The sequence below is a fragment of the Apostichopus japonicus genome, chromosome 7, assembly GCF_037975245.1.
Source record: "Apostichopus japonicus isolate 1M-3 chromosome 7, ASM3797524v1, whole genome shotgun sequence".
NCBI lineage: Eukaryota > Metazoa > Echinodermata > Holothuroidea > Aspidochirotida > Stichopodidae > Apostichopus > Apostichopus japonicus.
In genome coordinates this window covers 17,352,644-17,408,691 of record NC_092567.1, presented here as the reverse complement: position 1 = coordinate 17,408,691, position 56,048 = coordinate 17,352,644, and the positions used below count along the sequence as shown (strand labels likewise).

At 37.7% G+C, this 56,048-nt stretch overlaps 2 protein-coding genes and 2 long non-coding RNA genes across 5 annotated transcripts; 2 read left to right on the top strand and 2 right to left on the bottom strand.

The window, feature by feature from the left end:
* Nucleotides 1-847: 847 nt before the first annotated feature.
* Nucleotides 848-29,907, top strand: LOC139969524 (branched-chain-amino-acid aminotransferase, cytosolic-like). Its single transcript, XM_071974579.1, has 11 exons — nt 848-1,023; nt 7,231-7,326; nt 12,153-12,353; nt 18,240-18,350; nt 21,138-21,257; nt 21,611-21,774; nt 24,124-24,266; nt 25,590-25,675; nt 25,915-25,983; nt 26,162-26,308; nt 27,844-29,907. Exons 1-11 carry the CDS (start codon nt 973-975, stop codon nt 27,925-27,927), a joined length of 1,272 nt encoding a protein of 423 aa, XP_071830680.1. The 5' UTR covers nt 848-972; the 3' UTR covers nt 27,928-29,907.
* Nucleotides 29,908-32,307: 2,400 nt separating this feature from the next.
* On the bottom strand, nt 32,308-33,526 carry LOC139969523 (uncharacterized). The gene is made up of 2 exons (XR_011793744.1): nt 33,010-33,526; nt 32,308-32,923 (listed from the first exon to the last, which is right to left on the bottom strand). It is a non-coding gene; the product is annotated as an uncharacterized lncRNA (long non-coding RNA).
* A 7,061-nt stretch (nt 33,527-40,587) lies between these two features.
* Nucleotides 40,588-42,748, bottom strand: LOC139969522 (uncharacterized). Its single transcript, XR_011793743.1, has 2 exons — nt 41,530-42,748; nt 40,588-41,464 (listed from the first exon to the last, which is right to left on the bottom strand). It is a non-coding gene; the product is annotated as an uncharacterized lncRNA (long non-coding RNA).
* A 726-nt stretch (nt 42,749-43,474) lies between these two features.
* Nucleotides 43,475-54,744, top strand: LOC139969520 (E3 ubiquitin-protein ligase TRIM56-like). 2 transcript variants are annotated; one of them, XM_071974574.1, is made up of 2 exons: nt 43,475-43,829; nt 46,199-48,943. In XM_071974574.1, exon 2 carries the CDS (start codon nt 46,730-46,732, stop codon nt 48,068-48,070), a length of 1,341 nt encoding a protein of 446 aa, XP_071830675.1. In that variant the 5' UTR covers nt 43,475-43,829; nt 46,199-46,729; the 3' UTR covers nt 48,071-48,943. The 2 variants fall into 2 exon arrangements, with proteins under 2 accessions (XP_071830675.1, XP_071830676.1); XM_071974575.1 differs by lacking the exon at nt 46,199-48,943 and adding an exon at nt 49,534-54,744 and having other exon boundaries at nt 43,516-43,829.
* Nucleotides 54,745-56,048: the final 1,304 nt, after the last annotated feature.

Below are 56,048 nucleotides of genomic sequence, written 5' to 3'. Positions count from 1 at the left end.
TCCAAAATCAGTTTCATGCTCAAAATTTTACATATGGACTTAAAACCAACCCCCTCTTAGCCACATCTTTACTCTACCCGTAGCCTACCTCATCCCATGCCACCTCTTCCCAACAATCCATGCCACTCATAATTCTGACCAAAAATCACTCTGTTTTTTATTAAATGTTCAACTTTTCTGTCGCTCAGAAGCAAACAAAAAAACATGCCAAATTCACCTACTTTGGCAAACTTCTTACCTTACCTTACCTTCCTTAACCCTATACCCAATCATGCTCCCTACTCATCCCCATCAAAGTCTTGTTTTTTAGGCCACTCTGTGGTTCAGAGATTTTATCACTTCTGTCTCTCAAAAGGACAAAAAAAAAATGAACCCCCTTTGGCAAATTGCTGACCCTTCCTTTACCCCACTACGCGCCCCATCCATCAGGATCAAAAGTATAACATTTTCCCACTCAGTATTTGAGAAATTTATATCCCCATCTGTTTTTCAAAACTAATCACAAATGTTATCCCCTCTGTCTCTCAATTTTCTCCGAAGCAAAAATGTACAAAAATGAACCCCCGTTTGGCACCTCACTTACCTTGCCTATTGCCCCTCCACGACCAAGAATATACATTTTCTTTCACCTCTCTCATGCCAGCGAACATTTTCTCACTTCTTAAAAGCCAGAAAAAAAAAGAAAAAAAAAGTGCAGTAATGTTAGCAGTTAAGCAAATCATGGAGCTTTTTCGTTAATAATAGCTCCATGAGCAAATGCGAGCACTGAGTAGGAGGAAAAAACCTTTGATATTTCCTAACTGAGTGCAATGTGACTGCCCCAATCACATGGGTTGACCGCAGTGACGAGCTATTTCTCGTCTGTTAAAGTCGTATGCATGCGTGTCGTCTGTGCTCTAGAGTCTGTAATCTGTTTATGATCATTATACATTTGCACGACAGCAAAAGAACGACATCGGCAGTATAACTTCGATGGCACTAGTACGATTTATTTCTCAATCCTGCGGCAAGTCTGCCAATAAGGTAAGCCATGATCTTGGGGTTTGTTGATTAATGTTACTGGGAATATGTAGTTTATTATAGAAGTTTATTTATTCCGTTTGTGAAGTGGAAGTGCCAAGTAAGGGAGATATCGTTTAGCATCCAAGGCTACGGAAAAACTGAGATAGGCTAGACCTAATTCTAGTTTCTCGTTCACATTAAGCCATCGTTTACGTCACATTTCTGCTCAGATGCGATTAAAGGATTACACTGACATGTTGTTCATGAGTTTCGTTAGTAGTGAATGTGGCTTTGGTGCAACAATTTGAATGAAACCGTTTTCTTTTCCTTATTTGAATGGCAACTTAGTACGTTACTGTATTTGATACTATAATGCCGACGTTTGCACATGTGTCTTCACGTTCATCATACTGACTTGAGCCATAGATAATCCAAGTCAAATTGAGGGAGTTACTAGAACTACTAGGTAGTCGGATGATTATAGGAGGACCAATCTTCCTTTTCATGAAAACATTTGATTACGTAGACATCTTGATTTGGACAACTCAGTCATTACATTGGATTCGATTCTCATTGAACAGGCCAGGACACGCGCAGATAGAACATACATTCGACAAGAACGTGGACATGCCGGACACACATAATAGCCTAGACACGTTCTTAGCCAGAGTTACTACAGTGTTCCATTGATGTCATTGCGGTTTGGCACAGTTATTGATTAATACTACGTCATAGACAAGCCCTTAAATGGCACTTCTTGATTGGTTCATTTTGGGGGCGTGATTATACGATCTGATAAGGCGCCACTCAAGTGGTTTCTTTTATGAATGAATCCTGTTTTGTACACCTTTCATGTAAACAATAAAACCCGAACAAAGGCAATTTTCTGGTAATCTTGTCAGAATTACTGGTGAACTATTATAGCAGTATCCAAATGAACTAAGAACTAAATAAAATGTGTTGATTAGATTATGGTTGGGTAGGTTAGCTCATACACATAGGCCTATAGAACCAAAATAGCCTTTATCTAAACAATTCATATCATTAAAGGTCTTTCAGTTTTGACAGTCTTTTTGAAAAGTTTCAGCTCTTTCAATTGAAATTCTTTTCAGCATTTTTCTGAACACATCTTTTCATTCGCAAGTTTCCAATTCTTTCTTTTTTCCATAAAGGCAGGAAATAATCCAGTGTATCGGTTTTGAAGTTTCTGTAATTTGTCATTTATAACATACTATGGCTCCTGTGTACAAAAACCTATATCTTGGGACTTGTATATTGCAATTTTGCTGAGCCTTTTGCAATGCGATAATGGATAAACTATAGATTCCCATGAAAACATCTCTTCATGTTCTTGAGAGTATTACCAAGAAAAAAAAAAAGAAAGAAAAAAATGCCATGAGGTATTTAACTTTATGTTTATAGAGTTAAAGGGTGTGAAGACTCGCCCCCCAAAAAACTTCTAATGCCGGTAATTTGACCTAGTTTCGAATGAGGTGTAACAGAAGTGTTAAACACCACCATCGATCCCAGAAAATACACACACAGCTTGCTACCGTCGGTAATTAGACACTAGTGTACAGTCAGTACATACAGCTGCGGTCAATACCCACAGCACAGTATACAAACGATACAGCGATGGACATCTCAGGTCCAGCTAAAGATAACAAGGTATCACGTTTCATTACTGTCTGCATTTTGTAGCGACAAGAACAAAACGTCACTTGCAAGCAACAGAAATTTAACTTTTTCAGATGGCCGCATGCGGTTTGGGGCGAGTCTTCAATGCCTTTAAATTATGCAGTAGGATGAAACAGCTAAGCTTTTTGGCCTTGAAACTCATGACATTCTCTACATAATACAATACATCACCAAGGCATGGATGTTGTCACATGTGTCCGTGGATGCAGTCTCTTCAAATCCTACCCAGGTTGTTCATGAAGAAAGGAGACAGTAGTCACATGATTGTCTGGTGAACTTATGACATCTGTGTTCTGCACATGTATGTAGTAGATATTACTGTAATGTACAATTATGTACAGAATATACTCCACATTAGCTATATATACAGTATTACAGTTGTACATGTATGTATGATAACATCTACCTCTCTGCGGTTGTACACCTGCACAGATAGGTCTTGCCCTCTGAGGCGTACGCAGAGGGATTTCGCTCAAATATCACGCTGCTCGACATGACTACATGAGAACTATGAGGAGTATGATTTAACCGATTTTATGATATGCAGTATAACAGAAAAAAATGAAAAATATCAGATTAAGATTAAAATGAAAAGAAATTTTTTCATATTTTTTGCATTCATCATGCAGTCACTCAATTAATGCTTGAATTGTTGTTCATGTATTTGTTGTGATTTACATACCCTCCAGTGACCTGTAAAGAAGACTCCCCAACCCCCCCCAAACAAATTTTGGAACAAGATCTTATGATAGCACGGTATACATGTGCCCTACACCTTGATGGCAGTTGAAATCTCAACCCAGCATATTATAAGCAGCACACCCACTGTATCTATCTTGAGTAGTGTGATTTTTAACACATATGTATATCTGGAATTTGAACAAAAGACAAGGCCTGCTTTCATTTTAATGTTTGCAGATAGAATACCACCTCAAACCTCCCTGGGTATCAATTTCTTGCAGGTACTTTGGTTCTTCATTATGCTGACTCGCTATGAAGTTCCAACACCTATGGTTGTACAATATCTCAGGCACTTGCTAGATATAAACTGTCAATTTTTGGGGCACTTCTTCTGTACAGCATTTTGTGTTCAATAGTGTGGGATACTCAGTGCTTTAACACATATTGTACTGTACAATGTACATACCAATCAGCTATACCTTAATGATTTCACACTAGGGTAGGTAGTTGAGTGCTTCAAGTCACCAAAGAGAAACTTGGCATAGATTTGATTATTTGAAAATATGGGATACTGTAAAATTGTCAGAGCAAAGATTTGAGGACTTTTTTGGTCGTCGCTTGGACAACCGTGGCTTACCTATATATACAGTATATGGTACAAGACTGAACTGCAAATTTTTGTTGTTTGAAAGAAAATGTACCAAAATAACAAGCAAAGAAACAATCTTATTTACCATGTACACTGTAGGCGGGATGTGTCAATAGGGTGTGGTGAATAGAACAACGATCTTTGGGCCAGTACAACTGCCATTTCCTGGATATAGGCTTATGGTCACTGTTGTTGCTTGTTTTATTTCAGTACCTCCAAAGTAATGGAAGGTGATATCAACTTTGACCTATTTGGGATACAGCCCAATTAAAGTAGTTACTGTACATTGGAATCGGAATTTGATGTAAGCAACTTCATTACAGTCATCTGCCACACAATCTCCAAATCTGAATTTCGGTCATTCGAACAGAAATTCTGTTGTCTTCGATGACTGGTTGACCATTAACAAATTTGCAAGGGCAGTGTGTGGGCAATTCCTATATAAGTCACATACATGTACACACCAGTGCCCAATAATGTAAAACAATCTATTAACTAGACCCGACCCATAATTCACAGGGGGAGAATGTTGATCATACTTACATTGGAAGAGGAATTCGTGGATTTGATTAATTTTTTTCGCCCACAGCTTATTTTGATTTGCTTTAGAAGTTACTGTTTATATAATACACAAAACCATTGTTACGTATATATTTGACTGTTACCAGTGCCTGTATTAAGTGTACGACGTACACTTATTTGGTAAAATGTGTACGGCACGGATGAAATGATCAATTTTCAATTTCCGAGAGGGAACCACTGACAGTACGTACTTGCTTAAAAATAGCGAACCAAAAACATTCACGTTGTTAACAATGCTACGATACTGTAGACTTTATGCTTGTCTCTAAAAGTTTGAACGAGTATCGGGGCATTTACTTAGTGCTCCCATTTTTGTGTAACAGTTTTGAATCCCTGGAGCATTTTTTTTCAACAATAAATGAAATTCTTTGGGCCCTGTGTACAAATCTGACATGTCCATCTTTTGCCCTTTTAAATTTAAGCTATTTGAAACTTGAGAAACATTTTGGGATTCGATACTCAACTGGATAAAATTATTGTCTGAATTTTATAGTCCTGTGGCATTTATGTATATATACTGTATTTTCAATCTTGAATTGGAAATATATTAAACTGTTACGGTATAGCCGTACTACCATTGTTACATGATATTGTTGCCATCAGTATTTACATGCTAACAATGAAACATGAAACAACACTTTCTTAGGATAACGTATGTGCGTACCTGCAAGTTTATAGTTTGGAAATGTTGGCATTGTACTTTTAAGGCAGTGACAGGGCAGATTTTAAGGGTTTTTGGTTTTGATGATAATCATAACCTTTGCAATCATGATGGCGTATGACGTATGTGTGTGTGTGTGGGTGGGTGTGTGAAGCCTAGCTTGTAAACACGATATCTCAAGAAGGGAAGGTCAGACCAATTTTATATTAAGTGTGTAGAAGTACCACATTGAGCACAATAAGCCCATTGTTTTTGGTGGAGGTCAAAGGTCATTTAGGGTCACCAGGGGTCAAATTGTGAAAACCTTGTAAACATGTACACCGTCACTATACATTAGGTCAGATTCATGAAGAAAACTGTTCATCTTACATCATGTTCGAAACCTCTGAACTACTCTATCACGTGGATCATATATCGAAGGCTTAAATATATTTTTGTTGTTGTTTTGATTAATCTCCAAAGCGATGGAGGAGGGTGATACCAATTTATTATTATGTTAAGTATTTGGGGGTGGGGGGGGGGTTGGAAGGGGTTATTTATTTATTAAAGTTCATTCTGAATTTGGCGCGAACTGCCAAACCAGGCTGATTTTGGTTGTCCGAACAGACAATGTCTTGGACGACACAGCAACCATTAAAAATTTGCCCTGCAGTATGTTCGAAATGCAATATCTGTTTGATACAGTATTGTACGGTACTCCTTACAGTGTTACAGGTGGTATGTCCAGTACAGCCTTTCAGTAACATCATTTCAGGATCGTTATATTGTAAGCTTGCAATATTGAACATTCTCTTACTTATTAATATACTGTGCTGACTATAAGTGTTGAAATGTCTGCCACTGGAGTGAAATCCCTTGAAATACTCACTTTTCTTGGGAGTGTTAATTATCCAGTTTCATACTGTATATATATTTCAAGGCACAATCAGTACTGTGCTATAACATTTCAGTAGATATTTCAGTTCTATACACTGAGCACTGTCTGTAGACGACAGCGTGTTTTTGTTTTGTGTTTTATTCAGCAAAACACCAGACAGGATAATATAAGAATGCCTGTTTCAGTTTCAGAATGTTTTCAGTTGTATTCTGAATGTATTAAGTTTCAGAATGTTTCAGAATGTGTAGTTTCAGTTTCGTGCAATATTTTCAACGGTCAAATAATTCCCTGCAACCATTATTGTAACATTTTCTTATAATCAAAGGATAAAGCTTGCTGTATGTAGAACAATTCAAAGAGCTGTAAGGTTTCAAGTTGATAAGAATATATTCTTATCACCACAACCCACACCTCTGTGTACAGTTGTAATTATCCAGATTTGCAGACACAGTTCAAGCTCATCGACTGAGCTAATTAACTCATCAATAGATCAGTGATTAACATATATCCTGGTGGGGAGATCATTGCAGTCGTGGATGTTTACACATGCATCTATTATCATACAGTATTTAAGAATGATCTTAGTTGCAATTTAATTAGTTAACTTTGTAAACAACATGTTGGTTGACTTTTCAAGAAAAGCAATCACTGCACTATCTGTCTGAAGATAAAATTACTATCGCACAGGTACAGTACCGCATGTTAAGTTTTGGGAAAGGAGCCTTGACACAGAGAAGTTCTGTAGAGAGTGTAACATTGGGAGTTCATTAAGTATATGGAGGTGAAAGTGTCCAAGGAGAGAGAAAGGGAAAATCATGGGAGGGTGTGGAGTAAGGGAAAAAAAGTGATAATGGGGATAATGGAGCAGGAGTGAGTCATTCCCTTTGTGGATGACCATGAGGTGGAATGGTGCTACAGTAATTAGATGTTGTGTCATGGAGTTGGGGGGGGGGGGTTGTGTCTGTATCTAGCTTACCTTAAAATTCAGTGGATCTTTAGCCTCTCAACGTAGAATCTTGTCATGCTTTAAATATTAATTCATAAATTTCTCTTTTTTACTCTCTGTTTATATCTCGACAGATTCCTACTGTATTAAAAAGTTTTAAAGTTCGTCAACTTGCTCTGCCTCTAGTCAGATGTTTCAACAGCCACGACGGCCATGACGGCTCCTTCAAGGTACTGTATCCTCGAAAAAGAGTTCTTGTCGATTCGAAGAGAGTTGCTTACTGGCGTACACTCGGTTGGTACGATGGGACAGCGTGTATACATAAAAAGTACTATTAATGTACACTAATTAAACTTCATGGGACAGCGTGTGTTTATGTTTAATACTAATATACACTAATTAAACTTCATGTGTAGCTGGTAACTAAGCAGTTACTGTACCATGGTTATATGGTATATGTTTTAAATTAACCATCTATCTAGGAAGCACATTATTGTAGGAGAGTTTGTAAAACCAGCAATGTATGTATGTGTGTATGTATGTATATGTGATCTTCCCGCAAGCAGGAACTCGCGAAAGAAGCCATGGAGGCTTGTAGACTCGCAAGCTGACCGAAGCCAATCTCTCGGCACACATGTCAAACCCACCCAAGCAATGTCAAACCCACCCAAGCCTATTAATTTTTTTTTTATTATCATTCCATCAAGAGTCCAAACAATGTACAATTCATAATAACATATACTTTATGACCATTAGTCAATATTATCAACAACAACCAATAAATCATTTAACTTCAAATAAAGATATCCAGTTATGCCATCTGATATCGAAAGCATTTTGCTTACAATTAGTTTGATACATAGACTTTTCTTTTAGATAAAAATTCTTTAAATCAATTTTACCATAGCTAAAGGAAGGTTTCTCATTTTTAAAAACTTACTTTTGTAAACACAAAATTTCAGAACTAGAAGGATGTTATAAAACACATAGTCTTTGTACAAATAATTTCCAAACAGAACAAGCCTATGATATTACTTGTAATTATACCAACACTTTTGATGGAGACCTGCAGGGCAGAAAGTAGCAAAATTGTTGTTTCGAACGTTTTGGATACAATTTTGTGCGGTCCGTCCGTCAGAGGGAATGCAACGTTAGATGTGGAGAATTGAGTTGTACACAGAGCTGTGACATTGCCATCGGTGTACATGGTAACACTGTGCAATTAGTTTATATAGGCATGTGCTGAGCAATCTACAATATGCAGACAGTTTGATAATTCTCAGCTGATACCAAGTGGAAGTTGTAATCCATTTTAGCCCTTGCGGGCTTCTCCCACATTCGTGGTCGCTTCAGCGTCGTGAAAATGATGTTTGATTATTATTATTATTAAAACGAGTACTGTTTTGGGCCTCTGATAACAGACACAGTCCTGCAGACAATATTCACCCTGCTGATTGCCATACAGTACATAGAAGATGAGCATTAAATGTGCGGTGTAGAGTGTGTTATTCATATTGGACATGTACATTGATAGCCTGTACACAGCAGGATATACTGTCATGTGTTGGCAATGCTGTTATAGCAGCGGTATGCGAACAAGAAATAAGGAAATGCACAAATAGTTGAATTAAACAGGGTGGGGTATATAAGAGCATAATCTGGCTAGCTATCTACTACTGAATACAATGAGTTTGTCTGGGAGAGGGGGGGTGTGGTGGGGGAGGGGGAGCAAGCTTGAATGAGCTGTGCAAAGCATGGCTCCTGCAGGTTGAATGACACTCAATACAATTGGTAAAAGTTACATAGAGGCTTTGACAATGGAATTTACTTCACTCCTCTCTTACCTGTCTCCTACAACACTAACGCCCATTTCCTAGTCTACCAAGACGCCACTAGTATAATTTTAGCACTGCGCCCCCGGTGACCTCTCCCACAGGTCACCGCCCACTCTCTCTTCCTTCCGAATTTACCATTCCGAAGGAAAATGCATGTTTTTAGGACTCCGTTTTCACTTACGCCAAACTGATGTTTTCTTGTTCGAATTCTGCTGCTTGCGACCGACGAAGGTTCTTAACAGAGTTTGCAACAGGATTCATCAAGTTTCTGCTAAGTATCCTTTTGTTTTCGGCAGTTTTCTGCATCTCTTTTTGACATTAGGATCTGGATTACAGAGGATGGGACAGGATGTTACTCTTTCCACATATTTACCTTTCTCCTTAAACTGAGGTTAAAAGCTACTGTACTAAGAAATGAGCACACTATGACATCATTGGGAATGACATCATACTGAAGGTTTACTTTATTAGTGCTGGAGAGATCTGATATTAGGTACTCAGGCAGGTGTAGAGTTACTGTTGACATAGAGAGTTATCAGTGGAGGTCAAAGGTTAAGTGATCTAATGGGACTTAAAAAGTTGTAAATTTATTATTATGTTGACAGAGCTTGTAAACAGAAACTGTTAGTAATCTTTCTGGGAAGTGTGATGTCAGAGGACTTCCTGTCTGTGCTACTAGGGGCCCTTGTGGGGGTTAAGGGGTCCTTGTGGGGTTAAGGGGGCTCTTGTGGGGGTTAAGGGGCCCTTATTGGGTTAAGGGGGATCTTGTGGGGGTTAAGGGGGCAACACACCCTTAAAAGCATTGCATTTTTGAGGTATCGTAGGGTAAAATACAAGCTGTTTAGTTGAGATTTGATTGGTAAACTAAGAGAAAGTCGGAAAGAAAAAACCCAAAACAATATTGACATCCTTGTCTCATTTCTGTAACTCTGTATTTTAATTATATATTGTATTAAATTTTGTATGACTTTGAATGCAAACTCAGCTTCAGATAGTTGAATTCCCTCTCCTATTGGAATAAATACAACCCAATTGGGTTGTATTTTATTAATATATATACATTCTATAAAAAGTAAATAATCATTGTGGTTGATAACAAATAAAAATTTCCCATTTAAATGGGAAATTTTTATTTGTTATCAACCACAATGATTATTTCCTTTTTATAGAATGTATATTAATATATACAGTGCTTAACATAGATCATACTTTCACCATGCTAGTCTAGACTGTATTGCATGTTCAGATCCAGACTATATAGTAATGTATGCAACACTATAGCACAATGCTTGATAGACAGCTGGTGTACAGTACGTATTACAATGGCACGTGTACAATATTATCTTTTCTGTACAAGAGGGCAGTATTTATATTGCAAACAACAGCTGCTATATTGCTTGATTTCCTGTCTAGTCTACAGTATTTTGCCAAAATGAAAGTATTATTGTTTGTACGTCATGTGAGTCCACATATGAAACAATAAAATGAAAATGAAATATTTTAAATGCAATATTTATAACTTAGTGACCTAGGTATATATATATATATATAGATAACTATATGTAAATATAAGAATATGTAGTATCTATATAAAGTTCAGTAATTAACAGCAGTAAAGTGCTCAATTCAAGTTGTGTAGAGCTATAGAGATACAGTATCAACATGCTATTCCATCGCATTGTAACTCAGAGTATGTATAAATATGTATGTACGTATATATATATATATATATATATATATATATATATATAAATATATATATATGTATAAATATATATGTACAACTGCAGCAGTAACAGTTGGAATACTGTACAAGTTGGAATTTAAACATACGTATACTGTATGTATAATTTGTGTTGTATAAGTTGTGAACCACAAGCTGGTGGTAATACTGTGTGCAATGGGTAATAATGTGGGCGGATGATTAATCTAGTTCTGTAGGGTAACTAGAAAAGGATGGATGAAGGAGGGATGATGGCCGTAGGCAAACCATGTTAAAGGTCTAGTCCAAGTGGATTAAAACATACAATTATTATGGTAGAGCAAAACGTCTTAAAGGTCTAGTCCAAATGATATAACATATATACAAGTACCTATATTATGTTAGAGCAAAACATCTTAAGATTTAGTAGTTTCTGTAAGGTACATTGAGATGTATGCAATCACAGTAAACTTGTGTGAATAAATACATGTAAATTATATGTAAATTACATGTACTGTACAGTACAGTAAATTGCTTAATTCGGAGCGATACAAATGCCAACCCGATCAAACACAAAATCAACCAACTGCTACGACATACTGCTATCAGTTGTGGTATACAAAAAAAAAATACTCTTCTCTGATAAACACCAAAGAACCAACTATCATACAACAATGCACTACACAATAGCAAATGGCAGGTAAAAATTTTGCATGGTAGGCCAAATTTCAATGTGGATTGTAACCAAAATCAGCAGTGGAGGTTGCCCAGGCTGATGAAGAGTTGTACATCAAATTCAGGATGCATTGATTGTAATGTATTATCCTCAAGTAGATGAAATGATAAAACTGATGCCATCTCCAAAAGCAAGTGTGCTATTCACCAACCTATACATGTACACTGTATCTCTCCTACATTTCACATATTGGTATTTTTATTTTTTTTCTGACAACCAAAATCCGCTGTTCGGAGAACCAAATATGTAAGGCCTGGTTGTTTGGGGGGTGTGGGGGGTCGGGGGGGGGAAAACCAGAAGAAAACTCTTAATAATGTGCCCTGCAAGGTGTGAAAAGGAAAGCCAGATCCTAATTAATTCAAAATGCCAATGCCTTGATAAAACACTAGACAACTAAATCTGAAACTGAGCTTTTTTTCAAAGATCAATAATTTTGAAAATGGCAGCATCAAAATTGTGTTTGTACCTTTGATTTACATTTTGAAGTGATTCTTAGACCTGCTGAAGGATGCCAATGGTATGATCACACTGTAAAACTGGTACAGGAATTTGTAATGTTTACTCAGGCATGAGTTTTTTTCCATGAATTCGCGGAATATCCGTGATTTCTTTTCTACCTCGGGACAAAAACTATTATACTAACACACTGTAGCATACGCAAACTGCAGCCTATACCGCAATTTTTGCAAAGTTCTGTGATTTTCTTTTTTACCCCAGGCACATCCCTGTTTACTAATTGTACGTTCTTTTGTTCTTTCGTTTCCTTACATTTCTTGTTTATAGTTCTCCGATCTGAATATTCAACTGACGCAACACCACCGGCCAAAACCTGATTATGGGAAGCTCATGTTTGGCAAGAATTTCTCCGATCACATGTTCGAGGTGCAATGGAGCAAAGAGAGCGGTTGGGAAGAGCCCAGGATAGCGCCACTGCATAACCTGTCTCTTCACCCTGCGGCTACCTCTCTCCAGTATGCAATAGAGGTAAGTAATAGCCCAGTGCAGACACTAGTACTTTAAGCAGTTACCACTTTCATCCCTTCAGCTACATTTGTTGTAAACTTGTAGTAGAGGTAAGTACAGAACTCAAAGACAGCAACATTAATTACCTAACCTGTCCCCTCCCCCTGCGGCTACCTCTCTCCAGTATGCAATAGAGGTATATAAGTAATAGTCGAGTGCAGACACTAGTAGTTTAATCATCTTTTGTTGGCCAAGAAAATTAATTTTGACCTGGGCTGTACTTTTAACTACATAGTTATGTACAGAAGTTTACTACTCAACAGCAACTTAAGAAAGTGTATCCATCGATCAGGCTGCAGTTGTCTGGCTTCAGTATGAAAAATATATATATATATATATATATATATATATATATTGGGATAAACTATAGGTTATAAGATCTATTTATATCTTAATCATCTCTATTTTTAAATTATCTTATTTATCTATCTATTTATATCTTGTTTATATATTTACCCTTAACCCATCTACTCTGCACCCTTCAGGTATTAGTCTATCACCCCTAAAGATATTCCATGACACCCTAAAGTTAATTTGTGTAATTTCATCACCCCCTAAAGTTGTTCCATCACTCCGAAAGTTATTTGTGTGTTTCAGTCGGATTGCAAGGTTCTGTAAATTTGCTCTCAGCACTACTAACAGTATGGCTGAGTTATCATCGCATGATTGATTTTTACATGTACCTGCAACAATTTTGAAACAAAAGAAATACACTAATTATCAAAATTGTTTGGTAATGGTCGCCAGCTTCACAATGGCTATATGAGCTTAAACAGGATAAAAGATGTATTACAACCGTCTATGGAAAGAAAGAAGAGCTGTTTTAAAATAAATGCCATGAAAATGTGTTTGGTTAGCTGTCACATCAGTGTGTCGTACTGCAGTGGTGGAGCTAGGGGTATTGGTCAAGGGGGGCGAGAATGATCTGTAGGGGTGCTTTCGACATTATCTAAGCGGAGCGCCACCACAGGTTGGCGCGGAGCATACAGAAATTTTTTGAGTAAAGATACTTCCTAGATCGCCGGAGATGACCCTTTCCGGGCCTTGCTAATTTGTAGATAAACGAAGAATAAATAGGTGTCATTGCCAACAAAATGTGACAAATGTCAATAGGTAGATGAGAGAGCGCAATAAAAAAGTAAATAATCGCGAATTAGTAAAATGTGGTAAAAAGCTGAAAAGGGCGCCAGCAGTCCATTCGAGTCAGTCAAGGAGGGCATCCGCCCCCCCCCCCTGACTGGTTGGACGCTCCGCCACTGTCGTACCGTAGTGCATCCAGACAGAACATGAAAGAATGTCCTAGTATATTTAGGTGTGCTATCGTGGAGCTTTTTGCTACCTTTCATGTTCGCATCTGGTCCCAATACTTGCTTTCTCATTCTCTCCTTTGACCATTGACAAGTGGATAAACACAGTGGGATTAGAAGAATCAAACACTGTACATAGCATCAGGGCCGTAGTGGTTGTGGTTACGGTTGTGGGTGTGGTTTTAAACAATCTTGAAATGCTTGGTGAACACCAAAACAGGTCTGCCACATTAAAGGGTGTGAAGACTCGTGCACATTTTGTAGCGACAAGAAGAAAACTTCACATGCAAGCAACGGAAAGTGTGGCACGCACTTTGGGGAGAGTCTTCAATGCCTTTAATGTACCAAAAACATACAAATCTGAATGAAAAGGAATTGAATACTGAGAGAAAACACATCCAGACACTCTGGGGTGGTAGAATATGAGAAGGATGGGGAGGGGGGCCAAATTCAGTCTCTTAGATTCATATTTAACGTCTATGATTATGAATTGTCAATTGTCAACAACTCTGTAACTGGAGGACATACATTAATCTTGGAGTGACTCGAACTGGGGACCTCATGATTGAAAGGCACCGGGGTTAACCACTGGGTTAACACTCCACTGAGCTATCACACAGAACCTAATGAAAAGTATCCAGAACCAGTACAAGGGTGCACACTGAATGCATGCCAAAGGTTATTGGGGGAAGGACAGGAGCATAAATAGACCAGTTTTATAGTTAGTGATCTAGTGGTTTGTGGTTTAAATGCTGTATAAAGTTGATATATGTTTAGAGCTATTTGCATCATCTCTATGTGAGGGAGAATTTCAAGTTGTGGTCATACCTTTGACTGGTTGCCAAAACTGGTAAGTTAATAGCAAGTTAGTGGTTACAATGACCTCCGACCTCCGACACCAGTTTAAACTGTGTACTCTTCTTTAAAGCAAAATAGCAAATTGTGATCCCGCGTATAAAATGGAACGGACTAAATCGTTAACCAGGAAATATTTTAATGGAATATTCCTTAATCTTTAGCCCAGCTCTTTGCTAGATACTATACCACAAGAACCTGCTATATAGTACAGTAGTTAATGAAAGCACAGCACTTTCATCAATCACAGGTGTCGCTTCAAGATTACGGTGCTTATTTGGAATGAGCTGTGTTTAACCTACCGGTCTCGACTGTGCAATGAATTTAACTTAATTGGAAGTGGAACGCTTCCACGAATATATAATATGCATTTACTTCGCTCCTCTCTTACCTGTCTCCAGTCCATGCATTTTTCCTCATTTTAACTGTAACCTACTATCAGGTAACATGTTTGCGCACTGTGCCCTCAATCCTCCTTCCAAATTTACCATTTCATGGAGCAACCTTTTGGTGTATCTGGGTACATGGGAAAGATCCTACGGCCATTTTCTGCCAAAACGGTGCAGGACTGTTGGACAATTCTTGATTATTTTCACCCTGAGTCGAAGGAAAGGGAAATGAAACAAATTTGTACATGTGTGGTGGTGGTATTTATTAAGTAAACTGAATATTCATGAGCTAGAAATCCTTGGCGGTATACAGTCACCAACTAACATACCACTAGGAATCACAGGTTTTTTTTTATGTTAAAAATTTTTTTTTTTCATAGAAAATAAATAAATTCTCAAAATTTACGCCAGTAATTATTGCCAAGTGCTGTAAATGTTTCCAAATCTGAACTAAATGAACTAACATTGACAGAAGCAACATATCAACACACACTGTTGTACTACTTTATGTGGCAGTCACAACGTCCACATACAAGTATATAATATCCCGAAACACTGTGCTTTCTCAATAATGTTGATAGGTCTTTTGGTCTGCTGTGTACATCGTCACGCACACGCAGATATTAAAGATGCTTCAATTGACCATGTGTTATCGTGTGGTATGGGTGGAAACTGAATTTCACAGCATTCGAAAATGTCAATACAGAATTGCTGACCAGTGTTTTGTTTTGTGTTTTTGGCCCTCACATGTACATACTCTGTAGCATTATATCCATTGCAATAAGCTGCATGGCTTCCATCTATAGACACTTCTTAATATCTCAAACTAGTATGCAGTCATTGACATATATATATATATTAGAAATATACAGAGTCATGGTTTATGCATAATTAGCCTATTTGATGGAGCACTAATTATGTAAGTAAGTCACTGACAAGTTATCCAACATTCTCTTGTTTCCCTCGAATGACAGACTTTGTAGAAAGTAAATAAACAAGACAGTTCTGTTCAATGTCAGGGTACTGTACTGTATACTGTAAATGCCAAACTCCACCAAATTGATCTATTTCTTTTATACCCACTCGAGAAAGTTCATATTGACTTAACCGAATTGCGTACATATTGCTTAAAAGAAAAAAGCAAATTTGTTATGCAAATTAGATATTGTATTAAAAGTACAGATGCATGCATGTAGTGCATTAACCAGTCAACGCCCTTACCAAAGTTTGTTTAATACTGTAAGATGTGTATCTATGCGTGGGAATGTACAATTTCATAGCTCAAATATTGATTGATCTACTGATATTTCAGTCTGTACACGGTGACAGGGAATTTTAGTTAGGCCAAAGATAAATTAAAGGGCAAGTCTAGTTGACAGTGGGTGTATAGGCTTTGGTCATTCTCTTGTCGAATTATATGACCAATGTAGTCCCTTAAGTAAGTGACCAGACTCAAAAAGTTTTACAGAACTTTTACTTATTTCCGGTTCCTCCAGGTACTTCCATTTACCTGAATATTTGCAGTCGGTCAATTTTCCGTTCATCCGAGATGGTGTCTTCCTTTGCTACTCCCTATACACTGTATCCAAATAGCAAATTTAGAACATTTGATCAGTTTGGGTGACCTCAACTCTCTCGCTACTTTGGAGATATTTTACTTTGTGACTTTTGACGATATAAAGTAACTTTACTCAAGAACACTGAATATCAAAAGTGTTTAAGATATTCAGGATAGTTGACCTGGCATCATTTATAGCAACAGATAACTGTAAAGTGATAAAGTGGATATATCCGGTCTCCTGTAGTGAGTTATCTAAATTTAAGTCTGGTCAGTAGCGTGGGGACAGGTAAGGTCAAAGGTTATTAAGTACTACATTTACTGCTCAAGATCAAAACGCTGAAAGAGGATAACATGATGTAAAAATGGTAAATGTGAACTTTGTGTGGTTTTTGTTGTGGAGTTTCTTTGGAGACAGTCCTACTGTTCAAGAGGCTCTACTTTAAAGGTAAAGTACTGTTGAAGGTGTTCATGACCTGATTGACCTCTGACCTCTGAGTATTATAATGGACGACCTTTTTGAGTGTACACTTAATTGCATACAAATCATGACTCCTATAAGTACTGATTTGGAATTTAAAACATTTTGTTCAGGAAGTTATAAATTGAAGGACATAACATTCCTATAGGATTATATAGCATCATACTAGGAATTGTTGCCTGTGTCTATTCAGGATGTAGTGTTGTATCCTAATCAATCAAATCAAGTGGTCCTATAAGGGGGGATTTCCCCCCTGTTTAATACCTCATTGCGGTTGTTTGATCAAACTTGATCAAACTCAGTTGTCCCATGGTTCCTTTGCAATGAAGTTCCAAAGTTTTATATCGTGTGTGCAAGTAAGTTTGAATAGTTTAGACAACACAATAATGATCCATTTTACCTAGAACCATTATGATCATTAAGTACTAGTGATTTTTTCTTTCTTGCTTTTCTCTTTGTTATTTTCTCTTTTCCTCTACCTCTTTACTTATCCTTTGTATTCTTTCGTTTATTGTTTATTAAAGAGGGACTGCTCGTAAAAAGCTCTGCTTCTTCAGTCCTCCTCCACCTACTTGTATATTAACTATTCACCAAATGTTTTATTTATACTATGTGGAAATAAATCAAAATCAATCAAGTTGGTTGTCTTGTATACTGTACATGTGTAGTATTATCGAAAGCCCAACTGATATCTTTACATTATATGATAGAGATGCTTACGAACAAATGCTTTGTCAGGGAAGCTGAGATAAATATTGCTCTTTTTGGGAGTTTCCATGGATTAAAACTTTGAAATTTTGTCTGGGTGGCACCATTTCTGCCATTGTATAAATGTCACATACAGTAGCCACAATGATATATGAAACTTTCATGATTGAAATAAGAATGCACATTCCAATCTTTCAACAGACCAAAGATAGGGGGTGGGGAATTGGGGTGTGGGGGGCGATGAAGGGTTAAGTCTGACTTTCACTGGTAATATGTAGCATTAAACCTACCTGAGTGTTGGCTGCTAATTTTTCATACCAATCAATATTATGATATATATTAAATTTGGATACTGACAGGGAAACAAAATATATTCCATAACCTGTAGGAAAGTTTGAAGGGAAGAAAAATGTTGCTTTTTAATATTTGGCAGAGTTCATTTCACTTAATCAAGAAAATGAACTTCATAATTGAAGCTAACTTTTCATTGTATCTACTTCTTACAATATTAGGACATCATCACTTTTGTTTTAATTCTTTCACTCGCAGTTATTTGAAGGAATGAAAGCGTTCCGGGGTGTGGACGGTAAAATCTGTATGTTCAGGCCGCATCACAATATGAAGAGGATGAGGCGATCAGCGAAACGAGCCGGCCTTCCTGTAAGTCACCGTTTTCATCTGGTTGTACGTAGCTGTTTCAGCAACATAGCTGTTTCAGCAACATAGCTGTTTTGTACGTAGCTGTTTCATCTGGTTGTACGTAGCTGTTTGATGAACAGGTGTGACAACCTTTACCCAAAGGGAGTGGTTTATCTGGTATCACATACAGTAATTAAATGATTTGCAATGGGCAAAATTAGCTACAAAAACGCATCACAACTTTGTGTACACTGAGTCATGCCTTTTTGGCAATATATTACACATGGGGAAATGAAATTGATTAATTTAACTTGGTAACTGCTACTCAGAACATAAACACTACAGTACATTGACTCTAGTAACTGTACCATACTTGTACTTAAAGTACTGTAATTTTTATCTGTCAATGTTTAAAGACTAAAGTCTTTCATGTACTGGTCACTGAATAATTTAGTATTCCAATTTTGTGTAAAGGTTATATGAAGACTATGAATTTTAAATCTTATAAGATGTTGATGGTTTGAACAGGTGTACAGTAGAAGCACTGCTATATTGTACTTGCAGACTAATTTGCCCATTCTGCATGAGCTTTTTGCTGAAAGGCGATGCCGAATAAATTACCTCCCGACTGTTCATCTACGCTAACTACTGTACAGTGAAACCTAATAACCCTTCACACCAAACACTACGTAAAAAACCCAATATACTATAGTATGTAAAGAACCTCATACAAATTGTAGTACATAAAGAACCTCATACAAGATACTGTAGTACATAAAGAACCTCATATAAGATATTGTAGTACATAAAGAACCTCAAACAAGATATTGTAGTACATAAAGAACCTCATATAAGATACTGTATTACATAAAGAACCTCATATAAGATACTGCATTACATAAAGAACCTCAAACAAGATATTGTAGTACATAAAGAACCTCATATAAGATACTGTATTACATAAAGAACCTCATATAAGATATTGCATTACATAAAGTACCTCATACTGTACATGGTACTGTAGTGCATAAAGAACCTCATACAAGATACTGTAGTACATAAAGAACCTCATATAAGATATTGTAGTACATAAAGAACCTCAAACAAGATATTGTAGTACATAAAGAACCTCATATAAGATACTGTATTACATAAAGAACCTCATATAAGATACTGCATTACATAAAGAACCTCAAACAAGATATTGTAGTACATAAAGAACCTCATATAAGATACTGTATTACATAAAGAACCTCATATAAGATACTGCATTACATAAAGTACCTCATACTGTACATGATACTGTAACTGCATAAAGAACCTCATACAAGATACTGTAGTACATAAAGAACCTCATACATGATACTGTAGTGCATATAAAGTACCTCATACAAGATACTGTATTACATAAAGAACCTCATATAAGATACTTTAGTACATAAAGAACCTCATATAAGATACTGTAGTACATAATGAACCTCATACAAGATACTGTAGTACATAAAGAACCTCATACATGATACTGTGGTACATGAAGAACCTCATATAAGATACTGTATTACATAAAGAACCTCATATAAGATACTGTAGTACATAAAGAACCTCATACATAATACTGTAGTACATAAAGAACCTCATAAAAGATACTGTGGTACATAAAGAACCTCATACAACATACTGTATTACATAAAGAACCTCATACAACATACTGTAGTACATGAAGAACCTCATACAAAATACTGTAGTACATAAAGAACCCCATACAGGATACTGTAGTACATAAAGAACCTCATACATAATACTGTAGTACATAAAGAACCTCATACAACATACTGTAGTACATGAAGAACCTCATACAAAATACTGTAGTACATAAAGAACCCCATACAGGATACTGTAGTACATAAAGAACCTCATACAAGATACTGTAGTACATGAAGAACCTCATACAAGATACTGTAGTACATAAAGAACCTCATACAAGATATTGTAGTACATAAAGAACCTCATACATAATACTGTAGTACATAAAGAACCTCATACAAGATACTGTAGTACATAAAGAACCTCATAAAAGATACTGTATTACATAAAGAACCTCATAAAAGATACTGTAGTACATAAAGAACCTCATAAAAGATACTGTAGTACATAAAGAACCTCATAAAAGATACTGTATTACATAAAGAACCTCATAAAAGATACTGTAGTACATAAAGAACCTCATACAAGATACTGTAGTACATAAAGAACCTCATAAAAGATACTGTATTACATAAAGAACCTCATAAAAGATACTGTAGTACATAAAGAGCCTCATACAAGATACTGTAGTACGTAAGGCGGAGTGTATAGGCGGAGTGTAAGGTGGAGTGTAAGGCGGAGTGTATAGCCTAGTGGTTAACGCCGGCGTCTCCCAGTCATGAGATCCCCGGTTCGATTCCCTGCCGACAGCAATGTGTGTCGTCTGGCAAGGGTGTTGTTCAATAACAACTTCCCGACATGGATGTGTGCCGAGAGATTGGCTACGGTCAGCTTGCGAGTCTATAAGCCTCCATGGCTTCTTTCGCGAGTTCCTGCTTGCGGGAAGATCACTATACATACATACGTAAGAAACCTCATATAAGATACTTTAGTACATAAAGAACCTCATACATGATATTTAGCATCTGTTTATCTCTGATGTGAATAGAGAAAGAAGTCACTTCATTCATAAATTTGTTTATAGTCTATGAATGCATGTAAAAAAAAACCATTAGGGTTGTTTGTCAACTTCTTTGATTATTCTTTTTCTGTTCCTTCGTTTAGACCTTTGATTGCGATGAATTTGCCCGCTGTATCGCCAAACTCATGTGCGTTGATCGTGATTGGGTGCCAAAGAGCCTCACCAGCTCTATGTATATAAGACCAACCCTGATCTCTACCGAGGTACGTTTGAATGACTGATTAACTTATTCCCTGTCACTCTGCTATTTTTTGCAAAAAGGTTTGAAAATATAGTTATTTTAGAAATATATAAGGCAAATTAATTCTTAACACTGTTAAATAATAACAACAAAATGAATTAAACTTTGAACATTTTATTTCTAACATTTGTAGTAGGTTATTGTTTCTGAGTTTCAAGCAATAATAACACCATCACTTTCTGCCACTGGAATGTACCTAAACATATCAATCTCAGAGAGATTGCCTCTCCAAAAAGTAAGTAAATAAATAAATAAAAGAAAAGTGATTTATATCTTTGCTTAATACTCCTTCCTTGTGTCTTCTTATATCATTAGCCTTCAATCGGGGTGCTTCCCCCCAATCAAGCCCTCCTCTATGTCATTGCTGGCCCTGTCGGTCCCTATTTCCCATCCGGAGGATTCACCCCGGTCACCCTCCTGGCCGACGATGTCCATATAAGGGCTGCGAAGGGAGGCGTTGGTCAGTACAAGATGGGATGGTGAGGACAGTGGTTGTTTTACATGTATCTTATCAATGTTGATTAAAGCCGGAATCTGTAATTCCATTCAGACATTCATAATTTGATACCTATCATCATAGCTTAAAAATTGGATTCCTTTAAGTTTGGACAGGAACACTTCAATCACTTCAGTCAATAGGGTTATCCACAGTTTTTAGTACTTTTTCAAAGGCTGAAAAGATTGCAAATTTACTTTGCTCCCCGCTTACCTGTCTCCTCACAACCTTAGCACCCGTTCTACCGTGCCTAGAATGTCCATGGTAACCCTTTAACACTGCGCCCTCCATGACCTGCTCCCGGGTCATTGCCCCTCCTCATTCTACCATCTATAAGTGCCTACACACGTTTTTTTTGATCGGAATGTGGTTTTCCACAGTTTTTAGTACTTTTTCAAAGGTCAACATTAGCTTGGCTACAGGTTTGTTTTGTTAACATATACTTGTCTGTCTGAAATTGAAAGTACCAATGAAAATGCTTAAAATGTATGCCATGCATGGTAATACACTACTCACTGCTTAACATTTATGACACAACAATATTCCATGTAGTTTTTACCTACATGCAATTTGTGTTCCATGGACAGTGCACTTCAATCTTTGTTTCATGTATTCGACTTTGTATTGCACTGCAAACACCATTTTGTCTAGTCCATTTCAGAAACAAATGGAGCCTAACGACAGGACATACAGTACACAAGTAATGAGTTAGGTTACAAGTCAAATTTAGCATACAGAGTCAGGACATAATCTGTTGTGCTGTGTAATTGTACACTCATAGGCGTAGGAGCCTCATTTGATTTGGGGGGGCTGTAACGACTTGCCCGAAAAATATAACCAAAATTGTTCGCGCGCTACGCGCGTGCGTTCCACATGTTAATGTGCATATCATATAGGCACTCATCGGTTATTACATCGCTTGCCAATAACATACAATCATTTACCGTGTTATTACCCTCCATATTGGTTATAATTATTGGGCAAGTCGACGTTACAATAATAATGATAATAAAAATATCAGTTTAACCGTTGAAAAACACATTGCAAATTATTTTTCTTTCAGTAGGTGCCCGAAAAATTCTCAGCATATTGCCAGAATTTTCACAGCTGCAGCCCCCCAGCCCCCCCCCCCCCGCCTCCTTTGCCTATGTGTACACTATAGGCATTACATGTCTGAGGGGATAACTCCTGTTTCGCTTGATATTTGGCTCCATCCTAGCTGAGCAGGATTTTGCAGCTGTTGCAGACAGGTGTCCTTTTGTTGACATGGTGCCTTTAATAACTGCAATTCATTACTCTACAATGACTCACAAATGAATCCATGGACTGCTGCAAGCGTCACTATGGGCTACATGTATATATATTGTTGATTCTGTGCAATAATAATTACTGTGCCTATTGTGTGATGCATGGATATTTCACATCATTATGTCAATGCATTTACTGGAACAAACATTTCACTTATAGTTGAAAGTTTAATTGTAAACAGAGACTCAAACAAGCTTTGTTTACTCAAAATCATATTGTTTTCATCTGCTCAGTCGTTGTTAAGGGGGCCCATATTTGCATAGACAAGGCAGCTCATATTAATTTGTAATTATTGTTTGCTACATATCAGAACTGAAATAGATTTTTGACTAGTTGGGAAAATGGATTGGTTCGTTTCATTTAAGAATGAAAACGAAAGGAGGTTTTTTTTTAGAGTGCAATGTGTATCTATAGTATGGTGTATAGTATGAAAATGGGATAAACATTTATAGCCAGTGCTTTCTTGGGTTAGCATGATTTAGCACCCTCAGTATGAATGGGATCAACTGAATTTCAGCTCATGTAAAAGGTAAATTATTAGATTTGGCAGGTGCTTCCATATTCCAAAAGAGACCATCATGGCCATAAGCAGAGCATCACCATTGGTTGGCATGTAGAGTAAGAGAATTAAGGCAAATTTACACTTCCAAAAGAAGAAACACGGTAAACTAGAAACAACATCGTGTTGTTTTTGAACACCATTCCTGCAATACCTGCCTATAATCTTGAGGTTGCACACTACTGACAAATAATGAAATCAGCAGAAATGATATGATCAATTTGCTCAAACTAAAATAGTTATACTTTCCAGGTGTTCACATTATCGTAGGCCTACTTTTATGGGGTGGGGGGGTGGGCATTTGATATTGTGTCCCCCACCATTCAGAAAGTTTTGGGTGGGAGAGAGTGGGGTGGGTGGTTGGATGTGAACACACTCCCCTCCATGATTGATGCCCCTGCCCTCATGTATTGTACTCGCAGTTTTAGTCTTACTTTGGAGCTCAATTTGGATGATTCTTTGCAGTAATTATGCTCCAGGGATTGTCCCTCAAATGGAAGCTCAGAAGAAAGGTTGCCAACAGATTCTCTGGCTCTACGGCGATGATTATAAAGTCACAGAGGCAGGGACGATGAATTGTTTTATGTTCTGGGAGAACAAGCAGGGAGGTAGGTGTACAGTAAACCCCCCAAAAAAAAAAAAAAAACTTGTGGCACAGAGATCTGACAATTCAGAAAAGTGGGTGGAGATTTATAAAAAACCAAAGAATGGCGAGAGAGGGGGAGAGTGAGTGGTAAGGCATAATTATTGCATCTATTGTCAAGTAAACCCATGTATTGTCTGGCTGTCTGTTAACAGGATCTAAAATCCATCATCCATGCACCTGTTTACACGGAATAATTTAATGTTTAATGTAGCAGGTTTGAAGGCACTGAACATTTGTCTCATTTGAAATACCCCAAACCTTACCTGGATTGGGAATTAACAAGCGACGTACCAACCTGATACAACCTTATGCATTACCGTGTTTACCTCGCATGAGCATCTGGCAATTGTTTGTGTGTGTGTATGGCCACCTCCCCTCCGTAATTTCCTGGCCGCGATGATGCGGCAAGGATGGCGGAGGCGAGAGTACGTGAAGACAGGCTTGTGCCCAAGGGATGTACACAGAAAGTGACTCTCAGCTGAAGAAATCCCGGTGGGATGCGGTGACATCGGGTGGGTCTTGAGTGAACCCTGGTGGTGGCAGGTGGATCCACTGCGGTCCCCGTAGCAGCCTGACCCTGTGGCCGGTCAAGTAGGGGTGCCCGAGAGGTCCTCTTCCCTGAGGAACTTAATCCTGTTTGCCTCTACCCAGAGCTTTACGTTAAACTTGCCTCCAAGAGGACGTTCCCCACGATCTGGAGGTCATGGAACCCATCTGTGGTGAAGCTGGACAACCTGTTTAGGGAGTCCAACACTACCAAGTTCCTGGGTGTTACCGTCGCACCGACACCTACGGGAACTGGTCGGGACGGGGCCAAGGAGCCCTATGGCGGCTGCAGTATCCTACCGCAAGATCCCTGCTGGATGTGCCTGCTGAAAGGATCTACTATGTAGTTCAGCAAAGAGCAGCAGGGCTGAGACATACTTCATGACTGCCTGGGAGGCCCTATCGACGTCAAAAAGAGAGGCTTCCAGTTTCTATGCCCTTGTACTGGTCCCTGGAGTCCAGGGCACCCATCGATCTCTCTCCCTGTCTTGAGCCGGTGTGGTGAGGTGTTCCTTGGAAAGCACTCCAACGTTTAGTTTACTCTACTGCTTCAAACTGTTCACGACATTTCGACGTCTACTGGTACGGACGCTCAAAGTTTGTGGGCCGCTGTGTTCAATGTTAGTTTGGATGCCCGCGCCTCCTGGGCACTAGCACTATTTTGTTACAAAGTGCAGCAAATGTAACATACACAGAACCATTCACTTTACGTTTCTCCCTTCTTTTGTCTGTTTTGCAGAAATGGAACTTGTGACACCTGATTTGGATGGAACAATCTTGCCAGGTGTGACCAGGATCAGCATCCTGGAACTAGTCAGAGAATGGGTAAATGGAACTTTTTCATTGCTTATTAACTCTAGGGAATATTTGTATCTTTAATTAGGGTTTATGTCTGTATTAAAAGGAGACACAAATCTAGAGTGATAGAGATACCAGTAACAAGCAATGGTTTCAAGTGTCACATACATACATAAGGTTTCAAGTGAGGTTCTGTAAGGCTTCACTGACCCTTTAAAACTATATTGCTTCATTATTATTTGCATCATTGTTTTCTTTCTTTCCAGGGTGAATTTAAGGTGACAGAGAGATCTTTTACGATGCAGGAGTTACTGGAGGGTCTCAAGGAAAACAGGGTAGGTCTACTGCCCATACTGGGAAGGGGGTATACTGAATTGTCTTCTAGCATGGTTGTTGATGTCTCTATTTTGGTTTAGTGGTTGCCTGCGGGTATAAGATCCCTATAGTGTACATGCATGGTACCCTGCACATTGAATAATTTGAAGTTATCAATCTACTTTGATCTTTATTTAGGTCAAAGAAGTCTTTGGAGCTGGGACCGCATGTGTCGTCTGTCCAGTGGGTCAAATTCTGTTCAAAGGTGAAATGTATGAGATACCAACCATGAAGGATGGGGCTCCATTAGCCTCCAGGTTGCTGAAGACGTTGAATGATATCCAGGTAAGTGGTATTCCAATTCCTTCTGTTTTATCGTGATTCCTGGACGGAGGCAGTGATGTGTGATTGGTGGGTTTTCATCTGCATTCATTGCCATCGTTATAACGTATCGTATGTATCGTGTCGTCACCAGATTCATGGATGGGAGGAGTACAATGTACACATGTATGTATGTATGTATGTATTTTAGATCCTCCTGCAGGCAGGAACTTGCGAAGAAGCCATCATTGGCTTATCGAAGCCGCAAGCTGACCGAAGTCAGTCTCTTTGATTCATATTTAGGGTCAGTGATTATGAATTGTCAATTGTCAACAAATCTGTAACTGGACGACCTACATTAATCTTGGAGTGACTCGAACTGGGGACCTAATGGTTGGAAGGCACTGGCGTTAACCACTGAGCTAACACTCCTAGGAGCTAACACTCCTGCTGAGCTAACAGACATGTTTAGATGGGATACATTACTGTCACACCAGATGTGTACTGGTCCTGACTAAAGTCTGTAAGAATGTTTGAATTAAAAAAAAAAAATGGAATCAAACATCACTAGACACATTTACCTAGGCCCTATCACTTTTCCCAAAAGAATTAGGGCAGACACTGTTAAATGCTCTTAACCATTGAGGCCAATTTATAATTAGCTGCACATTCCTTGGGTTTCAAGAAGTATTTGTCGAAAGGAAAAACAGGACAACTGTTTAGCTGGAGTTCATCTAACAGAAAGTGGCATAAAGTGCACGCATACAGCTAGGTCGGGCCTCTGCATGCAAACAGCTGCCTATGAATGTAGCATGATAAAGCTGGATTAGTGTTTAAATTATGCTTTATATCTTAAAGGCCATGTTTGTGATGGATAGAATTGAGAGAAAAAGAACCCGGCAGTCCGGTCAGTTGGGCTCCCAGTCTTGACATCATTTTAGAAACTCTTTTCAATTATTCTCAATCATCAACTCAATTATTCGTGCCGGCTGCCAATTCCGACTTCGAATGGTCGCGGTTACTTTGTCATGTTGTTGACTTGTGTAAAAGTAAGTTGGCCTGACGTTTCGATCCTAGCAGGATCTTCTTCAAAGGCTGAATGACAAGTAACAGTAACAGAAAGGACAAAAACATGCACAGAATACAGACAGGTTGATGAGCATGGTGAACACAAAGAGATAGATGTAAGGGGTAGACAAGGGATGGAGAGAAGAAAGAAAGAAACCAACAGGGGAAGAGGAGAGGTAGGAGATAAACAGTGAAAGGACAAAAAGAGGATTAAGGGAAGGGGGTATGGAATAAACTGGAGAAGGACAAAGACAGAGAGATGTTTTGACTTGTAACATTCATACCTGATGTAACAGCCACAGCCGTGTAGTTGTAAAATATATTAATACACTGACTGGTTGAATGCTTATTTCAATTTCATCAGTGGCTTCTTTTAAGATTCAGATTTTACATTCATCTGTGATTATCTTTACAAATTTGTGCTTCTAATTAAAAAAAAAAAAAAAAATCGTTAACCAAAAAAAATGAAAATGTCTAATTTCTTTGAACAGTACGGTCGTATCAAGAGTCCTTGGGCTGTGGATATCGAAGATTTGGCCGAGGAAGAGGAAGGTATCAGGAGAAAAGCTCGCTGATTTGTCAGAGGTCAGAGGTTGGGTCACACGTTCATCAGATCATCATGAAGTCGTCATCATAAGGGCTAAATATATATGTGTGGAGTTTTATTTAATTGTCAAATCCATTGCACAAAACAGGGTAACCCTGTACATAGCAGGGTATATTTATTGCTGATGATGTGAGTTCAACACTTTGTATATATATGTAAAAAAGCAGCGCTCTCTCTAAGTGGATCTATTTTTGTTATGTCAAGAAGCGATGGGAAAAGATTCGGAAAAACTTGTTAATTTAAAACAGTCTGCACCAAATTTTTACCTGTGGATCTCTTCGATAATTTAATATTTATGTTCTCGTGTGTAAAATGTAAATATATGGAATAACTGTCGCACAGCAATATTTTGTTTTTATCAAAAAGCAATGCAGATATCGGTTGGTTATAAAGTACCTTATCTATCATTACTTCACAACATTGTACACACTCTTCTAAGTCTCATTCCTGTTTATCGGTGCAAAGGAATTGAATTATTCAAGTCTCCCTTCCCCTCCAATACCTTTCATGATACTAGTAGATGGAGGTAGTGGTTCCTTCTGGGTGGGTCTGTTGTAAATATCAGAAGGAAACAAAAAACATATACTCTCAGAGAACTTTTTAATATCATGACCTTCCTTTTTTAAATCAAAAACCTTTGAAGTTAAAAGCAGCTCATAAAACTTCTTAGTCTCTTTATTTGGTAATATTTTACATAGTCATTTATCTTTGGATATAATAGTGTCGACATTGCACCTGTTCTAGTTTGCCAAGAAAAATCCCCAAAACCCTGGTTATAAATAATAAAATGTCTTTGTTTGAGAAGTTAGACTATGTAGGCTCTGCAAAGTATTCTACTATAAGATCTTTTTTTTATATATTTTTTTTATAAATGATGAAAAATTGTTTCATGTTTATTTTCATTCTCTTACAATTTTTGTTTTTTGGTTTCCACATCTATTTTTCTACTTCTATTTATGCCACATCATGGTTTTGACCTGCTTCAATGTTTAGCACCGACATTTAATTCTTTTCATTGCTGGGAAGAAACCTTTGACAAGGACTCAACAAAAAGAACAGAAATACTGTATCGAAAATTGTACCGAAATTTGCTCTGAATTTGTCCACACTTTTACCATCATACTTACAGGACTGATTTTCAGTTTAAAGAAGGTGGTGCATTTTGGTTGAGTATTCTTTCTTTTTAGGTTTGTGAATGTCGATAAGGGAACCTAAGACTTAAGGCCTTCGACAAGCACAATCTAGTAACAGACCCATGGGCTGAAAGTGTAACTTGCCCGGAAACCCCTTTCACGTGTCAATATAGAGCGATTTAAAACCTTCACTTGCCAGACCTACCCAGAGGGTGGGTCATCAGTAGAACACAATGCTGGAAGTATCTGTGTTCATTATCTTGAATGAATTCCTTTAAAAGATATTTCTTTTTGCCAGTTTGCCTCAAAGAGTATGTCTTGTCATTTCGTTATCTATTAATATCTCTGTCGTAAGTTCGGATCATATCCTGTTTCATCCGAAAGGGAGAAATGGCAAATATTAAAATAAAAATATTAAAAAATGGAGCAACATTTTCCGTAGCTGTTTTCACAAAGATCTCTGTCACGTAAACCAAAGATGATGGTTGGGTTTGTGTCAGAAAAGTGACTGGGAAATTACAAACACATTTGAAGCGTAAAAAAACTTATAAATCTAAGGACAATATTAAATCAGGTACTCTACCAAATTACCTAGCCAGTCCGGAAGTTGCTTCAAAAGTTGCGACCCCTAGTAACGTAACGTAGACTCTTCCAAAAATGAAAAATATTAAAACCCACATTTGGGTAAATATTGGCAGAGGTCTGCTCTCACGTTCACCAAGTCCGAGTATGTAATCACGTTGTCCCAGCCAAATACCGACAATGTTGATTTATTATTATTTTTGATAGGAATTGCATGTACAAAAGGCTTCAACTTAATTACAACAGTGAAATACCTAAATTAGTTACAAATTTTGTTATGCTATGTTTTACACTACATTCTTACAGCACAGCACCTGCTTTCGACACTACACAAATATATCATTTTTTCTTCATTAATATTACCTGAAATATTTAAAAAAAAAATGGAAAATATGGTATTGCATTTTCATTGACAGGAAGAACAAACCATTCTTTAGGGATTCTGGTTTTCGACCAGTTTAGTGTTTTAAAGGTTGCCACTTTCGCATTATGCTCGACTTGCTAAACAAAATGTTATAACTTGATTTGTCACACTTTTAGCTTTATTTTTGTCGTATATTGCTTAAGTAGTTTAATTTTCTTCTCTCGCAATCTCAGATTTCTCATTGCTTTTGTTGTATCGTCAAACCCCCAACAGTTATGAAAGTTAACATCAAATATATTTTTAAACAGACATAAGCATGCCCTGCTTGGTTGTTGCTTTTGGCATTTGAATGACTCTAAGAAGTTTATTTTGACATATTACACAACCTTTGTATTTTTTATGCTTTACAAGAACTGTTTGAAACACTACAAGTTTTGTTTATTTATGGTAATAAGACCTAAATCAATCATTAATCTGGGAGGGAAATGTGTTTTTCTTGGAGGGGGGGGGGGGGGGAGTGAGGCGGGGGCTTCTACGCCTTAGTTGCACATTTAAAGATTGCAACGAGAAACTTACATTGTAGGTCTAACAGTCTCAGTAGATATAAAGTGGAATCATATAATTTAGATCCATGCATCTTAAATAACACCAATCAGAACAAACTTTATTGCATAATATATTCTGTGATATCAGAGGGATCTGTAGTTTCCTATCAACAATATTTTCATTACGTATGGTATTCTGTGATATCTGTAGATATCTGTGATATCTGTAGTGTGGATCTGTAGTTTCCTTACTATCAACAATATCCTCATTACATATGACATTCTGTGATATCAGATATGGATCTGTAGTTTCCTATCAACAATGTCCTCATTACATATGATATTCTGTGATATCAGTTGGATGTGTGTTTTCTTGCTATTAGCAATACCTTCGTTACATATGATGTTTTGTGATATCTTTAGTTACCCTTTTATCACCAAAATCATCATGACATACAATATGATATATGCTGTGATGTCAGATGGTTGTATCAATACAGTATCCTGCAAAACTGTATTACACATGCATGTACAGTTTTTTGTATCTTAAATTATTCTGCAGTGTTTGATTTAAGTCTTTGAGATAAGTCTGTTACTTTTGAAACTAGTCTTTGATATTCTGTGAGGCTGACGTATCAAATTTAGATCTGCAATTTTCTGTACGTTCACCAATGTCTTTATTTCATTTGAGAATTCTTTGATGTGAAATGAGTAAATAACTGCATTGCTTATATATATAAATATAGCTATTTCTTGTTTCTATTGTACATGCATCTTTTCATTGTGTGCAGTATTCTGTGATATCAGGTACAACTTATACTATTCCCTAGTATCACTGGTACATATTGTGTGTGATATTCTACATTATCAGATAAACCCCAAACATTCTGAAGTATCATTTATATATTTTATTGTGTGTGACAATTGCTGTGATGTAGTGCGGGGTTAATATAGAATTCATCTAGTATCAATCCTTGCTATTGATTTTCTGTGATATCAGAAGTGAAGCTATGGTGCTATCGTAGCGTGATGGCTTGTCTTTCTGTCATGTCACATGGACGCATCTTTCAATGTAGCTTAATATGTAGTATACGGTGCATGAGCAAGAAGTGAACCAGCAGAGTGCAAATATGTATAACAGCTTTGTAGATAGAACTCATAGTACTTTGTAAGAGACAAAATTTAGAGCCTTCGAAAATGCTACACAAAATTCGAAACCTTTTATTAAGTTATTCCCTGATTTGTACAGTCCTGTTACATAACTGTTGAGTCCGTTGTGTCAGTAGGTCCTTGGTCAATGCTGACCGTTGGTACCAGATACAAGGCTGGTGTCAGTAGGTCATCGGTCAATGCTGACCCATGGTACCAGAAACTAGGCTTGGGATGATCAGCATCCTTTAGTTTGCCTCCTTCAGTAGCTCTGTTTGAGGCCATTTGAGAAGGTCAGCACTCAGTAACCATATATGGTGGTTACTACAAGGCTCTGTTATTGTCATCAGTCTGTACCATTGACATTTTGTCATTGAGGTTCAACGAAGGCTTAGTTCTCAATATATGGGTTTCCTGTTCACCCTTGTGCGGATCTCACCGAAGCAACCTGCAAGAATTTAAACTTGCTAAAAATGTGGTTAAGATCTTATTTCAAACTAGTTATTTTGTGTAGTGTTGCTGGAATGTTAGATTCCGTTTTAGCTCAATTCCTCATGCCTTTTGCTAAGTATTGCTTTATACTAAGAGCCAATTTTTCTTCCCTCATATTAAATAATTCTTACTATTTATTGCAGGCAATTTTATAGGAAAAAGATAAAAATAAATAGATGCTAACTTCAACTGTTTCTTAGATGTATCCGAATGATTCTTAATATATCATTGATTCTAACAAATTGCATATTCATGAGCGACAGATGCATATTCACGAGAGCTTTATATCTCCCATGTTGACGTAAACTGCATTTGTGTACTTCAGAGTGTAATGCTCTATGCACACGACTTTGATAGTATTCGAAAGTATCCAGGTTTAATTACCAAACATAGATTATCATACGCACATTTGTTTGCTTGTGTAGTGATTTTCTCAGATTGCTCTGGAGAAGTTTACCAGATACGATCAAAACGTCAGAGACTCTCTTTTATTTAATCTCTCTTTTGATTTGATTCAGCTGTTTTGAGAGGACTCTGATTGCATACACATGGACAAATTCATTCATATTTTTATTGAAATGAATTTTTCTCTTAACTGAGACGATTAATATAAAGTATACTTGAATGAATAATTGTGACTTATGATTTGAAACGAGAACAATAGATTTGTTTGACAAAGATAACATTAAAAATATTCACCTCCAACGCATAGATTAATCTCCCTACAAATGTTGGAGCTTACAACATTAGATTTGTTTGACAAAGATAACATTAAAAATATTCACCTCCAACGCATAGATTAATCTCCCTACAAATGTTGGAAATTACAACAACATTATGCTTGTACTAACAATTGATTGTCTTGCACAAGATGTGAAATCTTCTGCTTATCGAGCAATATTTGATATAAACGTAAGGAAGTAGGCTAAAAATATCAGCTTTCAACTGCTATTGTGCTTTGGTTAATAACCACTTATGAGGTGTCGTTTTGTGAATTCCACACACTTTCTCTAATTCATACTTCAAATATTGACAATTTCTTTGAAAGTTTACAGAATATTCAACGATTTATTTATTTTGTTTTAAATCAAATGATTATATATACATGAATCGGTTATGAGGGTTTACATTACATCCGTGCTTTCATGTGAATTTCATTTTTCGTGGCAACAACTGAATAATGCAAGTAATAGAAAATTGGTATCCATTAAAAGACAGTCGTATGTTGATGAGATGAATAAACTTTCTCTTCTGTCCACCCGATGAAAATGTTAATAAAAACGGAAGTGTTTAAAAAAAAAAAAAAAAAAAAATATATATATATATATATATTGTTATTTTTTTTTTGGTCTTTCAACTTTCTCTCGCATTGGGTAGTCTGCAAACTGTTTTGTTACATTACCTCTATTTTTTTCCAGATTTGAAGTCAGTGAGAACTTCAGAAAACTGAGCCTGAACTCAAATATATAATACTATTTGCTTTTATATAGCGCTTTATACCAGCGATAGGTCTCAAAGCGCTTTACAGACGTTATATTACCCCTGGTCAATGATAACCTGTCCCAGAGACAAACCTACCAGTCGGCAGCAGTTATATACTGCGCCCAATGACAAGTTACCTCACAGGTGGAGAGAGGCAAGTGAGATAAAGCATCTTGCTCAAGGACACAACGTAATGAACTAGGCAGGAATCGAACCAGCAATCCTTGGATCACGAGTCCGACTCCTTAGCCAATTGGCCACCACGCTCTCTAATATATAGAGGCAAGAAAAAGGGACTTAATAAAATAATTCGTTTCACAAAAGAATCAACCCAATAGGGAGAAGAAGGATGGGCGGGAGAATGGGTACCAGGGCTGTGAGGCATAGGCTTTACCCCGCATTGCACCGCATAACACTATAACGAGATCGGATTGGGTACCCCACCCAAAATTAGAGTAGTGTTCATCCTATCGAAAGAGAAAAAAGGTAAAAGTACCTTAGGTAATGCTTGTTTAAGCATGTTATCAGTTACTGTCATTGTTTGTTCTGCCTTTATATGGAAGAGTATAATTTAAAGTACAGATGGTGTGAAATAGGGAGGATCGAAGGTGATATAAACCATTTTAGAAAATCTTTGGTTAAATGTTGATATTACTCCGGGCGAGCAGATGGAAGGATGGGGGTTCAGTATGCTAAACGTGCTCCTCTTCTAGCTCAAAATCTAAACGGTCATGATATGGAAGTTTGTAAGTGCCACGATAGGCCAAGATCTCAGGTATCATGTGTGGGTAGGATATACCAGTTGAAAACTTCTGTCTATGCTTTGGCAGGTCTTGAAAGTGACGAGTTTAGTGGGTAAGTCAATTGAACAATTAATTGTGGTGCGAGACCGTTATGCTTCGTTTCACTCAAAAAGTCGAAACTGTTGAAATTTGTACTTCCTTTTCAAATCGTTCTCGATTTGACTGTAACGCTAGTCCCAATGTCCTTCCTTGTTGGCTTCCCAAAGGGGGGGGGGTGGATGGTCGGAGGAACGGGTGGGCGAGGGGGGGTATAGTCAGTGTGAGTAAAGCGGATACATGCATTTCTTGAGATATCAACATCAAACAGACCGTGTTACACATCCATTTGATAGTCTGCCGTTTGAAATCCACCGTCCCTTTAAGACCAAACTACTTTGCAGTATATCTGTGGTTGCCAACAATCGCGTCATCATGCATGATGAATTAAATTTGTCTCGTTTAACTGTTTCCGCCCGCAGGCGCTTCAGTTAGCTAGGCCGGAACCTAGCCGGAAAAATAGAGAATAGAAATTTTATTTTTTTGATTTTATTTTTGAAGATGGGTAAGGACGTGGCAAGGCTGAGAGCTGAGAAAGGACCGTGTTTGAATACGGTGCCCGAGTCAGTTGTTGCAGCTTAAGTAGGTGTTCTGGAGGTGGTGGATGTTGATGGGTTGGGCGTCATCTATGTTGGTGACGGCGCGATATGTCCCTGTGGAGGCTTCGGAAGCTGGCGGTGTGGAAATGGTGGTAGCTGTGTTAACATTATTACTGTTGTTGGGTCATCTGTTAGTCCCAGATTTCATCTTGCATGCTATGTAGAGGAGTGTTCGGCAGTTTTGGATGTTGGAGTTGACTCTGGATGAATTGGTGTAGATGGTGGCCTTCTCGTTGACATTTGTCTAAGAAGTTGTCCCTGGGGGTGTTTAGTCGTTGGCTTATTGTTGGTAGTTGGGCTATATCAATGGTGTCTTCTGTATAGAAATCTGGCGGTCGAGGTGGTAGGCGATGCGGCAAGCTTTCCTTTGTGTTGTATCTAATTTTTCTAGTTGGTTTTCTGTGATTTGTGAGATGGCCGGTGCTGCATCATCGTTTTGTAAATTTTGATGGTGACTTCAGGCGGTGTACGAGGCCTATCCGGAGAGTCTGCAATTCTGTAGAGGTATCGGACTCTGTTTCGTATATTTTGTTGTATTTCCAGGCAGTGTTTTGAGGTTCAGCTTGATGTCGATGAGGAGACCCAGGTATGTCAGTTTAGTCTTGGTGGGGATGGTGACGTTGTTGAGAGTGATGTGTGGCGGCGGAAGCGGTTGTGTCTGGCGATGTACAGTAATGGAGATTTTTGCAGGTTGAGTACCATCCTCCAGTCATTGCACCAGTCTTGCAGGCGGTTTATGTGGTTTTGGAGGTGTTTTTTTTTCGGATGACAGTGAATGATGGCTTGTTGACTAGATGGCAAAGAGAGATTCTGCTGATATTGTTCGTGGTTTGTGGGATGTCTACGACGTACAAGATGTAGAAGATTGAACTGATGGTACTGCCTTGTGGTGTGCACGACACACAATGTTTGTTTTTGGAAGAACCTCGGTGCCGCCTTCTGTTATAGCCCTTTGTTCCTCTGCGCTCAAATGATCAATTACAAAAGACCCAATCGTGTAAACCCTTAGTTACTATGGCGTAGGTTTGTTCGTATTGTTTCACGAGTAGCGTTCCAATATCCACGACAAGTGCCCGTATCATTCGTTTCTATTTTTTGGGGTGAATGGTGGGATATATAGCTTATTTGTGAATACCTCAACCAGTATATCCACGTTTTCGGTATAGAAACATAGTCAGAATTAACTTATCGCACTGTGCGTATCGAGTATATTTTCGCAGAAGTCGCCTTTAGTTTATGATCTCCCTGATTTTGAATGTTTCTAACAGAACCGACCTCTATGAGAAATGTGTCTCGTTTCTTTAAAATAATAAAAACCCAAACTCTTAGTTAAATCATTGTCATTTCGTCCCGGACAATAGCCTGTTATGAAAATGCACCACTTCTGTTGACCACAATTTCATTGCCTATATTAACTTCACTTAATTCTTATTTAAAAGTTAATTAAATCCCTATTTTATTCACGCCTAAACTTTAAAGCAATTTGAAAATAAAAAACCATATATTATAAACAGTTGTATAATACCACAAGCATATATGTTGGTATGAATTTGTTTGTGGAATTTTACGCTGAAACTGTCTTAAAGCGAAATAACGTCATTTAGGAATGGCAAGCAATTGTCTTGTACGTATGTATATATGTATGTATTTTAGATCCTCCTGCAAGCAGGAACTCGCGAAGAAGCCATCATTGGCTTATCAAAGCCGCAAGCTGACCGAAGTCATTCTCTTACATTCATATTTAACGTCCATGATTATGAATTGTCAATTATCAACAACTCTGTAACTGGACGACATACATTAATCTTGGATGACTCGAAGCAGGGACCGTTATGATTGGAAGGCACAGGCGTTAACCACTGACCCTAACGCTCTACTTTTATTTGGTTTGTTTGTTGGAAGACAGATCACCGGTAACTGTAATATCGTATAATGCCACCATCGTCAGTTCTATCACATCATTTTCATCATGGTAAAAGTTACAGCATATATAGGGCTAATTACTTCTTTTCTTTTTACTGCAATTACTCACTGTTGGGCGAACATAAATGCTGGATACTGAGGGCGAAAATACAGACGAAAAAGGGAGTCGTCTCTCCGAAAACAGAAACAATACTAATGATATGAACTATAACAATACTTCACTGACATTTTGTTCGCTCATGCGTCGTAAACAATGAGGGAGGAGAGGGAGGGGTGCACACAGTTGCCCTCGAAACCTGACCTGAGTGGGCGAGGGCGTGATGAGTAAAGATTTGAATAGCAAGTTGACTTTGTCCCGTGATTATTGCATTGGTAGAAGTGACTATTTGTGGCGTATAAAGTTTCTAATTTGAACTAATGATTCATTTGTTTTTGAATGATGTTAATATAGAATGCTGAAGATCACGTACTCTGGAGTGCAGGCTGAAAAAAAAACAATTACATTTTAGTGTATAGTGCAGAGTAACAACTGCAGCAATGATGTGCTCTTTTGCTGTGCACTACCTATACGGCATTAGTGCAGTACCATGTCTCAGTGTGCCAGTCAGTTTATACTTATAGTACTTGTTTACAGCAAGATTTCTTTCTGTTTTGAAGAACGTTCAGCTGTCATAACATTCAACATTAAGTTGGTTAAAGACAAATTGTTCCCAAATAGTGGAGTGTCTGGTGGATTGAGTAAGTTATTAGTACTTAGGAGAAAGTATAGTAGAAGTTTAGTTAAGGTTAGTTTAGTTTATTTATGTCTCTATGGATCCTCCAAGGAGGTATAAGAGACATAAATACATTAACAAATAGAGATAACACTTAACATGAGTCAGATGGCAGTCACAAGAGATACACAAGCCAATGAAGTAAAAGATTACAGATAGAAGTTCTATAGTAAGCACTAGCAATTGATGTGACAAAAATTACGAGGTTTTATTATCTTAGCACAAAAATGACTTAAATTGGAAGTAACAACTTTAGACTTCGATTGAAAAAGATCAAGCATCTTAATAAAAGTAATAGATAGTCTATTGGCATTATATTCATGTATTGTTCAAAGACATTTGACAGGCGTGAAAGGGATTGTACAATAGAGAACTGCGAGTCAATCTGATGTTACAGTCACGTGATACAGTTCAACCCAACAGGAATTTGTCTGCTGATTCAATGTATATCCAGTGGCGGAGCGTCCATACAGTCAGGGGGTGGATCCCCCCCCCCCCCCTGACGGACTCAAATGGACTGCTGGCGCCCTTTTCAGCTCTTTACCACTTTTTACTTATTCGCGATTATTGACTATTTTATTGCGCTCTCATCTACCTATTGAGATTTGTCACATTTTGTTGGTGTAATTTGGCGATGACACCTATTCATTCTTCGTTTATCTGCAAATTAGCCAGGCCCGGAAAGGGTCATTTCCGGCGATCTAGGGAGTATCTTTACTCAAAAAAATTCTGTACGCTAAGCGTCAACCTGTGGTGGCGCTCCGCTTAGATAGTGTCGAAAAGCGCCCCTACAGACCATTCTCGCCCTCTCCTGACCAATACCCCTAGCTCCGCCACTGTGTATATCACCAGCACTTTAGCTGGTACTATTGTTTACACTTGACGTACAGTTCCATCAAAGGGTTCTGGCTAAGAACTACAAAAGAACTTTTCGAGAATACGTAAACCGTGATGAAAAGACGTCATTCACTATAGTCACGCCATAGGAAAACAAACAGAAATGGTGTTATATCTGTCTAACAAGCTATACTGTATGTGAAACGTGTCAGCTTTCATTGAATCGACTCAAGTAGCTAATGTGTATGCGAATGGCAGTTCATATGCCTACACGGCTTATATAGAACAGTGTAATGCTAAAAAAACACCCTCCATTCCAATATGAAAACATTGAAATTACTCTGTACCGATCACCTTTTCATATAACTTACTGGACACTGGATTACTTCAGGTCACTGCTGACAACACAGTAAATTAAAAAACCAAACAAATAAAGCCTTAACCTTTTTAAATTTCTCATTACATTGATCTGTAGTAATCCAGGTGGCATAGGGGTGGTGTACAGCCTTTTTCTAACCCAATACAAAAAGCTAATATACAACCGGACGTATACACCGACCGCCTAATTGTGTAGCCTAAATATGACACAGAATGCCTATAATATATCATTTCATATTGTTATTGTTTTCCCTTGTGTGTGTGATTTTTGTTTGGGAGGGGGGGGGGGGAGAGTTCGTACTTACCCCCTATATGTTAGTCGGCTGTTTCGACTCTAGGACTACCCCTCCTAAATCCCTTAGGTCAGCCCACGCCATGTTCACACGAAATCATAATGCAGAGATAGAGTAAGAGCAAATCAGTGAATGGAGCAGGCCTAGTCTTAGAAGGCAGACTTTACCTGCTAAGATTCTTAATTCATGGCCATGGGTAACAAGCATTATCAAAATTGTCTGTGACATAGGTGTTAGAATTTGCTTTTTTTTTATAGTGTTATAGATCTAGTTCAAAGATTGGCAACCCAGGAAAAAATTTACCTCAAATTTACCGCGGTAACATACCACACTTTTACCCCGGTAAAACCGGGGTAAAAACGCGGTAAATTTGTTGTACATTGCCGCGGTGTTTTGGCCCTATGGACGCGGTAAACCGCGGTTTACCGCAGTAAATTACCACAAATTTACCATGGTTTTACCTCACTTTTACCCCAATTTTACCGCAATTTACCACGGTGTTACCATACTTTTACCGCGCTTTTACTACACTTTTACTACGCTTTTACCCCAAATTTACCACAGTTTTACCGTTCTTTTACCCCAATTTTACCGTATATTTACCACGCTTTTACCACAGTTTACCGTTCTTTTACCCCAATTTTACCATGGATTTACCACGCTTTTACCTTAGTTTTACCTCAATTTACCATACTTTTACCACGCCCTTACCACATTTTACCCCAATTTTACCGTAGATTTACTACGCTTTTACCTTAGTTTTACCTCAGTTTACCATGATATTTTACACTAATTGCAAGACAGTTTCACCTTACATTGAGCATGATTTTGTCCTTATTTCAATTAGCATGTACACCATATATTCCTTTGAATTTCACCCATCAGTGTACTGTATTATGATTTGGCTATATGCCGTTACCCTTATTGTAATGGTTGTATGCCTGACATGTAAGTCCTCAGTTGTAGAATGCATCAGTTTTTAATTCATCAAATCAATGGAGGTTTCACACATAAGAAAGCTTTGTTGAATTTCATTTACCCTACTGGTACTCTCTTCTTTTGACTTGATTGGTAGTCCAGATTGGACTTTTGATCTCTTATTGTCCTCAAAGACTTGTTTTAAATGGAAAGAGTACTCTGAACATGATGATGATATGATACACCTCGTATTACGCTTCCACCCGAAGGTGCTTCAGCAGACTAAGGAAATCCTTAGTCGGAAATTATTGAGGTTCCAAGTTTTTGTGCGTGGAAGGACACCGGCGAATCTCGCCTTCTCTTTTCGAATAGTGCCCTGAAGTAACGAGGCAGGGGTGTGTAGTCCTGCTCCCGGGACCGCAATTTAACGTCCCCTCCGAAGGACGTGAGTACCGCTTTCCACGTGTAGCCACTTTCCTACCACGAGAAAGGAGCGGGGTGAAAATTGGTGTCAGTGTCGACACCGAGGTTTGAACCAGGGACCTCAGGTACTGCAGACGTGTACTCTCCCGTTCTGCCACCTCACCGCTCTCAGTACTCTGAACATACGATACGATACACCTCGTGTTCTGCTTCCACCCGAAGGTGCTTCAGCAAACTAAGGAAATCCTTAGTCGGTAATAATTGAGGCTCCAAGTTTTTTTGTGCGTGGAAGGACACCGGCGAATTTCGCCTTCTCTTTTCGAATAGTGCCCTGAAGTAACGAGGCAGGGGTGTGTAATCCTGCTCCCGGGACCGCAATTTAACGTCCCCTCCGAAGGACGTGAGTACCGCTTCCACGTGTAGCCACTTTCCTACCACGAGAAAGGAGCGGGGTGAAAATTGGTGTCAGTGTCGACTCTGAACATGATACGATACGATACACCTCGTGTTCTGCTTCCACCCGAAGGTGCTTCAGCAAACTAAGGAAATCCTTAGTCGGTAATTATTGAGGTTCCAAGTTTTTTTTTTGTGCGTGGAAGGACACCGGCGAATTTCGCCTTCTCTTTTCGAATAGTGCCCTGAAGTAACGAGGCAGGGGTGTGTAGTCCTGCTCCCGGGACCGCAATTTAACGTCCCCTCCGAAGGACGTGAGTACCGCTTCCACGTGTAGCCACTTTCCTACCACGAGAAAGGAGCGGGGTGAAAATTGGTGTCTCTGAACTCTGAACATAATTACTCTGACATAATTACTCTGAACATAATTACTCTGAACATAAAAACTCTGAACATAATTACATAGACTTGTCAAGTCATTTATTGGACCTGACAGAGAATACCCAAATCTGAGGACACTGATTGGTCAATTTTTGTGTGCCACAGTGTTGAGGCGCAGAACCTATGCCTTATGTGTGCTAGTTTATATAGTTCTTTTTTCATTTTAAAGGCTTTTAGGTTCTCCCTAATAATGAAAAAAGAATTAATTGTTGTCTCCTCTCAAATATATCAGGGATTCCATGAAGGAATTCTCTATGTATCTATCCTCTGCTTGTTTTTTTTTAGGAAAAGAGATGCATACTATTACATATAAGAATAGCAGTTTGTCTCTCTTCTTTATTCAACTCATATCCACAGGTAATTTATATTGCCAACATTAAGATATGAGTAGGAAAAGATATGAGTAGGAAAAATTGCTGTAAATGTACCATCATGTTTCATAGTGTGACCCATATATGTTCTTCTGTGGTACAATTATTGTAAATTTACCATAGTATAATTGCACCGTATAGTTTTACCCTATTTTTACTGTGGTTAATCATGGCACAATTGTAGGAATTTCACATATGTAGTTTATGTACCATATAAACTTACCCTACTTTTACTACAGTAATATCATGGTAAAACTATGGTAAATTTACCGTAGTAAATGTACCACACTTTTACCCTACTTTTACCGCGGTAATACCATGGTAAAACTGTGGTTAATTTACCGTAGTAAATGTACCGCACTTTTACCCTACTTATACCGCAGTAATATCATGGTAAAACTGCTGTAAATTTACCGCAGTAAATGAACCACCCTTTTACCCTACTTTTACCGCGGTAATACCATGGTAAAATTGTGGTAAATTTACCGTAGTAAATGTACCACACTTTTACCGCGGTAATACCATGGTAAAACTGCGGTAAATTTACCGTAGTACATGTACCGCACTTTTACCCTACTTATACCGCGGTAGTATCATGGTAAAACTGCGGTAAATTTACCGCGGTAAATGTACCGCACTTTTACCCTACTTATACCGCGGTAATACCATGGTAAAACTGCGGTAAATTTACCACGGTAAATGTACCGCACTTTTACCGCGGTAATACCATGGTAAAACTGCGGTAAATGTACCGCAGTTGATTTTACCACAATTTTACCACACATTTACCCTATTTACCACACATTTACCATAGTTTACCGCGGTAAAATTAGGGTACATTTTTTGCTGGGAACATATGCAAATTATTTTGCGAGAGGGGTTGGGGAGAGTATTATGGACATAAAGATAGTTCAATGAGAGATATCATATATTTTAATATGTAATTAAAACACGCCCAGTATGATTTTCTAACGTGTCTTCGGTTCTTTTATAATTATGTCTGTACTGTAAAACGATATCACGACCCATCGTAATTCGTTTGTGGCTCAAATGTTTGGTAAAGCGACCCCGACAGGTACGGGGCCGTCGATCTACAACCTGTACTTAATACAGTGGGAAATTGGTTTCATTGATACAGCAAGGATACCTTTGTAAAGGGAAGGGACATGACATATATTCGCCAATGGTGAGGTATGGGGTCGTGAACAGTTCGTGTGAGAAAATTTGAGGGCACCTTGAATAATGAATAGGTACAACTAGCATTTAGACAGGTATACATATATCTGTAAGTGACAAATAAAATTCCATGTGCCTCTGAAAGACGTCAAATGTGAGGGCACCATGTTTAGAGTTTAAAGTTTGCAAAGGACACAAATCCCGTAGCTTTCAGTTAACTTGTACAATGTAGTCAAGACTAACGAATAAGAACACTAGCATTTAGACATAAAAACTGTATCTGTAGGTGCCAAAATAAAATTCCTTGTGCCACTGAAGCCGTTGATACAGACACGATAATGTTAAACGTGTGAACTTCTTCAAAGTTAAGACGAGTGGGTGGGCAGTGACGAAAGACCTTCATGTGGGGGCGTTTGACGTTACTATGCATTATCCCGTTGATGAGTATTCCATGATATTCCATTTCTTTTGTGATGCTGGATAGAGTACTTGGACAACACTAACACACTGCTCACACCTCGTATGTTTATAGGGTTGCCATACATATTTGTTTACTAATTGTATGCAAATTAGCAGACTCTATGAAGGTATAGGCGTGGTTTGTGATGGGTTTTATTGTACACGCATTGGTGTGAACAAACATTGCTAGTTTGGTTCTCACAAGATTGAAACATTCGACAAGTATCATCCTAGCCTTTCTTATTTCTGTAGTTTAAAGCTGGTGTAAGAACGTGCCAATTTCTAAACACTCCCGAGAAAGTAAGTTATATTTTCTATTTTCACTAAGAACTAGACAGATGTGTCATATTATTTTTGAACAAGCTTTGTAAGTCGAATAAGGAAGTTTTCAACTCCTTGGTCGAATCATACAACTACTGTGGCTTACGACAGTATCAATTGTATTGTATACCGTATATTACCCTGGAGCTATACAACCATAGTGTCGTTCAGAACCAAATGTGTATATATATATATATATATATATATGTAATGTGTGTCATTTGTTTCAACAGCTGCATGGCTTCTAGGCTGTACATTGTGTACGAGGGTAGAACGGCCTGCACATTGTCTAAGGTTTACAGTTGTGTGTGGGTATATAATTAGTTGCATTCAGACAGTCATTTCCTGAACCACCATGTAATGTGCTGACTGCCCGCAGAAGGGAAAAGGGTGCGTTTTCCATATAACCGTGCACCGTTTTTACTGAACGTTACACCATTTCCTTATTGCAACCCCTGCATTCAGTTTCTCAAAACAGTTACTCTTGCCGTGTTGCCGGTATAAATAAATATATATGAACTTGGGAAAAGGGGTTTGTTTATTGTTCGTCACTGGTTTTGGAAACAACTTTGTTCGTCATTGCTGAATGGGGTGCATTTGCTTACCTCAGTATTTGAGAATGTGGTCAGATGCTGGGGCATAGACTCTCGTCCGTCGGATGGGGACATTAAATGGCGGTCCCGGGAGCAGGAATGGGAGCGAATCCACGGCCTTGCCTTGTTTTCCTCTGATCACTAATCGAAAAGAGAGGGCTTGAAATAAGCCGGTGTTCATCCATGATCTAACACGGAAAGGGTCTCACATAAGCTACTGTTAGGCTTCCTGATCCTTGAGTCTGTAAATTAACTTAACTAGACTGTATTTTCTGGCCAAAGGACAGAGGCGATTGAAATTAATCATAGCGGTAATCCATTACTCTTCGATGGAAAAGACCAAGTTTATGGAATTCAAAGCCGTACTTCATTTCTTGGCATCTTGAAAACCGTCGTTAACTGTGCTTCTGCAGATATGCCTAGGTTCTGGCATCACGTCCCAGCGCACATCGAGCAGCAACAAGCCGTTTCGTGGAACCGATATATATATTCTGTACAAATATATGATAAAGATTCCTTTTCAATACCGTTCGCACATTTAGTACAAGTGACTCACATTTTTCGTGGTTAAAAGAGCCCTTCCTTTCAGGGATTGATGTGTAGCTCAATATAACGTATAACATATCAAGCCTATTCAAGACTTGCCAAATGAACTAATCAATATGTATATACTTGCATTAACTTAGTTTATGCTTCACGTTCACCTTTTTGACACTGCACTTTCGTGAGGACTAGTAAGAATGTTCTGATTTTCAACTGCCATTATTGATTACATCCGTTCGTCTGTCTGATGGGTTTGTAGCACTAGATACACCCTAGCTCACTTATTGAACACGTTGACATTATGTTACAAATACGTCTGTTAATTGCATTGCATGTGAAATTAAAAACTCTTTCAGGTAGATTTGCAAGGTCAATGTAAAAAAACCAAAACAGTGTAGCTTGCACAGATTTGTGCCACAACAATACATTTGGTTTTGGAGAGAAAAGTTTTAGTAAATTCTTTGCTAACGATCTTCATAATAAGTTGTTATTTCTTATGGCATTATAATTACATTCCGCTGATATCGACTTCCTTTCAGAAATGTATTGCTTTAAAATCACTTAAGCAGTACAAACATTTGTGACAATATTGCAGTTGAAGTCTACAGTATTCCAACCAGGAATTATAATACTTCCAGAAAATTCTAATTCCTTTTTGGTAACGTGTGTGTTTGTGCTTCAAAGCTGCTACGAGAAAACAAGAAATATCTCTAACTAACAAGGATGTTTCGGAAAGATTTTCCTTAAAGTAATATTCCAGCAAAATTGGACACTTGTTTACAAGTTAATACTTTGAGAGACATTTTGCCATTGCGTACAACAGGGAACTTGACCACGTGTGCTCTTGACTTGTATACAGTTGTATAACACTGCAGCAAATCATGAAATTTAACAGAGATGGTGACTGTTGTATTGCAAGATGAGCATGATGTGTGTTGTTTAGACTTGAAATTCGTGTAAATGAAAGCACATATCAAAAACGCATGCCTCCATGACAACTCCTTTAATTGCTTTCTAAACTGAACATGCTTCAAAGTACATTATGGTGAACATGTGTGATCTAAACATTCAGTGTGCTGTCACTTTGCTAACAAGTGACCGTAAAACTATTTTAAAGCCACTATTATCCTTGCAGAGATCAAATCAGATCTTCACCCTAAAAAATCACCTCATGCCATTTGAAATAAATTCTCTCTGTTATTTTACCCATAGGTACTTCGACAGTTGCACAGTTGAGATACATGCTTATATTAATATGAATTTGACCTGGCCCTGACTACGACAATAAAATTGACAAATTGAATTACGATTGGGGCTTATGCAAATAAACTATCATTCAGTGACAACCCTGAAGGACATAGAATGCTACTTGGAAGTAGTACACAACTTTTAAAAAGATAACATGTAAACTGGAAGATTAGCATGTATTGCACTGCAGACGTATCCATGTAACTGTTGTTTTTTAGCAAATGCACCAACGAATAGTCAAATATTAACAAATTTATAAGTGGAATTTACAGTCGACTATTTACGCGGCATGATCGAGTTCTTGGCAATTTGATCATCTTTGAAGATATCAAAATTTCCCTTTTCTAGATTTCTGTTGTTGGCCATTTTGTATCTGGTGTTCCTGGCTAACAATAAGAAATGTTTGGCGATTTCACTGTGTAAGGACCGAATTAACTGCAATGCTTTAATAATCCAAGGAGTATTTAACCGCTTTGCCAACTAACTTACACAAAGATGGAATCTATAAACACAGTTCTTAATGAAATCGGAGAAAATTTCCTGTCTTGTCCAATTTGCATTCAACATTTGAAAGAACCAAAGGTTTTACCGTGTCTTCATCGATATTGTAGTGACTGTTTAGAATCCTTCATTAAACAACAACAACAACAACAAGGAGAACTACAATGCGCTGTATGCCGAGAGTTCTTCACGATACCTTCCGAAGGATTTAAAACAGATTACTTCATTAAAAGCTTAGTTGAGCATGTTACATTAGAAAAACCTGAGATTGATATCGATTTACATAACTGTGTCAGGTGTCACAAACATCGAACAGCAGTAGCCTATTGTTTTGATCGGAAGGGATACCTTTGTGAAAACTGCTACTATCCTCATGTCAAGGTGAGGAACAGCCCAGGCAGTTGCTCAAGCTATGCTGGTTTGAAAGAAATTATTCAAGAGGTGCAGATGAAGAGTGAATGTTTTACATTTTCATATGCGTCCGCCATAAACAAAGTTGATATTTTAGCAGTAGAAGAAAGAAAACGCCTTGCTAAAAAATCTAGAGCATTAAAATTGTGCGAGAAATATATTGTAAAGATGCCTGGAAAGAAAACAGTCTTAGAAAGAGTTGATGTAATGGTTATGATTTACAGGGAAACAGTACTGAAGGAGTTGAAATGTCAAGAAAGATTGATAGAAGACGATGTTAAAATATTTAACCAAAATCTCTTTCGCATCGGAAGAATCATTCAAAAAATTGAAGGAAATTTAAAAAACGTAATATTGTGGACAGTTTGGCATATGGTGAACTGGAATCAGGTGGATGTCCTAAACGAATTACAAGAGGTCCGGTGGGTAGGTGAACGGAATAAACAATTTCTTATGGAAATGATCATAGAATTGCAGATAAAGTACGAAGTGTACAGTACCTGTTTGCGTGAACGACACTCGAGCACAAAAAATGAGGTCAACAAACTTGCCAAAATTTCCACAAGGCTTAGAGCGAGGTATGACAAATTGACCAAACTTTCATCCAACATTCTCGAGTCTTGGAACAATTGGATGGCCGTAAAGCATATTCCTGATGTATGTGCCTCGATCGATCACTTGGAAGAGGACATAAAGGACACATTTATCAAATTGGAATTCGGTGTTTTATGTAACATCGAAACTCGTGAGAAGGTTCCATTTTACACCAGTTCAGACAGACACAAATTGATTAGTAATATGTGTGACAAGTATGAAGTTCAACGAGAAAGAAATCGAACAGTGATATGTGGTATTTTGTGGATTTGTTTTATGATTTTCGTTTATTGCGTTTATTCAAAGTACTTGTCTGTGAAGTTTGTGTGAAGCTAATGCATACATATGAATACTCAATGCCAGGAAAATATCATATCTTAGCCAACAAAACTTCTTTGGCCAGACGTTGGTGATTTGTTCCTAAACATAGATGTAGAAGATAGTGACCTTTTTAATTTTATATTACATCTTAAATATTTGACAGAAAGCTAAGAATTGAGTGATTTCAAATTTCTGGTTTTATTGTATTTTAAGGTTATCATATGTTCAATTATGCAACTTTCGATACCAGAACTTGCTCATGTGGGACCCACGTAACTGCTAAAGGCAAATGATAAATCCCAAACATGATTGGTTTGGATGTTTATGAGTGACGAGATTAGCTGTCTCCCTTCTTGTACAACAAGAAAACAAAAAAGCAAAAGGCTATTGTATCCAATAACTTGCGATTTTGCTGAATTGAAAATGAATGAATTGCATGTGCTCGCAGAATCTGATAGAATATTGTCTGTCGTCTGAGTAAACAAAATGGATACTTTAAAGCTCGGTTAAAATGAAAAGCGATTCATTAAATAAGATATTTTTATACAAGGGTCATTTGCAACGTGAACATGACCAGGGTAGCTGTTCCTTTCATACTATTCACCCACGCATGTTGTTGAATATTCGTAAAGCCATTCCTGAACATGTATACCACATGTATCTGTTTGGAGAACCGTGGATTTGATTATATAAGTTATCATTAAATTCAAATAGTTCTCCGTAAGACAAACATCAAGGCATTGCTTTTGAATAATTCCAGACTCTTACTTCCTTACTGACTCCTGCAACATACCTTTGTAATATGGCTTTGATGCTAAACAGTGTCACATTGGGTAGTGTAATGGACAAAACAGAGGTATCACATTTATATCCGGTTGTCGTTTCCAGGAAGGGCTCTAAGTACGCTACACCTGTTGGCGAATCTTCCGAAAAGTCAACCATTAATGTCAATATAAGGGTAGGTAAATCCCGATAGGATTAGTTATGGGAGATAAAGATAGTTTGTCGTGGAGTTAGAGACACTTGGCTTGTTGCATTGTGTTGTCTTTGACCTTTCTGTATCTATAGGTGAATAAATCCTGGTTCTATCCTTAGTCTTCTCATTTCTCGCTCCGTTATTGTCTGAGTCTGCCCCCGTTGCATTCCAGTATTCCACATATATTCCTTCCAGAGATTCAAGACGTCACGGAACAGTAGCAACAAATGTCTCCTCCAATTGATTTTTCACTTAGTTCCCGAATTCCTGGTTTGACCTATGTTTGTCCATACCTTTTATTTTCTCTTTCACAATATATTAACCACTCCGAATAGTGAGGGTGAATTTGTAACTCATCAGTCTTTTTTTTGTGTGTGTTAAGTATCATCTTCGGCGGTTTGTCATCTACATCACCTTTATTGAGATATAAACATGAGAATAGGATATTTCCAAGAAGATTGGTACCATTTACTACACTTTATTTTCTTCTTAACAGAGAGAATCTTACCTTCAGTAACCACACCCTATCCAAGGATGGAATATTTAACCACAGTTCTTGATGAAATCGAAGACAAGCTGCTGTCTTGTCCAATTTGCATTCAACCTTTGAAAGAACCCAAGGTGTTACCATGTCTTCATAGATATTGCAGTGACTGTTTAGAATCGTATATTAAACAACGGCAAGTAGAACTAGAATGCGTTGTATGTCGGGATTTATTCACAATCCCACCAGAAGGATTTAAAACAGATTATGCAGTTAAAAATATTGTCGAGGACTTACATAGAAAGAGAAGTGAGATTACTGGCGTTGTTAAACATGATTCTATTGGTTGCGTAAACCATAGTTTTGAAAGGAACGGACACCTCTGCCAAGCTTGCTATTTGTGGCATCAAAACAAGAATGTAACCAAAGAACCACCACTGAGAGAGATTAGTCTCAAGTTAAATGGAATAACTCATGTCCAGCGTGTTGCATCTGACTGCGTTATAAACGACATTCGAATTCTTGCTGAAAAGGAGAAGATGATACTAAAAAAGAAACTGAGAGTATCGATCGAAAAAAGGAAATCATTTTACAATATGTCATTTGTGGATGAATTACTAAAGGGAAATGATGCATACAAGAAAATATTGTGCTACCAATATGCATGCTTACGACTAAAGATGCAAGATGAAATTGCTATATTTGACGAAGCTCTAGAGGAACTTAAAACGGTTATCGCTGAATTTCGTAACTTTGTTTATCTAAGAACTGACATATCATATGTGACGATGAAGGTTTTGCTCGTTAACCTAAATGAGAATATGCAACTAGGCCTCAAGAATAAGGATAAACTAGTTAAAAAGCTTAGGGCTTTACAAGATACATATAAGGATTATGAGAAACGTGTGGAACAGAACCAGGAGCATGAAATTTTGTATGATCTACGCGCAAGAGCTTACGAAGTAATCAAGAGATACGACGAACTTGAAAGATCAGCATCAGAAATCATTAAGTCTGAAAACGACTGGTCAGTTGTAGAGGATTTTCCTAATGTATGTAAGTCATTGGACAACTTGGATGAGGACATGGGCAAGATATGCATCAAGATACAGAACGAAATACTTCTTAAACTAAAGATTTATCATTTAGGGACTTACCACAGTGAACATAAGATTAAATTGGTCATTGGTAGTCTCATAGAATATCATCGGACGGTTCTACCTCCAATTTACAAAAGACCATTAAGTTGGGAGGTAAAATTAGTGATAGGCTTTGTGTTGGTTGTTTGGAAGTTTATGAAGTTTTTTAGGATTAGGTTTTAAGTAATATTCACACTTCCAATTCCTGCCTACCATGAAACATAATTCACTCCCTACTTTAAACTGGTACACGTTCTATGATCATATGGTATGATCATATGGTATACTTTCTAGAAAAAAGCCTGACAACTCCTCGATATGTCAATAAGAATCATGTGTCACATATACATCAAGCCTAGATTTTAAAAGAGACACAACCCTACCATCATTATTAGTCTATATGTTTTAGCGATAACTGTCATGAATAACGCCCCAACTCAGCCAGAAAACTTTTTATTCTATTTGGGAGATACCAAATTTTAATGCTACTTTAGATCAGGTTTTTAAATAATGTTGATTTGTAAAATATTGAACGTTTTAACATGAACTTTCGGTTTCAGGGTCAAAACTATTGACATTCTATCTTGAAAGTATACAATGAAAAAGCAAAGAGAAAAGAAAGCTTTCAGGTCCTAGTGGCACTATGGGACTTAATGGCAGCTTCCAGAAACTATTTTTGGTTTCGAGGAATTCGTAACCTATGCATTCATGATGGCGTACGTGTTTCTCTGGAGAAGGTATGGTCGGACCAATTTCAAATTTGGTGTGTAGAAGCACCATACTGAGTACAAGAAGCTTGGTGTAGTTCAACGTTCTTTTAAAGTTAAATTTTTAAAACCTTGTCAACATGATATCTCATATAAGATGCTTGGGCAAATCTCATACTTGTGATGAAGGTGCATAACATTGAGTACAAGAAGCGTAGTGTTCTTGTGGATTTCAAAGGTCATTTTGGGTCACCAGGGGCCAAATTGTGAAACTTGTAAACACGATATCTCAAGAAGGTTAGCATGGGCAAATCTCATATTTAATATGTATATGAACCACATTATGTACATGAAGCATACATATTTTGGTGAGGTCAAACGTCATTTGAGGTCAACAAACGCCAAACATTTTTGCAATCTGTTTATAATCAATTATCTTTTAGACAGAGCCAGATTTTTCTTTTTCATGCCATCTTTGGGAGGTTATGTAAGTGAGACAATAAACAGTTTAATGGAAATAAGAGGTATGTTATTAATATGTTGTAAGTCAAAATGAAAACATTTTGATAATGCTATAATAGTGTAGTGACATTCTGACAAAAATCAGCGATACTTTGATCAATTGAAAGGTTTCCCTCTGCAGGTAGCTGTGTTGAATTGAAAAGAACGGAGTTTTGCTACATATTTTCTACGCTTTTTCGATGCCTTCCTCTAAACGTTTTCAAAACATTTCTACATTTGTAGAAACTATTTTATAAAAGATGTTAGGATTTTTTTTTAAACGTTTCTATGTTTAATTTGATATCTACAAAATATTATAAATAACTTTACAACAACATTTTTAAAACATTTTAACGCCCTTCTCAAAATGTTATAAGAACGTTATGTGTTTGCTGGGATACTCCTAGAAATGACATTTCCGTTGCGGAAAGTAAGTTTGTGTTTGGTAGGTTGTATTTTAACCAACAGTATCGGTCTTGCATTGCCTTATGTAGAGCATATGGTTAATCTCAACTTTATATAACCATCTTATCACTGACATTGATAGTAAAATCTTCAGAGATTGCCATACTCTTTGATTTAGCTGTTTGATTGTACAATTTCAACTGGATTGAGACTGTACATGGTCCTTATTTCAGGTTTTCCTTAAAACTAGCAGTCTTCTCACATATTGGGATTTGCTTTGTCATTAAATTTATTCGTCTTTAAACAAATTCAGAAAACATCATTTGATTATCGAAACTATTTTCTAGTCATAATTTCATTCCGAAGCGCTGTTCATAGCAATAAACCTTATTGCAAAGAAACACGTGTCCTTCGATTTGGTTTTGCAGTTCATTTTCAGCTGATTTATTCTCTTTATATCTTCCTAAGAGATGAAAGAGAATTAAAGACAATGAAATGTAGCCAACATACAAACATCGAATAACATATCGAATCGGTTACTGTCCAGAAAAGTGTTTATGCCAAAATTAGAAAAGAGGAGAAGAGAAAGTCTGTATACGCCACGACAACAAACGGCAATAACCTCTCGGTACAACGTATGAAAGCAAAAACCAGAAAAAAAAACACTTAAAACTGACATAATATTTAGCACTAAAACAGGCGAGAGTTATGATGCCCATCGTCATAATGTTTATAAATGTTTTTCCTTTCACTGTCGAAACATTCAAGCAAGCAGCCTGATTCGCGGTCCAATTTGTTGGACATTATTTCATAACGTACAAATTCTAGCCCTGAAAATACATGTTTCCATGTCGGTCGTTCACTTTGGGAGATCTGCGTTTACTAAGACGGAAACAAGAAAGATGTTGCCTGGCTTTGTGGAGGCGAGTGGTATTTTTCTAATTGTAATACCTTCCTACATATCCTGTAAGGTTTACACTGAGAGTTGTTATTGACTCGAGTTTGTATGATTTAATCTGAAAAAAAACGTCCTTTAATTGCCAGCCAGTTTGTATTAACAGTATATGGCCACTGCAATTGTAATGATATTGATTTGCATAGATGGGGTTTTTCCAAATTAAGGGCATGCCTGTTTCCTCAGGATTTCTTTCAATCCGGCTTATCCATGTTGATTTGTAGATTAGCTTTATCTTAGTAAAGTATACTTCACACCTGCAAGGCATACATTATCATAATTGTTTATCAATTTGACCTTAGTACTCAATAACTCTGCTCTCAATAAACCTGGCAATCTTGTACCTTCAAGCTCGGTATGTTTGCAAAAATTTTAACGTGGAAAACTTACTAACCTCTCTAACATACAGTAAAACTGGAAGACTACTTGATAAAAAGTTGGAGTTGCAGTTAATCAAGTAGCCTCGTTTCAAGTGATAAGACTTCGTAAGCAGACTAAAGAGAGATATGTTATTGTTATAAGAATTGAAAGCATCATCGAGGTATGTATCATAATATATAGAATCGATAGTTTTTATCACCAAAAATGGTCAATAAACGTACAAGTGTCACAGTAGACTTGCACATCGTTAAGAGTCCATTTTAAGTCTGGCTCGTTCTCAGCTAAGTCAAATGCATCTTCAGCATACAAACAGAGTGAAAAGAAGAATAAACCTCGACGTCTCCATTGCTAAGATGCTTACGGATTGCGCGTGATAAGCTGCCTAACCATGCCTAATCATAATACTATTACTTTATAAACCTGACAAAGTCGTTAAAGTTAATAGCAAAATAGAATTGGCACCAACATTAATAAAATGCGGATCATCCACCCATGTTAATAGCTTGGCTTGACTTGGAGAATGTCTAAACATTATTACACTGAATACATTAACTTTAATGTAACTGATAACCAATTTCCAGAGTAAAGTCACATCAAATACATTGAAAGCTTTTTTTTTGTAGTCAATAAAAATACAATATTTACGTTTTCATTGACTTGTGTATAGTAGTCATTAATAGAATGAGCAGAATGTTCTTTGTCAACTCAAGTGATATTTACTAAACGCCACATGTTCGTCCTCTAACAGTCATGAACATTCTAGATAGTATTTAATTCGATTGTGTAGAATCTAAGTAAACAATTTACCAAGAGAGCTCAGTAAAGTTAATGCCTCCCTCTATCACTTTTAACCTTCCCTTTATAAATTGGATGAATAATTCGCAGCTTTTAATCTGTAGGCAAAATAACCGAGAACATAAACGTGTAAAACATGACAAGGATTAGGCGAGACTTTCTGCACCTCAAAAATGCGTCGCCAATAAAGCCCGTCCCGCGCGCGTTATTATTTTTGAAGTCTTTTCAGTTGGTGCAAAACTTCTCACATGTCAGTAAAGTCTTCATTTAGGATGGTTATTAATTCCTGTGCAGCGTGGAGCTGGTCAACATTACACCACTGATATGTAACTACCTGTAACTATATCTGCGTTGTTTAACTAACATACCAATGCCCCCCCCACCCCCCAAAAATGCCCCCCCCCCAAATATATATACACAATACATCTGCTCTACAAAATAGTATTGAAAACAACAATACGATAAACACGAGGCTCAATCATTACAATCATGACAGCAAAGTAGACACAAAGCAATGGCAATATATTCAATTATTAAGACAATGTAAATTCCTATTCGCCAATCATACTAAAACTTTGCTTCTTCGTGGTCAGTCCCTTAATTTGATATGATCCACAACAATAATGATCTCCAACATACACATGGGCAAAAAGAAGTAAGAAATACAAACATCCAAGGTCCTATACCCTTAGTTTGAATTGTGTAATTTGTTTACTTTGAGAAACACCGGTTTGCAGAATCTGGCAGCGTTCGCAGCCATTTTTGGATAAAACATTTGAGCTCACGGAGACGAGAGTTGCTCTAAGCTTGACCATTTGGCATGGATTTTCATTAAACTGCTTTACACAATAATAATCATTGAACATTTTGTTAGGTTCCAGGTTCAGCCGTGTGTCTAAAAATATCAAGTTTTGTGCAATTACTTCATGCATATATTGTTGGATCCTGTTTGTTCCAATCATGGTGCCAATACTACCCCAACACCTCATAACTGGCCTATATGATAACCGGTTGTAAGTTCGTACGCTATCCACTTTCGTTTCAGTGTTATCCGCCGTCAAACAACGTTACAGTAGGCCTTCACCTTTTCCCTTTGCGCGCCGCTGTACCTCAACTATACCCACCAACATTTAGGGTAATGTTTAGGTTATATTACCCCAGTATTCTTCGCTTGCTCCGGACAAGAGGTCGCATCGATCTTGCTGTTATATATACTCCACGGAACGGTATACTACGGACGGTGGGTGTTGAGGCGCGACCATGGGTAGGCCTAGCTATGAGAATACAGCAAGCCTAACGGGCAACGCAAAGTTCACCGGCAAAACTTTTCCACTGTCCGCCTTATAATCCATTAGAAGATGGTCCTTACATTAAAAACACGAGCTAAATATTTGCGAGCACGATAGAACGATATAATAATTAAATTAAATATTAAAACGTACTATATACTAAGCTGGCTACTAGCTCACGTGCAAGTATCAATAAGTCATAACAACTGGTAGCGCGCCAAACTCAACTGCAAGGTTCAAACCTTGGAAATCAAAACTTTCCCATGGTTAAAGGTGGCGATGCATAAATGACTAGAAAATACTGTTCCTCTGAATAAACAGGCAATGTAATATGAACATGAGCGTTAACTCCGGC

Coding starts and splice junctions, on each gene's coding strand:
- LOC139969524 (XM_071974579.1), top strand. CDS start 973: ATGGCACTAGTACGATTTATTTCTCAATCCTGCGGCAAGTCTGCCAAT. Junction 7,327..12,152: donor GCCATGACGGCTCCTTCAAG/GTACTGTATCCT, acceptor TCTTGTTTATAG/TTCTCCGATCTGAATATTCA. Junction 26,309..27,843: donor AGACGTTGAATGATATCCAG/GTAAGTGGTATT, acceptor TTCTTTGAACAG/TACGGTCGTATCAAGAGTCC.
- LOC139969520 (XM_071974574.1), top strand. CDS start 46,730: ATGGAATCTATAAACACAGTTCTTAATGAAATCGGAGAAAATTTCCTG.